The 72089-nt window shown below is 42.6% G+C and overlaps 2 protein-coding genes across 2 annotated transcripts in view; both read right to left on the bottom strand.

Moving 5' to 3' along the window:
• Window positions 1-46982: 46982 nt before the first annotated feature.
• SST (somatostatin) lies at window positions 46983-48367 on the bottom strand. Its single transcript, XM_055570311.1, has 2 exons — window positions 48154-48367; window positions 46983-47312 (listed from the first exon to the last, which is right to left on the bottom strand). The coding sequence occupies exons 1-2, from the start codon at window positions 48289-48291 to the stop codon at window positions 47100-47102; spliced, it is 351 nt and encodes a 116-aa protein (XP_055426286.1). The 5' UTR covers window positions 48292-48367; the 3' UTR covers window positions 46983-47099.
• A 23685-nt stretch (window positions 48368-72052) lies between these two features.
• RTP2 (receptor transporter protein 2) overlaps window positions 72053-72089 on the bottom strand; it is a 3744-nt gene continuing 3707 nt past the window's right edge. The window contains exon 2 of the mRNA XM_055570310.1: window positions 72053-72089. This exon is cut by the window's right edge and continues 471 nt beyond it. Coding sequence (XP_055426285.1) covers window positions 72053-72089 — 37 coding nt within the window.

Here is a 72089-nt window from a genome sequence, read left to right as displayed (position 1 = left end):
AAATATTTTCTCCTGAGGACTCTCATAAAGGGCATACTGCTGGGGACAATGTCCACAAATTTCCTATATATAAAATGCCTTGACTATACCACACCAACGTCAGGAGAAGTGATTCCGCTAGTGGAAGAAAGCGTATTTTAAACCAGAATCTGTAACCCTGAGATCTAACTCTCCAAAATTCTTGCCAACTGTGAGTCCTTGAACATATTACATAATCTTTTTTTTTTTTTTTTTAGTTTGAATTTTCACATCTGAGAAAGAAGAATATTATTTACCCTGATAGGGTTTCTGGGGGAAAACTTCAAAGTACTTAGCAAATAGTAGATTCAATAGTAGCAAATAGTAGTAAATATAGGCTCCCTTCTCCCTATGTGAAGCCTAGCAAATCCCATGTAGGTCTGATCCTAAATGAGAAGCTGCCGTAGACAATAACTTTCTCTGATCCAAATCCTGAGTGTAGAGTGGACAGATCTTAAATGAATCAAGCCCTTAATCCAAAATTAGATTTCCTGCACACATCCTTCAGAGCCAACATCTCTTTAATGAGCCCATTACATTAAGAGTTAATTTATAACAAGTAGCTTAGTACCCCAGCTCTCTGCTCTACCCTCTTTTCATCTGCTCAGCAAGACCACAGGCATTAACTACAAGAATATATTTTGTATTTTGAAAGGGGGGAAAAAAAAAAACCCAAACCTGCCACCCCTGGATACTTATCCCTTCAAGGAAGCCCAAGACCTCAACAACAACAAAGCTTGGTGTGTAGGGACCCCGCAGGGTTCATGAATTTCAGAAGCTTGTAAGAAATTATCTGTTTTGCCGGACTCTTGCTGGGATCAATCAGCCCCTCAGTAGTTGGTGCCAATTAAGAGCTAGTGTGATGCAAAAAGGATATTTTAAACACTGTTTGACACCAAATATTCCTCCGTTCTCTTCCCACCTCCCTCCCTCCCTCTCTTCTAACTCTTATACCAACCACCTTTCAGTCATCTCCTTCCACCACGACCCTGCTCTGAAAGTCATGACAGGTAATGAAAGTAATGGCACTTGTCTTCTTTCTGAAGAGAGATGCTGTTTATCAAGTGATCTCCCTTGGTCAAACATGATCTCCCACAGCCCTGTGCAGGACGGCAAGCAGCATTTATCACCGCCTCTGCCTCCCATCTCCCTTTGTCTTTCCCTGAGTCCTAATCCGTTCCCGACAAAGCTGCCAAAGTTACCTTCTGAAGATCAAGTCGGATCTGTCATTCTGCTTATAATAAATCCCTGGCTCCTTCCCATCGCCCAGAGGATAAAGCCCTCCAAGGGCTGATCCCCATCCTCCTCATCAGTCTTACCTCTCACCACTCCCCCTCCTGTCCCATTCTCTCTGGCAATTCCCTGAGTTCATCCATCTACTTCTTCTTCCTGTTCTTCCCTGTCCCTAAATTACCCACAGCACCCTGCCCATGGAGCTAACTCATATACATCCTTTAAGATCCAGCTCAAGCATCTCCCCCTCCAAGGAACATCCCCCAGCTGCCTCAAGATGACTTATATGCCCCCGTGCCATATTCCCTGGCTCTAGTGCTTGCTTCTGGGATAGTATTTCTCAGACTATAGACTTCTCAGCCAGTTAACTTATCTGTCTGAACTCCCATCTGCAACTAAATTTGGAGTTCCCTGAGAATAAGGGTAGACTTTAAGTATCTCTGCTTTCTAGTGTCTTGTATGGTATTTCATACATAGGAAGCTATGAGTTCTCAGTATGGCCACTTGTCACAGTCACCTGGTCACAATGCAGACAACCTTACTTTGGACCTATTAAATCTATGTGTCTGCCAGGGGTAGTCTCAATTTCTGTGTTTTGTTACAGTGCCATTGATAGTGTACTGCTGCTGCTACTGCTGCTAAGTCGCTTCAGTCATGTCCGACTCTGTGCGACCCCAGAGATGGCAGCCCACCAGGCTCCCCCATCCCTGGGATTCTCCAGGCAAGAACACTGGAGTGGGTTGCCATTTCTTTCTCCAATGCATGAAAGTGAAAAGTGAAAGTGAAGGTGCTCTGTCATGCCCAACTCTTAGCAACCCCATGGACTGCAGCCTTCCAGGCTCCTCCGTCCATGGGATTTTCCAGACAAGAGTACTGGAGTGGGGTGCCATTGCCTTCTCCTGATAGTGTACAGACCTTGTTAAAGTACTGTGGTAGGAGTAGGTGTTAACATATTTAATGATGAGTGCATGAATGAATATATGAATGTGCCCATTTTAGAAATGAGTTTGAAGAGTTGAAAATTTGGCTCCAGTTGTACACAGAAGGCTTTTGAGGAGATGAAATACAAAGGGGAATGGGATGGAACTTTTCTTGGACTAGTATTATTATTATTATTTTAATGTTGATCATCTCAATTACTCTCTAAGCTTTGGGGGACAAGGACCAGCTTTGTTTACTATTGGAATTTAATAAAGTCTGACCCAGTATCTAATAGGTAATTTGACCTCAATATTTGTTGAGGTACAACAGTACAATGTGAATCGAAAACCACTGTATTTGAAGTTAGAAGCCTTGAATTCCAGGCCTGGCTATGACAATAACTACTACTTAGTCTAGGGCAGGAATTCCCTTGAGCCTTAGATTCCCCCACCTACACAATCAAAGAGGGTAGACCAGATGATCTAAGCTTACATCTAGCTCTGACATTTTTAACCAAAGAGTTTGTCTAAGCTGGAGTCTGAATCTTGGCCTATTGCTGAATGAAAGGTCTTCATAGTGATAGGCGAGATGGTGGCTGAGGTCCAGAGGGAAAAGTGACTTGACTATACTGTATTTTTAAATTCATCATGAGTATGGCCAGAATGGAGTACTGCCTTTTGTTCTGCGAAAGTCAAGTGTTCAGCCTTAAGCACCCCCAAGGCTTGCCTGAGATGCATATCTTGGTAGTCAGACACTAGCAAAAATCTCCCTCTCTTGATCACATGGTGCATCAGTGTAAAGACTGTGTCCCTGGAGGAGTAGGGCAGGTTAGGAAACGCAGTGGGAAGGCATGTGCTCAGGAACCTTGCATGTGGCCCAGAGTGATGGTACAAATCACAGATCAATTATTTCAATTGATTTTTCACAACTTTACAAAAAACCACAGGAAAAAGTGAACAAAAAAGCATAAATATCAACTAATTCTACCTTGCTAGTTGGGAAATTAAGGCTTAGAGAGATTGGAGGATTTCTGTGTAAATGTACAGTGATTAAAAGGCAGCAATCTGGCGTTTTCTGGTCCCAATGTAATGTTCCTTTGGCTACATCATGTCACTTCTCTTTTTTACCTTCTTTGCTGGACCCTAACAAAATTTCTGACAAGGAAAAAGGTCAAGTATTTCCATTTCTATTTCATAGAGCAGGAAATTGAAGCTCAAAGTGACTTTTCAGTCTCATAGTCAATACTACTAGGAATGATTTCCAGTGTACTTTTGAAAATTTGGCTTTTAGTACTGCTTTTTTTATTGTTTACTTGTATTTTTTTATGTTACCTTACTGATACCCCATTAGGGAGGCAGAGCAGTCTGGTAACCATCTCCAGTTTTCTCATAAGCAAAAACTGAGGTCCAAAGAACTATCAATAATATTGGAGGAATTTTTTAAGAGGAGTTTATGAGTTTGGATTGGTGTAAGAATGAACTTTCCAACACCCTGCCCCATCATAGGACCAGAGGACCTCTCAGAGGTATGATACAGGAGTCTGTGAAAGGAAGAATTGGCTTGGATATCCATTAATCTCCTTCCTGGCCCCATGTGTCCATGATTCTACATCTTATCCCAAGCCCCACAGCCAGGATTTGATCAGTCAGGATGTGAACCCATGTCTTCCAACTTCACCCATCCCACCAACTTTGATTGACGTGCTTCTCCAAAGATTTCAGAATCCAGTTTTCCTAGGTGTAGGTATAGCTGTCATTTGACTATTAGCCAGAGGGCAAATACGTCTCTATAAGTTTCCTGGGTGAAACATTGATGAATTGGCCATTCAGCAAATCACAAGTACTGAACGTGGGGTAGGCTTCTTAAGCACTATAAATGATAGAAAAATCCCCTAACATGAGCCATAGTCCTGACTTTTCCACCAAGTTCCTGAGAGTCCTGGGCAAAGTCATTTCTGTTCTCCTGCCAATGAGCATTCTCCCTTGTATAATGTAACTTTTGGGCCAGAGGTTTTTTCTAGCTCACTAGCACAAGGCTGGAGGACAGGCTTATCTTTGCTACTAACCACAGAAAGTCTGAAAGAAAACGAGCTGGGAATAATCAGCTCACCTTGGGGCTCAGCTGAGAATGCCAGACTTAACCATGTTGGCTGACACTCTTTACCAGCCCTAAATTCATTTAAGGTTGTAAAGTAAGAACTAACATAAAAATGATAAAATCAGAAAGTCCTTGCGGTCTCTTAAGTCCTAAATGATGATGTATCTCTCAGCTCTGTCCCCCAGTCTTGAGCAGGCACTATCCGATGTCAGTAGCTGGAGTTTTTTCCCAACTGCAGCCCATCTTTATTTCTCATGTCTAACCCATCCTCCCTCCTCTCCCTGCTGACATTCCTGCCATTTCCTGACTGGCAGCCAATTTTCCTACCTGTCATTATCAATTCTGCTCATTAACTCTCCAACCTGCCTCAGCTGAGGCCTCTTGACACCAAAAAGCATCTCTAAAAAATGATTTTTCCAAGCAGAATAATTGAAAGTTCTTGCACATCTAGGGAACCTTTTCTCCGAAGCTCTCAGAGCCATTTCTAAATGTCAGTAGAAAAGTACATTTTCTACCAAGGAGGCACACTTTGCCATTCCACCACAACCAGATAAAAAGTGAAAAGTAAAGAGTCAGTAACTAGGTTTTTTTTTTCTTCTTTTTTCTTTGAGAAATGCAAAAGTAATCTGACTTTTGAAAAATTTATTGACTTGTTAATGGCCTATAGCTCTTTTAGACATGGGCTCAGAAATGGTTAATGATAGAAACAATGATATACAGATCCAAACCACAGGGAGACCCCTTGTCTCTTTCTCCAAAGAGTTCTATGAACTGCTGAGGTGCTGAGACTTGTGATGAGCCTTCAGAGAGGTTTGTACAGCATTAAGGCAGGAACACACTTGGGGAAGAGTTCTGACTCTGCTATCAGACTAACTGGATTTAAGAGTTATAACAGCGCATGTGGAGACAATCCTTTACTATTTATAAAGTATTTGCAAACACTGTCTCACTTGGCACTTGTGGTTTCCTCTACTGGGAACACTCTTTCCTCAGCTGTTTGCTTGACTTGCTCCTTACCTGTGTCATGCCTTTTTAACCTCATCTTTCCTGGTGACATAGGTGCCTCCACTCCACCTGGCACTTCCATCATATGCTTTTCCTCCATGGCACTCTTCACCAACTGACTCCTCAAGGCTGTGTGCTGTGCTGTGCTTATCGCAAATACACCCATTTATTCCTTGAGTCCTTCAACACGTGTTAACTGAGCAACTACTTTGTGTCAGAGAGCATGCTGGGACTTGGGACGATAGCAGTGAAAAGGGTGAAGATGCTGGTCCCCAGGGAGCTCACAGAGCTCCTTCAACACATGTTGAAGGACTCAAGGAATAAATGGGTGTATTTGCAATAAGCACAGCACAGCACACAGCCTTGAGGAGTAGACATCGTCATCATCGCTATTCTGTGGATGAGGTGAAGGAGGCTCAGAGAGGTCAATGAGTCAGCCCAAGTGGCTTGGGTGGCAGACCTGGCTCTCTTCATGCCACCTTGTGGTGTGTTCTCCAGAGAAACATAGCAGGAGCAGACCCAGTCATGCATGAGCCTCTCCAGGAAGAAGCACTAAGATCCTTATCACTCAGCCCCATGCCCTTACCCCTGCATTAGGCCCCTCTTGCATGTCACCTCACCAGTGCTCCAGGGAGGCTGAGTTCCTAGGTACGTAGGGCATTTGATGAATGCCTGCAGCCCTAATCACCCCATTAAGGTGAGAGCAAACAAAGAGAGGGATAAAATAATTGCCAAGTCAACAACCTGAACAGCTGGCTAGAATAAGGTCAACACGGTGATTGCTCTGCTCCAACAAAGAAAAGCGTGGTGACTAAGGCTTCCCACTATCTCTTTTTGATGGATGTTTCCCTGCCTGTGAACTGCAGAGCAGCTCATGGAGGCCGGCCGTTCTCCCACCCCTACTGCCTGCCTCGTTGCCTCTTGATAGAAGTAGGCCATTACTCTTCACTAAAATTCATTGTCCATGCATTTGACACTTGACAACGCTCGGGAAATTGATCCACTCAAATATTTTTGGAGCTAAATTAATGTAATTTGTCCTTCCAGGGCTCCACACCAGCATCCCAAGAGACAGAATCAGTGGTAAGAGGATGATTATGCCTTCCTGGGAAGGGAGGGAAGTCTCATGGGAGGGAGATAATCCAAAATCTTGGTAGTGTGGGTTATAAAATGATTTAAAAACATCAAATATCATTTGCACTGCTCTACTGCTTACACAGAACACTCATGTACATTATCTGTGAGATATGAGCCTCACACTGCCTGTGAGGAAGCTGGGAAACATTTGACTCTCCGTTTTATAGAAGACAGAACTCAGAGGTACATGACTGGCCCAAGGTCACACTTCAGTTGGTTAAAGATCAAGTACTTGAATCCAGGCTTAACTGTCCTAAGTGATATGCTGTGTGTCACTGATATGGTGTGTGTGTGTATGTGTGTGTGTGTGTGTGTGTGTGTGTGTGTGTGTGTGCATAGGCAGGAAGTATGTGTGCAGAGAAAGAGAGATGGACACTTTTCCCTTCACTGACTCCACACCTTCCAAACAGTCTTTCCCTCACACTCTTCACCTAACTCTAGTCTCCATCTAGTATTCCCATACTCAGAGGGTAGGCACTCTGCCTGACGTCCTCAGACTGGTTGTCTCCAGCGAGGTGGTCAGAGGTAAGACTCTCTAATTCCACAAGTATTTGACTTGCCTCAAGAGCATGGGCTTTGGGGTCAGATTCCGATAGGGGCACAGTAAAAGGACAAAGTAGATGATTAAATAGGTTATCCCACTAGGGGATTATAAGTAGAAAAAGTATGGGAAACCCCTGGAAGTTAATGATTACTCAAGAAAGCAGGTTTGCTTAACCACATGACCAGGCAGGCTTCTTTAGCCCAAACCATGCAGTGGAAGCAGAAGACATACCCCCAAACAGTAAAACAGTGGTGGCGTGCGACCTACATACTGCTCAGTGAGCTCAATAAATTAGTTTTATGTTTGCTCTGTACACACATAAAAACCAATAATTTGTGAACCTAGCTTGACCAGATAGAGACAAAAAAAACAAAAAAACAAAAAAACCCTCCCCTGCACAACCTGGAGGAGGAACTGATGATGGGACCATGATGTCTACTCAAGAAAGACAAAGAAGTTAGTCTCCCTTTCCCCACTTTTCCTTTGATTCTAAAACTGTAGTCCACTAAAGCTCTTAGGCACAGCATTTCTCACCCACCAGCTTGCAAACCTCACACACATCCCACTGTAATAAGTCACTTCTTACCTATCGCTTACTCTCACTGAATTCTCCTCTGTGCTGAGACATAAAGGACTATGGTACCCGAGCCCTTCTGCTGCTGCTGCTGCTGCTGCTAAGTCACTTCAGTCATGTCCGGCTCTGTGCGACCCCATAGATGGCAGCCCACTAGGCTACCCCATCCCTGGGATTCTCCAGGCAAGAACACTGGAGTGGGTTGCCATTTCCTTCTCCAATGCATGAAAGTGAAAAGTGAAAGTGAAGTCGCTCAGTCATATCCGACCCTTAGCAACCCCATGGACTGCATCCTACCAGGCTCCTCCATCCATGGGATTTTCCAGGCAAGAGTACTGGAGTGGACCAGAACCCTTCGGAGCCCCCTAAATGACATCTAATGGTTTTAGCTCCACCAGGGACCGATTGCTCTGAACCTCAGTGTCCTCACCTGCCGCACAAGCTGTTGACAGAATGATATGAAAAGGCAAGTCTGGTATCCATCACAGCACATGGCACACAGTGAATGCTCAGTTCACAAAAGCAGCTATTACTGATTACTGTGCTCTCTCCTGTGTCATATCTGGGAAGTGGTGTCCAGGCTATTATCTGGTCTAATGCTGTTGTCCTGAAACCTTCACCAGAGTCACTCTCTGGGTGTGAAGATGGAGGCGATCAGTGCTGTTCTCTCTTCTGAAAGTTTCCAGCTGCTGAACGATAGCAGTGACAATAAGTAGTCATTTCCATTTCCTGAACATTTGTTTCCGCCCAGAATCAAAGTGTCTCAACTTATGGATGCCATTGATGCTGTCAACAGCCCTGTCACAAAGGGCTATCATTATCCTCATTTTAGATGTAGTAATGCCATTGATTGTGTCACCTGGGCAGCCCCAATAAGAACAGGGATCTTGTCTAATCCATTATCTTTACACTATTTTCCTTGGGCTTAGAACTGGGCCTTGCATACAACAGATCCACAAGAAATAACTGTCTAAAGTAAATAAAATCACTGAGTAACTCATATTCTAAGTCAAGAGTCTAATTGACAGAAAGTGGTCCAACCCCATCAATCCATCAATACCCAGTTGTCATTCACTGTATGCTGAGCTCATTGTGTGAGCTTGAGGTTGGGATGTGGCTACAGAGATTAATATGGCTAGTCCCTAAGCTCAGGAAGTTTATACCCTGGTTAGCGAGTTAAGACATATGCATCTGAAAACATAACTGAAACAATGCCACCAATGCTCAGGGACAAATAAGGGTTCCAAAGGCAGAGGTGTTGAAGGCTAGACATACAGAGGGGGAAGGAAGCTATGAAGGACATTTCACAGAAGGCAACATATCTCTCAAATAGCCATAGCACAAGAGTGGCAGAGAGAGGGGACCACAGCTCACAATGTCCCCAGCCAGGACCCTTCAGCTACACTGCAGGCTTTCCTAGAGGCTCTGTGACTCCAAGAGACTTGGAGTTGGAGAGATTGACTCAGAACCTGGCACTTGGAGAAGAGTCTGCATGAATCAAGTACTCTTTCTGTAATGGTGTACGCGGGTCACCTCAGTTATCCTCACCACAACCCTGCCACAGACGTACAATAATTCTCATTTTAGATCTATGAACACTGAGACCCTGGGATGGGAACTCTTTCATCCAAAGTGGTGCAGCCAACAGAACCTGATATCCTGACCTCTTCAGCCTCCTACAGTCATCCCAGTTCACACATCTGCCCCCTTTTGCAGGCTGGCAACTTGTTCAAGTTCACACAGCAACTAAGAATCCATCTCCTGATCTATACAAAGTAGACTCTCTTTAAGAAAAAAACAGAAAACAAAACAAAACCCTGGCGGAGGTGAAGGGGGGCAAAGCCCACTATTGTTCCCTTTGCTCCAGTGCAGAAACTGAGTTCTTCAGAAGGCTCACACGCTTATGTAAAAGCAAGAGTAACGGTTGTTAAAATGCAAAGCTGTACTTCCCTGTAATTCAGTTGGTGCTCCCACCCCTATTCCTGAGGAAATGATACCCTGGTGACAAGCTCTTTAAAGAATTTCCTCTCTACTTTTTTCTGCAGTTTGGAATAATTGTACGTCATCACAAACCTAGGAATAGTCAAGATTGCAAAATTCTTGCTGTGCTCTTGGCAAAATTATTACTCACCAGCCAAAGTTTAGAAATCAAAATGCTTCCCCTAAGTGCCATTAAACACAAATATTTATCAGCACTGTGCTAGAATGTTAGGCTGACGAAGGTTGGGTGTTGGTGGGTGTGCATGTGTGTACATAATTAGACTCAGATTTTCAATGAGTACAAGATGACTTACTTCTGTTGTTTTACTTCTCAGAAAAATGTTCAAAATCTTAGCAGTATTGACCAGAGATAGCCAGGAAATTTTTGTTTCTTAGCTCTTTGCAGGCATTGTGGAAGGTGCTGCCTATGGTAAAACAAATGAAAGACTGATGGAAGAGACAAAAATTGGCAGATCAGGATAGCCAATGCTGATGGGTAAGTCATTGTTATAAACTCCTACTAAAATTTAAAGAAAATGCAGTTTTTAATTTCTTTATTTGATTTGCCTAAACTCTGCTGTGAGAGTTAACACCTCCTAAGACACGTTAGCAGGCTTCCCTGGTGGCTCAGATGATAAAGAATCTGCTTGCAATGCGGGCTACCTGAGTTTGATCCCTAGGTCAGGAAGATCCCTGGAGAAGTGAATGGCAACCCACTCCAGTATTCTTGCCTGGAGAATCCCCATGGACAGAGGAACCTGAAGGACTACAGAACATGGGATTGCAAAGAGTCAGACACAACAGGCCACTTTCACTTTTTCAAGGCAGGTTAGCATATATCTTACTGAGGTCAACTTCCCTAGAAGCTGAGCCTGAGGCTGGGGTTCTTGTTCCAGTGATTTATTGGAGGAAGAGCTCTCTGGGTAAAGAGAGTAAGGGAAGCAGGGCAGGGCAGGGGAAAAACTCAGAATATCCAATCCCACAGTAGCACAAATCACCCACAGAGTTAATCCCCAATCCCAAAACAAGGGAGCTAACTAGCCTTCTGTACTCTGTGTCAACTAGTCATGTGCTGAGGTCTATCCCTGGAAAGACTCCCCTTCTTCTGTGATGTGACACAGCTGTGAATATTATAACACAGAAGCTGGGAGTCATGCGTGCGTTGCAAAGGCATCTGAGTGGGGCACCAAGTCAGCCACAATAGTACTTGTCATGGTCCTTATGAAACTTTTCATTCTTCAGGATAATGTGCAAACTTTTCAACATGGATTTGATTCCTTTTTTTCATTCTTTGTGGCCACATGGCATGTGGGATCTTAGTTCTCCAATCAGGAATTGAACCCATGGCCCTTGCATTGGAAGGATGAAGTCTTAACAATGGACTGCCAGGGAAGTCCCTCAACATGGATTTGAAACCTTCTGCATTCTGGCCTAAATCTCTTGATTCCAAAATAGATTTTCTAAAAATCTCAGGTTACTGCTGCTGCTGCTGCTGCTAAGTCGCTTCAGTCGTGTACGACTCTGTGCGACCCCATAGACCGCAGCCCACCAGGCTCCCCCATCCCTGGGATTCTCCAGGCAAGAACACTGGAGTGGGTTGCCATTTCCTTCTCCAATGCATGAAAGTGAAAAGTGAAAGTGAAGTCACTCAGTCGTGTCCGATTCTTAGCGACCCCATGGACTGCAGCCTACCAGGCTCCTCCATCCATGGGATTTTCCAGACAAGAGTACTGGAGTGGGGTGCCACTGCCTTCTCCGCAGGCTACTGATAGATCTGTCCAAATGTCTATATATGTGTTGAACATACCATTCCAGGGTGGTCATAGGACATTCCCTCTCACACTGCCAGTAGCCTCCCCTGTTTTCAGAAGGAAGTGGACTTCCTAGCCCAGCCGTCTATGGGTCCCAGCCTAGCCCTCCAGCCTTATCTCCTCTCACCTCTTTTCACACAGCCGGACCTTGATAGTGCAGTAGACTCTGAGTCATTTCCCAAAGATGCCATGTTCTTTCACCTCCCACTGCTTTTGTGACACTTGCGATCGATAAAGGTAAGACAGTGCAGAGAACAGAAACACACTTCACCCCATCCCTCGATGCTGCTGGCATTCTTGTCTGAAAGCAGTCTTAATCTCCTATGGCCCTTCTTACAAACCTCCCATGGTCTCTGTCTTAAAGATCCAAGTCCTAAATCCAAGGCATGGGATGTCCTTCGCCTGCTTCTCTCTTTGTTCTCAGTTCTGACATCCCGCTCCAGTGCACATACCACCTCTGCTGTGGACACTTCCCTGACCCCCCAAGCTTTCCTATCCCCTCACAGCACCACCCTGACTCCTTTTCTCAGCACTGCCTTTATTCTGCTGTGAGCCATGGTCTGCAGTGTAGGTGCCTACCTCCACCTTCAGATTGTGAGCTTCCTAAAATCAGTGCACTCCATAGCACCTGACAACTTGCTGGGTGCCAAGCACATGTCAGTGCAAGTGTGTTGAAAGGAAGCAAGGAATATTCCTCTAGGGAATAAGCCCCTGGGAGAGGCGTCACACACAAGAGGAGACTTCCACAAGGGACTCATTATTTGAAAGGATGTAGAGAGTGACGTAATAACAGCAGCAGCAAAAACCAACACGAAGACTCGTTGAACACATATCAGACTCTGTATTTAATATTCTACGTGAATTCACTGATCAAATCCTATCAGGCAGGTGCCATTTTTACTGCCATTTTACAGATGAGAAGACCTTGTCTTGGAGATTATGTGACCTATTTAAGATCACACAGCTAGTGTGATCTTAGTGCTAGAGCCAGGGTGTTGGAGCCAGAGTCTGGGCCTCAGATCTTTGCTCTTAAGACTAAATTATCAGTGCAGGGAAGATGGGTAAGTCTCATAAAGTGAAAATGAAAGCATTAGTCACTCAGTTGTGTCCAGCTCTTTGCGACCCCATGGACTGTAACCCTCCAGCCTCCTTTGTCCGTGAGATTTCCCAGGCAAGAATACTGGAGTGGCTTGCCATGCCCTCCTCCACGGGATCTTCCTGACCCAGGAATCAAACCAGCATCTCTTACATCTCCTGCATTGGCCAGCAGGTTCTTTACCATCTGAGCCACCAAGGAAGCCCAACAGTCTCATACTTTTGGTTATCCACCCAGAGGGCAGGGCTTCCCAAGTGGTGCAGTGGTAAAGAGTAATAGAATATGCAGTATAATAAAAAACACAGTCAAGGCACTTTCTGTGAGTAACAATGAAAAGCCCCCTGGCTGGTTCCTCTTCTTTCCTCAAAGGGAAATGGCCAGAATGAGAAGACCAAAAAGCAGATTCTTGATGTCTATTTTATGTTTACATAGTCACATGTTGTATTTATTTATGTCAGAAAGGTTCTGACATGGAGTGAGAACAGTGCTTCTCTGGGTCTCGTTTCCTCATGAGTAAGAAGGGCTTTTGCCCATCCTAAGTTATCTTAGGTGTGCTGCAGTCCATGGGGTTGCAAAGAGTTGGACACGACTGAGCGACTGAACTGAAGTTATCTTAGAACTCTGCACTGTTCTCCTGTCAGTTATAAGCTCCACAGAAGCCTCTAACACAGCACTAGGCACGTAATAGGCCTCAATACATATTCTTTGACTGCGTGAATGGTAGGCCAGGCTGCTGGAAGTAATGCAGCATTTCTTTGTTTTTCTTTTTTATTGTAATGAGTATTTCTTCTTTATTCTGTTCTGAATAAGTTAGCATGCATTTATTATACATATATATTTGACTAGGAAGCTAGACCCTTGTTGCAAATTTCTACCCTTTCTTGTTGACTATCAGTGTGTTTTGGCCATTAAAAGCCCAAACATGGAATAAGTTGTCCCTTCTCTGCCGTAGTCGTGCCCACGAGAGGAATTCAATAGTGCTTCGTGCTGCCACTGCTCTCAGGAGTCTCACAGTCCAACACAACGTTTCTTAAAGTGTAGTTCTGGGACTCCCTGCTCCAGGACTGGATTGTGTGGGGAACTTGTATAAATGCAAATTCCTGGGCTCAAAGGGGCTTTTCTACTCATTCATGTTTGAGAACCACTGAGGTTATCTCTCTGCAAGGGTCTGCAAATTCTGTTCAAAGTTAACAACTTAAGCTAACTTCAGGTGAAGTTCCAAAATGAAGAAGGGAGAGGAAGTTGTCTTGTTTCTCCCACACTTTACCTAATTTAATCATCTCACTCTATCTTGTCTCCCCTTTTTCTCCTCCTCCTATCAGTCCCCTCGTTATCTCCCCACTGTCATTTATAGGCATTGGCTCAGGGCAAGATCCGGGACAGCAGACAGAAATGAAATTCTATATATAGGATTTCATTTATATAAATGCATAAGTGTAGACTCGAGAAAAATGGTACAGATGAACCTACTTGCAAAGCAGAATAGAGACACGGACATAGAGAACAAACGTTTGGACACGCAGGGGAGAAAGGGGGGGTGGAATGAATTGGAAGATTGAGATTGACATATATACACTACTATGTATAAAACAGATAGCTAATGAGATCCTACTGTATAGCAGAGGGAACTCTACTTGGTATTCTTTGATGACCTAAATGGGAAAGAAATCTTAAAAAGAGAGAATATAAGTATACATATAGCTAATTCATTTTGCTATACATCTGAAATGGTATGGACCTAACAGAAGCAGAAGATATTAAGAAGAGGTGGCAAGAATACACAGAAGAACTATACAAAAAAGATCTTCACGACCCAGATAATCACGATGGTGTGATCACTGACCTAGAGCCAGACATCCTGGAATGTGAAGTCAAGTGGGCCTTAGAAAGCATCACTATGAACAAAGCTAGTGGAGGTGATGGAATTCCAGTTGAGCTATTTCAAATCCTGAAAGATGATGCTGTGAAAGTGCTGCACTCAATATGCCAGCAAATTTGGAAAACTCAGCAGTGGCCACAGAACTGGAAAAGTCCGTTTTCATTCCAATCCCAAAGAAAGGCAATGCCAAAGAATGCTCAAACTACCTCACAATTGCACTCATCTCACACGCTAGTAAAGTAATGCTCAAAATTCTCCAAGCCAGGCTTCAGCAATATGTGATCGTGAACTTCCAGATGCTCAAGCTGGATTTAGAAAAGGCAGAGAAACCAGAGATCAAACTGCCAACATCCACTGGATCATGGAAAAAGCAAGAGAGTTCCAGAAAAACATCTATTTCTGCTTCATTGGCTATGCCAAAGCCTTTGACTGTGTGGATCACAATAAACTGTGGAAAATTCTGAAAGAGATGGGAATACCAGGCCACCTGACCTGCCTCTTGAGAAACCTATATGCAGGTCAGGAAGCAACAGTTAGAACTGGACATGGAACAACAGACTGGTTCCAAATAGGAAAAGGAGTATGTCAAGGCTGTATATTGTCACTCTGCTTATTTAACTTATATGCAGAGTACATCATGAGAAATGCTGGGCTGGAAGAAGCACAAGCTGGAATCAAGATTGCTGGGAGAAATATCAATAACCTCAGATATGCAGATGACACCACCCTTGTGGCAGAAAGTGAAGAGGAACTAAAAAGCCTGTTGATGAAAGTGAAAGAGGAGAGTGAAAAAGTTGGCTTAAAGCTCAACATTCAGAAAACGAAGATCATGGCATCTGGCCCCATCACTTCATGGGAAATAGATGGGGAAACAGTGGAAACAGTGTCAGACTTCATTTTTTGGGCTCCAAAATCACTGCAGATGGTGACTGCAGCCATGAAATTAAAAGATGCTTACTCCTTGGAAGAAAAGGTATGACCAACCTAGACAGCATATTGAAAAGCAGAGACATTACTTTGCCAACGAAGGTCGGTCTAGTCAAGGCTATGGTTTTTCCAGTGGTCATGTATGGATGTGAGAGTTGGACTGTGAAGAAAGCTGAGTGCCGAAGAATTGATGCTTTTGAACTGTGGTGTTGGAGAAGACTCTTGAGTCTCCTTGGACTGCAAGGAGATCCAACCAGTCCATTCTGAAGGATATAAGCCCTGGGATTTCTTTGGAAGGAATGATGCTAAAGCTGAAACTCCAGTACTTTGGCCACCTGATGTGAAGGGTTGACTCATTGGAAAAGGCTCTGATGATGGGAGGGATTGTGGGCAGGAGGAGAAGGGGATGACAGAGGATGAGATGGCTGGATGGCATTACTGACTCGATGGACGTGAGTTTGAGTGAACTCCGGGAGTTGGTGATGGACAGGGAGGCCTGGCGTGCTGTGATTCATGGGGTTGCAAAGAGTCGGACACGACTGAGCAACTGAACTAAACTGATATATCAGAAACTAATACAACATTATAAAACAACTGCACTCCAATAAAATTTTTTTTAAAAAAGAAATAAAATCTTGTCCTTTGCTCCCAAGGATCTCACAGTCCCACAAGAGAGAGGAAACAGTAAATTACATTTGGAGGTAATAGACTCTAGAGCAGAAATACTAGGATGTCACTTCCCCCACTTATGGGGTGAAGGAAGTGGTGGCCACCTTGTGTTGGGCCTCTTCCCCTTAAGTACTATCCTCTAAATGTTGATGATCAAAGGAACTAAGGTGAAGAGTTTTGTTGTACTTTTTCAGCTTTATTGAGGTATAATTGACAAAATTGCAAGACATTTAAAGTGTATATCCTGGTGATTTTATATGCTTACACATTGTGGAAGAATTCCCACCATCTAGTTATTAGCGCATCCATTTTGGTGAGAGCATTTAAGCTCTATATTCTTAGCAATATTCAATTATACAGTACAATGCTATCAACTGTTTGACATTAGATCTTCAAATCTTATTCATTGTATAACTGAAAGTTTTGTATCTGCAACCAACCTGCAGCCCCAGCAACCACTTTCTTTCTACTTTATGATTCTCTGAGTTTGATTTTTTTTTTTAATTCCACATAAAAGTGATACCAAGCTGTATTTGTCTTTCTCTGTTTGGCTTAAGTTTTGTCATATTTTTCATCTTAAATGTTTGTTTACTCTTTTCTTTAATAATTTCCTACCAATCCATACTCACCTTGTTTTTTCATCTTAGAAATCCAATTCCCTTCTATCCCCAGAACCTGCTTTTCTAGGTCAATATTTCTTCCTTTCAGACTATTTTAACTTTATGTATTTTTTTTTATTTGTGCCCAGCTTAGTCACAGGATAGGCTAGTAAATACTGGTTGGTTAACACTTTTTCAGTTCAGTTCAGCTCAGTCGCTCAGTCATGTCCGACTCTTTGCGACCCCATGAATCACAGCACACCAGGCCTCCCTGTCCATCACCAACTCCTGGAGTGCATTCAGACTCACGTCCATCAAGTCAGTGATGCCATCTAGCCATCTCATCCTCTGTTGTCCCCTTCTCCTCCTGTCCCCAATCCCTCCCATCATCAGAGTCTTTTCCAATGAGTCAACTCTTCGCATCAGGTGGCCAAAGTACTGGAGTTTCAGCTTTAGATCATTCCTTCCAAAGAAATCCCAGGGCTGATGTCCTTCAGAATGGACTGGTTGGATCTCCTTGCAGTCCAAGGGACTCTCAAGAGTCTTCTCCAACACCACAGTTCAAAAGCATCAATTCTTCGGCGCTCAGCTTTCTTCACAGTCCAGCTCTCACATCCATACATGACCACTGGAAAAACCATAGCCTTGACTAGACGGACCTTTGTTGGCAAAGTAGTCTCTGCTTTTCAATATGCTGTCTAGGTTGGTCATACCTTTTCTTCCAAGAAGTAAGCACCTTTTAATTTCATGGCTGCAGTCACCATCTGCAGTGATTTTGGAGCCCAAAAAATGAAGTCTGACACTGTTTCCACTGTTTCCCCATCTATTTCCCATGAAGTGATGGGGCCAGATGCCATGATCTTCGTTTTCTGAATGTTGAGCTTTAAGCCAACTTTTTCACTCTCCTCTTTCACTTTCATCAACAGGCTTTTTAGTTCCTCTTCACTTTCTGCCATAAGGATGGTGTCATCTGCATGTCTGAGGTTATTGATATTTCTCCCAGCAATCTTGATTCCAGCTTGTGCTTCTTCCAGCCCAGCATTTCTCATGATGTACTCTGCATATAAGTTAAATAAGCAGAGTGACAATATACAGCCTTGACATACTCCTTTTCCTATTTGGAACCAGTCTGTTGTTCCATGTCCAGTTCTAACTGTTGCTTCCTGACCTGCATATAGGTTTCTCAAGAGGCAGGTCAGGTGGCCTGGTATTCCCATCTCTTTCAGAATTTTCCACAGTTTATTGTGATCCACACAGTCAAAGGCTTTGGCATAGCCAATGAAGCAGAAATAGATGTTTTTCTGGAACTCTTTTGCTTTTTCCATCATCCAGCGGATGTTGGCAATTTGATGTCTGGTTCCTCTGCCTTTTCTAAAACCAGCTTGAACATCTAGAAGTTCATGGTTCACATATTGCCGAAGCCTGGCATTACTTTACTAGCGTGTGAGATGAGTGAAAAGAAGAAAAGTGAAAAGCAAAGGAGAAAAGGAAAGATATAAGCATCTGAATGCAGAGTTCCAAAGAATAGCAAGAAGAGATAAGAAAGCCTTCCTCAGCAATCAATGCAAAGAGATAACATCTTTTAGACAGTAGTAAATAATAATGATCAAGACTATCCCCTGAAAAATTCATCTTCTCCATGATGCTTTTCTTGCCTGTATTCTCACTGTGAGTGGATTTTTATCATCTTAATTTCAGATTCACAGACAACGTCTGATATTTTTCTGTAGACTAAATTCTTATTACTCAAACGTTTGCCATTTAGCAGTTAGGCATGAAGGTTGGTTACCTGAGCTCATGCCGTGAGCTAAGCACATTGTACTTACTGTTCAATTCAATCCCACAACATGCTTCCCAGGAGATAGTATTACCCCCGTTTATAGAAGAAGAACCTGAAGTTCAATTCCAAAGCTAGTTAGTGTGAATAATATCCAGATTTTTTTGAACAGTGACCAAGCACTTTTTCTTTATACTACTCTAATACACCATCTGCTGAAAGAAGTATGACCCTTTGTGCAATTAGCTACTGTATCATCACACTCTTCTCTCTTGACATTTTGCCTGCCTCTCTTTAATATTTATTACCACAGGGGATCTTCCCGACCCAGGGATTGAGCCCAGGTCTCCCACGTTGTAGGCAGACACTTTACCGTCCAAGCTACCAGGGAAGCCACAAGGGCCAACACAGAGCTCTAAATATAGTAGCTTTGGGGAAAATAGAATGACTGATTAAATAAATGAATTTTTTTAAAAGCCAATAGCCTGAGTGCAAAGTACTGGCTCTGAGAGCATGGAGCATCATTTTAATTGGAGAGTGATCTGAGAAACTTCAAGGAGGATGCAGTTTTGGTGAGGGAGATTTTCATAGGTAGCCAACGTTGCCAAAGGGCTTACCAGGCAGAGGAGGTGAGAGAAAGGCAAAGAGGTAGACAAGGCTGATGGGCTGTGAAAATGAGACTGAGCATATATATATGAAGCTTAAGGCATGCTGGGGACAAGAATATGAGAGGCAGCAGGAGAAAGATCGAGGCCACAAAGTGAAGGGGCTTGAGGCCTTGGAAACAATGAAGAATCACCAGTTGCACTTGAGAGGATGAGAAGTGACCCCAAGGGTGCAGGAAGGACAGGCAGCAGCAACAAATAAATCTCGGAATTTACTTCAGACACTGACAGACAGCCCCAAATTTTAGCAGTCAGCTCTAAGTTTCAGATGAAAAAAAAAAAAAAAAAGACAAGAATTATACAATTCAAGGCACAATAAAATATTTTCTGAAAAGTCATCACATTCCTCTCCCCGCAGCTGAGCGAAGCCCTGTGAAGTTGTGCTCATAGTATGGAGAGATCCAGAGGGGCCTGTCAGGAGGTGCTGTGTAAACCTCTTCAATCTGGGGATCTATCTAGAGCACTTGTTTACAAGACAGAAACATCACCTGGTGGAATTTCGTTGTCCCAACAGGCTTCAAGGAACCAAAAGGCAGTCTAGCTCTCTGTTCTCACTGCCTGGATCCCCGGCCAGGGGCTTGACGGTGTTTGAGCCTGTGAGTGTCAGGACCTTCAGAGCACTCAGAGAGTCTGGGCTGGAAGTCAGGGCAGCAGAAGGAATCTGCCTCCAGGGATGTTCTGTGTCGCACTTGTGGAGGCCTCAGCCCTTCCCTTGGGCATCCAGCACAGGCTGTGACAGGCTTTTTAAACCCACTAGGGTGCGGTCTGCCAACGTCCTTCCTGAGGAGGACAGGAGGAACACTGAATCCAAGATCCTGAACAGAAAAATCTCACTGTCCTGATGACAACATGAAGGTGAGAATCCTGCAGAGCACAGGGGACCCCAAGCAAACTGCACACAGTTGACTTTCTCTCCACGCCTGCTTGCCCACCGGCCACTTCAAACCGTGTTGGGTGGCAGAGTCTTCAGGCTCTTTCCTCCATGTACTCTGATGTATGGCTAAAATGACCCTTCCTCCACACCCTGCATGTATTTGCATTTTGACGAAGATTAAATGCTTGGGAGTAGCTCCTTTTAGGCGCTAACAAAGGCCAAAAAATCCCTCTTTGATATGGGATCTTTCGCTGCTCCCCCAGCTTATCACATATCCCATTTGAACACAGAGCTCTGGACCAGAAATACTTGGATTACAATCCCATTTCTGTCATTAATAGACTATTCAAATTTAGGCAAATTATTTGGAGTCTCTAAGCTTCATTTGCTTATATGTGAAATGAAAATGATGCCTTTCTTCTCCGTCTCACAGTGGGAAAGTGCCATGTAACTGGAGGTGCTGCTCACCCACCAGTGAGCCCTTATGCCTGCCCATCTAGGCAGCTTTGGGGGACACCTTCCCTGCCTCTGAGCAGAGCTCATGTCAATGGCCTGCTCATGAAAGACCTGTGGCTCCCTATCACTTGCAGAGTAAAATCCATATTTCTCATTTGAATAGACCAACTCCTACACAGATTGGTCCCAATCTATCTTTATTTTTGTCTCCTGGTGATAAACACACACTTAATATGGGCCAGGCACTGTTCTCAATGTTTCACAGGCCTGCATGTATCGATCCTTATAAGTGTAAATTGGGTAGGACTCTGATTCCTACTTTCTTATGTGGAAAATGAGTTTGAGAAAGGCAAGTGGCTTGTCTATGAATCTCATGATCATTAAGGTAAAGCTGAGATTCAAACCAAAGCCAAATCTTTTGCACTAGATGACATTTTTTTCTAGATAGTTCCTGGTTTTGAACCACACTGTGCAACACACCATTTCTCAAATGTGCACGTCCTGTTTGTCACCCACTCTGTGCCTTTATTAATGCTATCATCTTCCCCTGGCACACTTACTCTCTACTTGTCAGGATCTCTCAGGTAGAGATCCTTGGAGGCCCCAGTATGACTTAGTGCAGGAAACCCTCCTGCTGACCTCAAATGACTCTGCCTGTCCTGCTTGCTTACCTCCTGGTGCCTATCTAGGAGGTATTCTATGTGCCTGGATCCTCCACTAGGTCACAAGTTCTTTGAGGACAGGGACAAGTCTTATTTGGCTGTCACCTCCTAGAACACACATGAGCACTTACTCCCTGCCACCAGGATACCATGCACCAGCAACTTTCAACTCTCTCTGTCATGCTGACATGGTTTGTAATCTTCCAAGCTGGAGCAATAGCCGGCCCACCTCCTTGTACAGATGAGGGCTCTAAAGTCCCCAGAGAGAACACATATGCTCACAGATGCCAGCCAGGAAATGGGCTTCCCTGGTGGTTCAGTGGTAAAGAACCTGCCTTTCAAGGCATAAAATGTGGGTTCAATCCCTGGGTCGGGAAGACCCCTTGGAGAAGCAAATGGCAACCCACTCCAGTATTCTTGCCTAGGAAATCCCAAAGACAAAGGAGACTGGTGGGCTACAGTCCATGGAATCCCATGGACAGAGTACCCTAGCAGACTACAGTCCATGGGGTCGCAAAGAGTCAGGCACATCTTAGCGACTAAGCAGACACACATGCACACCAGCCAGCAAGGTAAGTGCAGACACAAGACAGACGATAAAATCCCTGTTCCGGGCTCGCTGATCTTTCTTCTCCACCACTATTTAGCCTCAACTTCTTCCACATACACAGTGAGTGTTAACATTTTTCAGAGACCACATACTGCAGTACAAAGAGGTAAGTCATAACAATAGCTAACATTTCCAGAACCCTTACTGCGTGCCTGGCATAGTTCTGAATGTGCCTGGCACAGGCATATCATTTGGTCCAAGCAATAAGCCTGTGGGTGAGGTTCATGTTTGTCATCACCTTCATTTTATACATGATAAACGAGTCACAGAGAGGTTCAGTAACTTGCCCAAGGTCACACAGCCAGGATTTGAATCCAGAGAGTCCAACTCAGACCCACACATATAGACACTCTGCTTTGCTGGCTCAAAAGGCAATAGGTCCTACTGCTGATTCCTATGTGTCCTCAGGGGCTTCCCTGGTGACTCAGTGGTAAAGAATCCACCTGCAGTGTGGGAGACACAGAAGATGTGGCTTTGATCTTTGGATTGGGAAGATCCCTGGAGGAAAGTATGGCAACCCACTCCAGTGTTGCCTAGAGAATCCCATGGACAGAGGAGCCCGGCTGGCTGCAGTCCATGGGGTCGCAGAGTTGGACACAAGTGAAGCGACTGAGCACACGCACACACACATGCGTCCTCAGACACAGCTAGGACGCATCTGTGATGCATGGGATGACGGGGAGAATGGACAGGGTAAAAGATGCAGGACACGTCCTGCGAGGCCCTGTACATAGTAGGCCCTCAGTAAATCACAGCTCTGAATGTTGCTGAGAAGCATCTCTCAGTGACAGAGCCCAGACTGGCAAAAGCTTTTCATGGTAATGAAAGAATTAGGCAAATACAAACGTTTAATTAGCTGTTTATTTTCAGATTACCTGCACCGAGTTGAGATAAAACCTTAAGTGCATCACTCCAGTTGTGAGAAAGAGGTAGGCGAGAATCAAAGTTTGACGTTGGACTTAAAAGCTCTTAAATAATTACGGCGTTCAGAATAAACAAGGCCTTCATGCTTCATTAGGCGATGTATATTACGTCTCCATTAACATACTGTGGCGCTTTTCCATTTCCCGTTTTGTGAACCATGCTGAGAGGAGAGCTGAAGTCATCAATGTTAATTGATAGCTAACAGAAACAAACTTCCTAAAAGGGGAATGATTTTTTAGGTCCTAATTTGATTAATTATTAAAGCTCCCAGAACCTGTCTTGATGGGGTGACAGGAAAACAAGATAATGTTAATATTTATTCATCTGAAAACACAGCTTGGTTATAGCCTACATGTACCTGCACCTTTTAGTATTTGTTCTTGATTCTGCCAAGGTAAATAGAAAATCCAGGAGCAGCTAAAGGTAATTAAAAACCAAATACTATTCTCACTTTCACTCCCGAGATGTATATCCGAGACATATTAATATCTTAGTTAAGATGATTTGAAGAGAAAGACCCTGCTCTTGACCCTGTACTAGTCTTTCTCAGCCTGCTCTGATGCCTCAACAACCACAATACTCACTGCTTTGGTTCACAATAAAAATGCAAGCTTTAAATGACTAAATGGGTGGTCATCTGAGTGAATGCCATTTCTTAACACCTTTACAGTTACATATTTTTTAACGTTTCTATTGGAGTATAATTGATTTACAATGCTGTGTTAGTTTCAGGTGCATAGCAAAGTGAATCAGTTTTACACATACATATATCCACTTTGTTTTAGATTCTTCTCCTGTGTAGGTCATTACAGAGTATTGAATAGAGTTCCCTGTGCTATAGACATACGTACATACATATATATACAAACATATGTATATATACATGTACATATATATACATACATATGTATATATACATGTACATATATATACATACACACACATATATACAGCCGGTTCTTACTCGTTATCTCTTTTATATATAGTAGTATACATATACATATCAGTCCCAATCTCCAACACTTTTATAGTTATAGATGTATATGCAGGTATAGCTATAAGTAGATAGATAGACAGACACAGATGTAAGCATAGACGTAGATATAGGTGAATAGATATTTCAACAAAAACATGTAGGCTATTTTGTGTAGCAGTTAAGGATTGGCCTCTGGCACTAGATTCCCTGGTTCTGATTCTGGGATTAACTAGTAAGTAGATTACTTACTACTGGGAAACCTTAAACAATATACCTAAACCTCCTATACCTCAGTTTCCTCACACATAGAGATTAAAAAAAATGACCTCAGTGTAGTTGTTGTGAGAATAAATGATTGAATAAACGTAAAATGGCTTAAATAGCTTCTGGCATAAGTGCTTTGTTGGTATTTGCTTATTACTATGATCATTGTTTTCTCTGTGTGCCAAATCTCATTATGGGGAATATAAAGGTGACTCAGATTCAGGCCTTGTCCTCAGGGAATTCATGAACCATGTGCATTAAGACTTTTGCACAAATAGCAAACACAATTTCGTAAACAGTAAGAACCTTACAGAGAAACAAAATAAAAGCTATAAAGATTCAGAGGGAATGAGAACACTTTCCAACACGGAAAACAAGGGATGTTTTCCAGAGTGAGAGGACATGCTATGTGGAGGGAAGCACGTGCACAGAAGGAAAGAGTGAAGGGTTCCCACCAAGAGAAGTAACGCAAAGTGCTAGTCAATGGACTTTTAACATCAAGTAGGGAGAGAGAAGTCAATTTGAGGGGTGAAAGTGGGGAGTGGGCTTCTCAGATAGCTCAATGGTAGAGAATCCACCTGCCAATGCAAGAGACTCGGGTTTGATCCCTGAGTCGGGAAGATGCCCTAGAGTAGGAAATGGAAACCCATTCCAGTACTCTTGCTTAAAAAACCCATGAACAGAGGAGCCTGGTAGGTTACAGCCCATGGGGTCACAAAGTGCCAGACACGACTCAGCACACATGGACCTTCTATTCTGTTGGCTAAAAGTAACACAAATTTATTATCTTACGTTCTCAAAGTTAAAAGCCTGAAGTCAGTCGCATGGTATCAACAGGGCTGTGTTCCTTGTAGAAGCTCTCAGGGAAAATCCATTTCCTTGACTTTTTTCAGCATTTCGAGATGTCACATTTCTTGGTACATCACTGAGCGACTGAGCACACACATGCAGTGGGTGTAAGAATAGCTCTTCTTAAGTTTACAATGATGAATGGTGCCAGGAAGTACTCCCCAAGACCAAGAGGGGTGGGGAAGCCATGGGCTACCACCAGAAGATGGAGTATGTCATCAGTAGAAAGAACAAGCCAAACAGGGTGAAAGGGAATGAAGTCCCCCCCCCGCCCCCCAGTTCGTCTTTCACTAGTCCTGGTGATACTGTGGGTGATTCCCTGTCCTTCTCTGGGCCCATTTGCCTCAGCTACAACATAAGAGATTGGGGGTAGGTAATCTCCAAAAACCCTTCCAGTTTTGGCATTCTTGGAGTCTAAGACTTTGCCAAAAACCCGGGGTACTCCCCTCTCTGAACCAACCCTCCCTCCACCAACTGCCTGCTCACACACATTTCCAACCCCTGGTACTCCTTCATTTAGACACAAGCAGAAATTATTCAAACAACAAAATGACAAGAACTCACCCCAAAGTGAAAATATTAGTAAAGGGTTAAAAGTACAAAAAGCAAAGAAAGTGATTGAGGTCAGAGGCCAGGCATTTCTGCAGACAGGATGAGAACAATTTAATGGCAAGGCCACCTTTTTCAGGGCCTTCATGACTTGATGGTGAAGTTATTAAGTAGCTCAAACCACTCCTTTCTAATGAAGTGGTTTATCAGGACAAACACTTCAAGCTAAGAGGCAATGTTGCTGCAGCTAGAATTGAAGTGTTTTGCAAAGCAGTAACACAATCTCTCACTGTCCTTCATCCTCCCCACTCCATGTAGTTGAGTTATCTGAATTAGCATTCAGCCAATACCATTTGGAGCCCTTCTGTGGCCCAAGTTTCTTAAGATTCTTCTATGTCACTTCAACTGACATGATTAACTTTTCATTAACTTTAATGGAAGCTGTGGGCCTGAAGTCCATTTTGTCCTCTGGGACTTTTGCTTCTTGTTTGGTGAATTTGGGAGCTTTATTTGACTCAATATAAATATACATTAGGTAATGACTACTAAGGAACAGTGGTTCCTGAACAAAATGGAACTTCCTCATCCAATTAATTTAATAAACCAATAGATGTTCAAGATTAGAAGAATCACAAAGGTCATTGAGTCCTGCCATCATTTAAACCTCCTTTTAATATGTCCTTATCAAGTAATAGTTCAGCCTTGGCTTGAATGGATCCAAAGGCTGGAAGTCAACATCTTTCAAGTGCTCATCGTGTGACAAATATCCAAAACATGTCACCATTCTGCTTACCCTTCTTTGGATGCAGTCTTATTTATATTCATGGTTCCTATTTGGCCATAAACAATGAATTTCCAGTGACCCATCTTAAGATCATCCTCCATCTGCTTGGTCAATTTCCATCTCAGAGAGACAGACCATGGAATCTATACCTACAACTTGATTAAGAACATTATACAACTGAGGACTGGCCCTTAGTCTTTTGTGTAAAATGTGAAATAGTATTTGTGGTTGGCAGAATAACAGCTCTCCTCAAATAAATTTATGTTCTAATTACTGAACCTATGAATGTGTTATGTGATGTGGCAAAGGGGGCTTTCCTGATGCGATTGTGTTAAGGATCTTGTATGGAGGAGATTATCCAGATGGACCCAAAGACAAGGGTCCTTGTAAGAGAAAGGCATGAAGGACAAGGAGATGTGACAATGGAAGAGGAAGTTGAAGTGACATGGGGTCATGAACCAAGGAATGTGGCAAGTCTTTAAAAGCTGAAAAAAGTCAAGGAAATGGATTCTCCCCAAAAGCTTCTAGAGGGAACACAGCCCTATTGACACCATGAGACTGACTTCAGGCTTTTGACTTTCAAAACTATAAGATAATAAATTTGTGTTACTTTTAGCCAATAGAATAAAAAGCCCATGTGTGTTCAGTCTTGTCCAACTCTTTTGTGAACCAGTGGACTGTAGCTTGCCAGGCTCCTCTATCCAGGCAAGAATACTGGAGTGGGCTGCCACTTCCTACTCCAGGGGATCTTCCCAACCCAGGGATTAAACCTGCATCTCTTGCATCTCCTGCATTGGCAGGTGGATTCTTTATCACTAGCACTACCTTTTAGCCAATGCATTGTGCTAATTTGTTACCATAACAGTAGGAAGGTAAAACACTAGTAATAATAGAATAAATTTAAGCCTGAATTGAATTGGATGAGTTCACCTAGGGGTAGGGACTGACTCAAGCTACCCAAATTCACAGAAGTCTAAGAACCCAAATGGACACTAATTTTAATAATTATCAACATTGTTTTATCCAGGGTACCCCATTTCTAGGATCAGGATACCTAAGAATGAAAATGATATTTGCTTAGTAGTACAAAAATCAGAGTGGAGGAAATTATACTCTCTTTTCAGATATTTTTATCAAATATAAATTATCCCTGGCCTGTTACTAGATGCTCCTGCTGCTCAATCTGAAGCACAGATTCTCTCTCACAGGAAGGCCTATAATCATTAGGTAGTTTTCTCTCTCTGGTTTTCCCTTATTATTTGCTCTAACAAGTCCTAAAAACACCTTTCATCTTGTATGAATCAGGGCACACCTAAACATATTTTCCTGATAGGCTAAGCTAAGGCTAAGGCTAAGTTGCTTTAGTTGTGTCCGACTCTGTGTGACCCCATAGATAGCAGCCCACCAGGCTCCACCATCCCTGGGATCCTCCAGGCAAGAATACTGGAGTGGGTTGCCATTTTCTTCTCCAGTGCATGAAAGTGAAAAATGAAAGTGAAGTTGCTCAGTCATGTCCAACTCCTAGTGACCCCATGGACTGCAGCCTACCATTTTCCTGATAGACAAGATCGATTGGAAGCCTCAGAATTAACACACCTCTTGTATTAATTAATTACATCTGAAATTGGTATCTTTTAATATCTTGGGGGAAAAAAGCTATAGTTTCACTAACAACATTCAGAAGTCATCTCCAAGTGAGTTATTTCCTGGAAGCATTCCATACTTGATGGATGTCATACATTTCTGTTAAATTCCACTCCTGAGAACAGTATTTTCTGACATTCTCCTCAAATCCTTGAGCTATGCCCTACTTGGTTCTTGAAGACTCCTTGTCTTAGTACGGTTTTGGGATGTAAAATAAATCTGTGTGTATTCACTTTTTTCAATGAGAAATTGCAGAGTCACTCTTGACTCATTACTGTCTTTAAGGTCTTATGTCTAATTGGTCATCAAATTCTGTCATTTTTTTTTCTTCCAAAATGTCTCTGGGTTTATTCCCTCACTGGGTCAGCCCTCCAGCTCCCACACCATCTGATAATCATATTGGATCTCCCTGCGACCAAGTAATATTGAATTCAACCAGTGAATGCCAGGATGGACTTCAAAAGTGGTCTCTCTGTCTACTGACCTTTGCCTGGCCCCAAATCTAGGCACTTACACCTCTATCCATGACCCTTGAAGAGCTGACACAGATTTCTATGCCAAGTCCACTGTATCCAACTGGCTTGCAATCTGTTCTCCACCTAACATTTTACTTTTCACTATTTATTTAATTATTATGCCAATTGGGTTGATATCCTACAGATCCTATCCAACAAGACCTTCCAAAAAGTTGCCTGTATTGGATCTCACTCCTAGACCCGCCCAGGTCTAACAGGAGGAGATGCCCAGGGGTTATGACACTTATCTAATGTGAGAACCACAGCAAGGTTGCAGGCTGGCTCTGTCACCTCCTTCCTAAGCCTCCCTCCAGAGTAGGGACAACAGTAACACTTATTTCCCTGGATTGGAAGGGTTAAATGTGAGTGCTACCGTCATTGTGTGAAGTCCAGGGCTCTTTTAACTCAGTCATGTGGGTTCTCAAATAGAAAAATAAGCAGCAATGAAACCTCTCAGGACTCTCAAATTTACCCAAGCAACTGAGGCAAAGGGCCTCTCAGACTCAGGAGACGTTAATTCCTTACTGATTACCCTAGCATGCATGCATGCTAAGTTGTTTCAGTCGTGTCCAACTCTGTGCGACCCTATGGACAGCAGCCCACCCTAGAGCCAATCAGATATCTTGTTCTGCCCCCATGCGGTGCTAGAGTAAACAGAACCAAAGCATGGGTGGTTATTCTGTGAGCTGAATGAGAGCAAACCAGACCAGCCAGTGATTTCCATACCAGCAAATTCTTGGAGCACAAAAGGGTCATTTTGATGACAAAATACAAGTCTCTTCAGTGGTAATATCTGCAGTGGGTCACCACATAGTACAAAAGAAAGATTATTTTATTCTAAAGTCTGAGCAGTTGATTCTGTAACTAACTGAGCTTTGACCTCACTTTCAAGATCTGTGCGTAAGCGATAGGACCTAAGACCCTCCACCCAACATGTTCTTCTATTTTATCTTCTCCAGGTTTCCAATGCTGCAAGAACTATGAGAAAGAAAAAGAAAAGGAACAAGGGAGGCAAGGAGAGAAGGAAAGGGAGAAAGAGAGTTTAGCTTAGAGTTGAAAACTTCAAAAAATTGAAGGATACATCTTATTAGTAAGGATAATAAAGATAATAACTAACTTATCTTAGAGCTGCTCTAAGTCTACCTGGTTATCTTAGAGGTGCTCTAAGTCAACACTACCAACCATGATGTCTATCTTCCATGAGCACCAGCCTCATAGAATTCAGAAACTCTGCACTCAGTGTTGCCTCATAAAAAGGATTAGCTCTGGAAAGTTCCAAGATCTAGGATGTCTTTCAAATGCCAAGGCATCAAGTTTCAGGCAGGCATCCTGGCTCTCTCCAACTTTGGGCCAGTCTGCCTACTTGAAATGAGTGGCTATAAGCCAAAGCCTCCCAGAATGCCTAGAGGCTAGAATTCCTACCAAATTACAGGAAGTGCTCAGGTTGAAGGTTTGTTTCCTGTCCAGACAGTGATCTTCCCTTTAGTGTCCACTTCCTTCCCTTGTTGACAAGATGTGCTTAATGACATAAGAATCCCTGGAACTCATTTTTTAAAGTTTAAAGTAGAATCTAGCCTTCCTGACCTCCAGAACTCTGGTCCTCCCAGGAGAAGATACAGACAACCAAAGGAACTGACAGCCCATGTGAGCTCAGAGAATGGGAGCCATGGGTAGGAAGAAGAGAAGGGTTCATGACAGGCCTTCCTCTTTAATGCTATCATTGAGGCTAATGAAAAGCACCAGGACATTATTACAATAAAATTCATCCCGAGTCAAGCTGGTATGGAAGTCAGGGAATATGTTAACCTGTATTTAAGCAAAGAGGAACTGTGTGTCTGCCATAAGTTATGATAGAACAAAAACTGAGACAATCAAAGCTGCATGCCTAACTCCCAGGACTAAAAAGAATGTTTTTCTGTCTATCCTGTTCCTAGATCTGCTGTTCCAAATTATCACAAACTCAGAATTTTAAAACAACATGCATTTATTCTCTTACAGTTCTGGAGGTGAGAAGTCCAAGATCAATTTCACTGGGTCAGAGCCCAGACCTCAGAAAGTGAGTACTCCTTTCAGAAGGTCTAGGGGAGAATCTGGGTCCTGGCCTTTTCCAGTGTCTAGAGCTGCATTCCTTGGCTAAACCTCCTTCCTCCAGCATCTTCGTGTCTTACTTAGCTCCTTACCTTATTCTGTCTCAAATCGTTCTCTGCCTCTCTCTTATATAAGGATGCTTGTGAATACAGTTAGGGTCCACGCAGACTATTCAGGATAACCTTTCAATCTCAAGGTCCTTAATCACATCTGCAAAGTCCCTTTTGCCATACGAGGTAACGTTCACAGATTCCAAGAGTTAGGATGTGGGTCTCTTTAGGAGGCCTCATTCAACCTATCACAAGTGCCCTTGACTTTGTCAGATGTGGAATTGGGTGGAGGATCCAAGGAAGCAAGAAAAAGTGGTGAATCTGACACCTCCCAAGGTAAAATTAACCTGAGGGCTCAGCAGTATGACTCAAGGTCAGGAAGTTTGCAGACACAATCTCTTGTAACATCTCCAAAGGTTATTCCAGTAGGAGCAAGACTCAGATGGAGATCCAGAATGGCATGTTGGCAGACAAATGCATTCCTTGAGCCATGACCTCGAGCAGGTGGTGGTAAAAGGTTGCTGCTGCGAGCCGTGTGTTACTCTGGAATTGGTGACCTCCGGAAGAGAGGATTTTGATCTGAGGTCAGAGACGAGGCTTGGCTACTTGGAGCCTTTTGTGTAGCAAAGTTCTGTTAAAGTATAACAGATAGAGGGAAAGCTTCTGACATAGACGTCATAAGGGAACAGAAAAAGTGTCCCTTGCTGGTTTTTAGCAAAGCATTTTATGTCTGTTGGTGAGCTTCTAATCAGATAAGAGAAACACCTCAAGGCTGAGGGAGTTTCACCAGGCCCCTCTCCCACAATGTGCATTTTTGAGATAGGATGGCACAAGATGTGTCATCCCTGGCCATAAAACAATTGACATGAATATTGGTTTGTTGAGCCATTATCAGCCCAAGGTTTGAGAAAAGAAAAAAAGGTTGCAGAACTGGTTTCATCAACAGAGAAGGGAGGAAAAAAATAAAGTCTGCCACTTGCAGATTACTTCCTCCTGACACTAGGGGACCTCTGCCTTCCTACCTGTTATCCTCTCTGTGGTACCCTGAAGGTCTGTGCACTAGGGCCACTCACCTTCATTTTATAAGGGTTTATGATCTTCCTGGAAGACTCTGGCTAGATTTTCAAGCCCATCCTAAGTCCATTGACAATTTCAGCCCCTGCCCTGGAAAGAGTGGGAAAAGGGAAAGAACAAGCATGGTGTAACACATGCCGGGGACCCTCCACTCCTGCACCCAGTTTTGAGCCAATGTCTCAGGATCAACCAAGGTCGGATACCAGAGTGACAGGTGGTTCCAGAGGCTTCATGAGATTCTGAAATAAGTGTGCACTATCTCAGTGCTATGGCCATGTAGATGACGTTCTGGAAAATGTGTCTGGGAATCCTGTGCTTCCCAGGGTAACTTCAGACCCTATCTGGGCTGGAAAAGCCTCAATCTGGGATCTTGGGGCCTGCAGAGCCATTTGTCTGAATTAGTGCACCTTCCAGTAGAAAGCCTTAGTCACAAGACCCCAGGGCTCATTCCCAGAGACAGACAGAAAAGAAACAAAGGAAGGCAAACCTCTAAGTCTTAGGTCCCGGACTAAGATGTCTTCCTCGTATGTAACAGATTCCATCCCAATGAATCTGCACATTAGAGATCTATACCCTCTGTATTCACCCTGCCCAATACCCAGTTCCCTTCCAAGCTTCAGGGAGTCTTAGAAATACCAGAGTTCATGGGTTGACTTGTCCATTCTTACTCTATACAAAGAAAGATGACCTGGACATCAATGAGCCATGGCCCCCTTTCTACTTCTAAAGGTGCTCTTTTAACTCCCTTTATCCTTCCCAGTTGAATCCTCTCACTCCTGAATGTCCAATATTCTGGGTCTTGGACTTGTATTTAAATCAAGTCTTCTGACTATCTTATTGGGTCCAGCATTTTAATTGCCTTCTTTTCCTATTATTTGATGTCTTCTTTTTATTTAATGACTTGCAAGAGCTCCCGTGGCACCCAGATTATATAAGTGCCAGGGCTGGGATAAATGATGCCAGCAGCTTTACAGCCTGGAAGGAAAACATTTAAAGAGAATTTAATTTCATTTTACTTTCCTTTCAGCATGCAAAGACTCAAGGAAAATGATGTGAGAGTTTTCTGGTTTTTTTTTTTTTTCCTTTCTGAAACGGGAGAATTTGCAAGAGGAAAAAAGCTTTTTTCTAATACCAGTTTATTACTATTTTTTTAAAGGCACTCCAAATACGAAGTGAATTGGCATAGCCATTTCTTTATCGTTCTTAATATGAACAATCCAGTATGATTGTCTTTAAATGCATCTCTGGGGCTTCAGCTATTTTTAATTAGTGTGGTTTTAAGTTTTTGTTTTTTCTTTTCTTTTTTTTTAGTTATCATTCTAGTTGACTTATTTTCAATCTTCACACTCCATCAGTCTCTGCCTCTTCATCACCTAACTCTTCTGTACTCCCCATCATATTCACCCAGGGTCTTATAGAAACTGGTAAAATTCTGAATTATCTCTGTGTATAGAGATAGATGTCTGTGGTTCTTTCTCACCACCTCCCATAGCCCTCTCACCCTCATACATAGAAACAGAATTAAAAGTTTATGAGGATATGTTCCCTCATAATGAGGAAAAACCCAATAAGCTGTATCATAAAAAATGACTCATAGAATTAGAGGTGGGAGACTATATTTTAATGTTTCTCCAATTCTATAGGGAAGGAAACTGAAGTCCAGCCTGGTTGAAATCACTGCCTCAGTTAAAGACCACGCTGGCCTCCAGGCTGGTGCTTGCACCAGGCCACCCACCTGCTCTGAACTGGTCTCTGAAGGATGCAACAAGGCAGCAACTACAGGACCTGCTCTTCCCTTCCATCACTTCCCCAACTCCCATCCCTTCTCCCCAGGATGGCTGGGTGGTGCTCCCCCATTTCTTTTCCCAGGCACTGTGGTCATGTTCTGGAGTTGAAAGATCCTAGGGCTGAAAGTCAAAACACCCCAGTTCTAGTCACCTTTGACACTAATCAATCCTATATTATTGAATGAGTCATTTAAGTCTCCAAATTTCCATTTTCTCCCCATGAATGGAAATAATATCTACCTGACCTACAGCACAGGATGATGATTAACAACTTTCCCATTTTTTAAATTTCTTCATCCTTTGCTTCCAGCACACCTTTCTCTTCTGGTCCAGTCCATTCAACCTCCTCTCTGATGTTATTCTCTTCTACTGCCTCCCACTAGGGGCTCCCCTCAGAGTTCCATCTTCCCTCCATTTCTCCATTGACTCTGCATACTACTCCTGGAAAATTTCACCCCTCAGCTTCAATTACCATCCATGAATTATGATTCCCAAATCTCATCTTCAGCCCAGACCTCACTCCTGTAACGTCTCTCTTCACCATTCCCCTTGGTGGTCCTCGGTACCTAAAGTCAACATACTAGCCATACACCTAAGCCTTCTCTTCCTCTATTGTCTTGGAGAATGGCCCTCCATGCTACTCTGTCGCTTACATTTAGGAAGTGGAACTAAATGACAGGGACGTACTGTATAGCACCGAAAACTATATTCAACATCTTGTAATAACCTATAATGGAAAAGAATCTGGAAACAGAATATACATATATATATATATATATGATGAATAGTTTTTATGTACACCTGAAACATTGTAAATCAACTATACTTCAATTAAAAAAACATTAGAAACCAAGAGTTTCCACCTAAATGCCCAGCCACATTGTATATGCTATAATATTCGATTATGTCTTTCTCCTGAAGCCTTTTTTTCCATTTCATCCCATTTTACCCACCCTCATTGTCTAGTTAAGGCTCTATTTGTCTCTTATCTAGACTATGTCAACTACCCCTAACCTATCTTCTCATTTTCTGGTTTATTCCTTTCCAATTTATTTTCCACATCACCATCTTAGTTAACTACCCAAAACACAGTTCTGATCATTTTACTCTCAGTGTATTTAAAAGTCCCGAATTATCTGAAAAACAAAAGTAAAACTCTTTCACAATGTCCTTCATGCTAACCCTCCAATTTCATCTATTACCTTACCTCCATTAACATGCGTGTGGAAACACACACACACACACACACACACCATCACTACCACCACTACCACTGCACCCTTTGGCACTACTACCATTCTCAATTCTTATGAAAAACATCTACTTATAGCAGATAACTACTGCTATCTACTTATAGCAGATAACTTTTGGATTATCCTTTCAGCTTTCAGGCTCCCTTCTTTTAAGCTTTCACCCATAGTGGAGAGCTTTGAACACCATGCTTGTACTACCTGATCTTCCCAATCTCATTTTATTGGTAGGGCTGGAGTAGATTCTGGACCCAAACTGAGCCAAGTACCAAAAATGTACACTGAGAGCTATAAACTAGACACCTATGGTTCTGGGAATTCCTTTTCTGTTCTTGTTCAGCCCCATTATGTGGCCTGACATTACCTTGCCCTTGGGGTCTATGGCATGCCCATGGTTCCCAATCATGCATTCCTATTCATATTCAAGCAAGTATGAAATGGGTTTCTTATACTTGCCTACAAATGAGTCTGAGTCACAAGTCAATGTGCTTAGTATCTGCTTTTCCTCTGACTGAATTATCTTCAACCCTTTTCATCTTCTAGTCATCCTCAGGACCTATCTCAAGCATGGCCTCCCCTGCAGACACATTCACTTACTCCTACCTATGAACTGCAATTGCATTTGCTATCATACTTAATCATGACTTTGTTTACAAGACAGATTTTCCCAGGAGACTATAAGCTCCTTCAGGGCAGAGATGAGGCCATAATTACTGTTCCAGCACTAGAGGAGAGCTTCACACACAGGAGACACTCAGTACATTTATCTTGAGTGAATGAGTTGATACTTCTAGAAGTGCTCAGAAAACTATTAAGGGCAACACATCATTAGATGCAATTTTTTAAAGAAAGCAATAATCTTCATGTATAAAACAAAGGTTTTATTCTCTAATCACTAGATGATTCCCTCTGTCCTAAAATTCTGATTAATCCTTTGTCCTGAATATAAATGTATTATTGATATTATCAAGTTACAAACTTTTCATAAAAAGACAAACACAAGAGGAAAACCAGATATTGAAGTTGCTACCAATTTAGAGAAACAGAAAGCTATATGAAAATGGATCAACCTTCAAAATGCCTCTCCATCTTTTATTTAAAGTCACTTTAAGGTTGAATTGTCAAAAAATATTTTGACCACCTATTTTAACATTTTGTTTTTGTTCTGGGGCTGCAGAGTATAGCAAAACCTCTTTGTTTTGACTCCTGCAAATACATTTTAGTTTCTGAAATACAATGAAAAATATTCACACCCCATCTCAAAAGAGATTCATTCTTCCCCCATCCATCTCAGGGAAAGACTTGACTCTGCATCAACTATGAACAAGCAACAGCTCAAACTGTTGTTTGAGGGCCAAGGAAAATCTAGGTCAGAGTAATACACCTCAAAGCTGATCCATCATTCTTGGGACTTATCTGGTGATCCAGTAGTTAAGAATCTGCCTTACAATGTAAGGGATGCATGTTCAATTCCTGGTTGGGGAATTAAGGTCCCACATGCCTCAGAGCAGAGCAACTAAGCCCTCACACTGCAACCAGAGAGTGCAGTCTCTGTGCCACAGTGAAAGATCCCATGTGCCACAACTAAGACCCCACTCAGCCAAATAAACAAATAATTTTCTAATGTCTAAAAAAAACCTAATTCTTTGTTCTTGAAATGCTCCCTGCATTTTCCCACTCTGTATGTTTGCCTTTGTCCCCTCAGTATGGAGTAACAGTCACATGCATCAGCTGTCCACCAACTATAAAAGCTCAGCTCTTCCAGTTTCCCTGCATGGGAACATTTTTTCCTCTTGGCTGCTCTCAGGCAACAACTGCTTCACACTTTACCTGTAGAACTTCCTATACTCACCCTTGAGCTTGTCAACCTTCCACCCTGTACTGGGCTCCTCAAGGTCAAGGTCTGAGTCTCTGAATACTCATAGCATCTGGTTGGTGCCTCAGCACTCAACAGTACTTCGTGTAACTAAATAGAAAGAAAATGTTATTCACCAGTCCTTCTTGAAGACTGCATGACACTGCACTTGTTTCAAAATTAAGCCCAGCTAGAATTGGGAAATCCAGTTACCCAGTTCTACTCATTGTGTCTTAGGTTAGTAGAAATTGACCACACAACCTTCCTAAGCACCACTTCCTAACTCTACCTCCCCAAGCACCATATTGTCTTAAATTCTACCATTAACTTATGTGATGGTTAGATAGCACCACCAACTCAATGGACATGAATTTGAACAAACTCCAGGAGACAGTGGAGGACAGGAGCCTGGCGTGCTCCATGGAGTCACAACAACAGCAACTTATGTCCAGTTGATACCTACAAGTGTCTTGGGGAAGATGATATAAAGAGCATTGGTAAAAAAAATAATGAAAGCTAAGTTTTACCCTGAATGTAACATTGAGTACAATACTTTTCCTACCTAATCCTCACCTTTGTCATCTATATCAAAAAAGGAGTTCTCCGTATTTGAGAAAATATTTTCCCGTGGTTTGGTGACAGTAACAAAATTAAAAAGCCAGCACAAATTAGCTTTCAACTAATATGTAATCAATATAGCCAAGGTACCATGAGGCAGAGTCCACCAAAAAAGAAAAGTTGGTAGATATAACCCTTTTCTTAGAAATCTTTCTTTCTTGAACCTTTAGAATATATCTCTTTTTTTTTTTTTTAATTCTCAGGAGACAAAAACAAAAGATAGAACACATACTCAACGGCATGCAGAAATGGGTGAAAGAATTGAAATATGTGTCATTTGCAAAATAATAGAATTGGGGATGGCTAGGAGGAAGAAGAGAACATGTAGGGGCAGTCAGGGGCCAAAGCATGGGTGCTCTCTGCATATATTTGGAGGACTTCCCCTGAAGGAGTGATTAAACTTTGTCTAGCTGCAAAGTACCTCAGGAGGGAATGAGTCCTCCACCACTAGAGAAATTTAAGTCTGGGTGACAGATACCTGGATAAGGATACGGTACAGCAAGTATAGGAATCGAATAGGGGATTAGAACACAGTATCAGGGACAGGTTCAAGTTCTGAGCCATGGGTTAGCGGATAGCCAGGAAATACTATGATTCTTTCTCTTAGGTCCAACCATATGTTGCTCAGGCCTGGATCAGAAGGGTATTGGCAAACCTCTGAGTGGGGGAGCTGGACAGAACTGTTACAGTAATGAAATCCGCCAAATACAAATTTACCAGATTCCTAAAGAGTCTTATAGCAGGTTAAACAGCTTTAGGCTGTAATGGCCCCTGGCCTGGCCCCAGTGAACAATTGATTTTCTTTGTGATTTGATCCACCCAGGCAGATAAAGCCCTTGCCAGTTAACCCCCAGGTTAGTCTTTTTTTTTTTTTTTCCCTGATTGTCTTTCTTTTATTTTTTTGAATTTTTAAAAAATTAATTTTATTAGAGTATAGTTGCTATACAATGTTGTGTTAGTTTCTACTGTACAGCAAAATGAATCATCCATACCCCCTTTTTGAAATTCCTTCTCATTCAGGTCACCACAGTGCCTTAGGTAGAGTTCCCTGTGCTATGCTGCTGCTGCTGCTAAGTTGCTTCAGTTGTGTCCAACTCTGTGCGACCCCATAGACGGCAGCCCAACAGGATCTCCTGTCCCTCGGATTCTCCAGGCAAGAACACTGGAGTGGGTTGCCATTTCCTTCTCCAATGCATGAAAGTGAAAAGTGAAAGTGAAGTCACTTGGTCGTGTCCGACTCTTCGCAACCCATGGACTACAGCCTACCAGGCTCCTCCGTCCTGGGGATTTTCGAGGCAAGAGTACTGGAGTGGGGTGCCATTTCCTTCTCCACTGTGCTATGCAATATGGGATAAAGAAAAGGTGGTACATATATACAATGAAATATTACTTAGCCCCCAGGTTAGTCTTGATTCAGCTCCTTCCGGATAGAGATTGAAATAGCAGGTTTCAGTTTTTCAATCTAGTGTCTGATTGGTTCAGCTCCCAGTCTCCCTTAGAACCACATGATGGGAATTTATGCTAACTGGGATAAAGGGAATTTAGAAATACCTGCTGAGATTCAGAGTATTCTCTTTATAGACCATTTCCAAAGAAGCAATTTTAGTGAGGCCAAATCTTGATGAGATGAATAAGGACAGAGAGGCAATAAGTAGATGAACTTAATTATATGGATTTTCAAGTGTAGCAAGCTACAGTGCAAAAGTTACCTTGAAACATGAAAGAAACTCTTTTGGCTGACAGAAAGGGACTATGAGACCAGCAGAATTATTTTGATTTTAGATTTCTTCTTTGGTAAAGACAGATCATTCAGTCTCATAGTACTGAGGAAGTTCTAAAGACATCAACAGCTTCTCTCCCAAACAAATTTGAAAAAAATCAAATGTTTGTCAATAGAGAAACACATAAATAATTTGGATATATTTGTATAATGAAATATTATGCAGAAATTAAAATGACTGAAACATATGAAAGATTATAACTAAGATTGTAACTAAAGATTATAACAAAGCTACAATGTATAAAGACTGTTAAAGTACAAAGCAATACTATATATTATTTATGATCATGGAAATTGCAGCCCACTCTAGTAGTCTTGCCTGGATAACCCCATGAACAGAGGAGGCTGGCGGGCTATAGTCCATGGGGCCCCAAAGAGTTGGACATGACTGAGCAACTGAGTATACACATGCATATATAGTAAAAGTATAAAATCATGGACAGGAAGAAAACACAATAAATTCATAAGAGTGCTTGGCTCTAACAGAAGAGAGAGGAATAAGAACATACCTGATGATGAGATCAAAGAAGACTTCTACTTTATTTGTGAGTTTATTTGAGAAATATTTTGGTATGAAATATAAAAATTTGAAAATTAAACATCTTATTCACCATGGTCACTTTCCTGTTACCACCCAAGCTTTTTCCTTTATTGTCACATAATAATGATTCTCAAAACATAGTATGCATAAGAATGTCTTATCCCAGATGATCCCTCAAACAGTCTTAAGTTTCACTGTGATTGGTCATGTGCCCAAGTCATCAACCCATCGCTACGATCAGGGGATGATATATTGTGAATGGCTTAATCCATTCTAGTCTCCATCCTGGACTAGAAGTGGAGTCATTCCCATTTCCACATGGCTGAGCATGCACAGAAGGTGGATTACAAAAGTAACTCGGGGTGCTGCTCTCCAAGAGAAGAATGAGTGTTAGAGAAGAACTGAGAAGAGGAGGAATAAGAAGGCAGAAGCAACACCAGAAATCTGTCCATTGAAACCATCTACAATAGGAGAGCCATGAATAAGTGTTTTCGTAAATCATATAAGAAAAAGAGCATGAGAGCCAGGAGATTCCAGAAGATTTCTTGAAGGCTACAGAACTTGAGTTCTCTTACTTATGAGTCCATCATGCTAACACATGTATAATAACAAATAAAAATGAGAATGATGAAGATGTTGGTGATTAGTTTGGTAAAATCATCACCTTTCATCCTTGTGTTTGGGGAGATTGTAGACTGAAAAATGAAGAAGAAAGATCTAGGAAGAAAGTCCTAGTTAAATTCATAAATCTTGAGTCTCATAATATGCCTTTTGTAGTCAAATAAATCCTTACCAGGGGATAGCAATTCTAGGGTAGCTTAATGTTTTTTTCATAGAGTGTGCCATTTGACCTCAATGTAGCATTGGAAATGAAAATGTACTTTTACACATTTTTTTATACAGGAAAGATAGAATTAAACACCCATTAACTGGGAACACATTATCTTTCTTAACTATTTGAACCTTATTTTAAAAGCTTGAATTTCTTGAAATATTATTAATTTTAATGAACTATTTAATCTCTAGATAACAATTTCACCATCTTAATGGGCCATATTCCAGAGACGTGTGAAGCTAATAGAAATGAGGTGGCCACCCACATGACCTAGAATATTTATCTGAGACCTTGAGGGATGTATCAGCTTCAGTGGTATAAAAGGCTACTTAGTAACAGCTTGTCTCATTTATAAGTCTCAATGAAAATTTTCAGGTCTCTACATCCCAGCTTTCAGGCCAGCTTTTCGCAGGATATACCTGCAAGGCCAGAGGAAAGAATATACAGTCACTACCCAGGGTTAAGTGAGGCAGATGTCATGACCTGTAAACTAAAGAAGGACTGATGGATTTGTAATTACTTCAAGCAAAAAATGCCCACAGCCTGGGTAGTACTAAAACTTGTGTGTGTGAGACTGAGTGGGAAAAAGATGTGCTTAAAGCCTAGAGCTATTAATTTTATTTGTTTGTTTATTCATTCCTTTAGCAAGACTACGACTATGATATGGAACGTGTGGAAAAACAGATTACAGGGAGTTCCTTGGAAATAGTGCTCCTAATGAAGTAACAGAATGAAACCCCAATCCCAGAGACTAAATCCATTTTTCCTCTGACAATAATAGAGTAGTAATGCCCATTTGTGTATGTATAGAAGGGCAAATTAAGATGATCTGAAGCTGATCTGCTCTTAATTTGCCCAGCAAGTTACAGGTTCCCTTTAATTCACCTCTTTCCCCTAAAATACTCTGGAAAGTGCCCTGGATTGGAAATCAGACACCTATTTCCAGTTCCATCACTCACCAGTTACTGACATCTTGGACAAGCTATATAATCTCTCTTTTCCTCAGGCTCTTCATATATAAAAGGAATATAAACACTTTTCAAGCTTACCTAGATTATATTGCAAAAGTGTGTATTATATCATTATATACCTATAATTTATTCATTCCACCAAGGGTAGAATCACTTTGACTTTCAAACCATAATTTAAAACTAATGAGGAGAATAATTTATAGAGAAAAAAGTGAGGAAGCTACTGGCGCCTCTTTTTACCCCTAACACTCTAGATGTTTTGTGCATGCTCAGTCGTGTCCAGCTCTTTGCAGCACTATGGACTGCATGCTCCTCGGGACATGCTTCTCGGTCCTTGGGATTCTCCAGGCAAGAATACCGCAGTGGGTTGCCATTTCCTTCTCCAGGGGGATCTTTCTGACCTAGGGATTGAATTTGGGTCTCCTACATTGCAGGCAGATTCTTTACTGTCTGAGCCACCAGGGAACCCCAACAGTCTAGACAAACCTCCATTATAGCATTTGCTCATTTATAAGGAATATGTCTTATCTCTTAGACTCGGTTCCCTGAAAGCATACCATACAAACTTTTTTCCCAGTGTCCAGCAAGTCCTTGACCCTGAGGCACATTCTAGGTAACAAGAAACTGAACACCTGGAATTAAGGCACTCATTCTTACTTACTGCAGAAGCAGAGGAGGTCACTGAGGTGTCTCCTCCTGGTCCCATGGATGTGTATCATAATGTCTTTGAAGACCACCTTCCCAGGCACAGCCTTGTCTCCTGGCTATGATTCCATCTACCACTTGCTGGGGAAGGACTTTGTCTAAGTCCTTTGCTTCTTGGGTCTGTCTGTCTTTGTTTCTTGGGTCTAATTTAGTCAAAGATTGTCTCCCATGAATTTCCTTTTTCTTCATCCATATCTTTTCCATTTCTTCCTAACATTTTTTCTATAACTACGGGAAGCTATTTTGTATCAACTGTCTCACTTTTTCTCAGATGCAGACCAGTTATTTGGGGGAAGGTGAAGAAGTTCCAGGGACAAAATCAACATTCACTAATGGAACACAACGATTAATGGAACATAACAATTATCTAGAAGGTCAGATTCCTTGAGCGACAGTGTAGGAAAATCATCAAAATAACCCTGAGGTATAAGAGGGGGAACTTTGACTTTGTTCAGACTCTACATCAACTTACTGCATATCCTGGGCAGTATCTCCATATGTCAGCCTCCAGTAAAATGAATGCTGGGAAAGAGATGATCTCGGGGCTCTTCTTATGTCTACTATTCAGAATTAAAGGTATATTTTTATATCATCATAAAACAGAATTATCTCTATATTGGAGAACAGTTTGAGCCAAGGCCGAAAAACTGGTCCTGTATTAGGACCAAGTGTGAATTTGCATAATCCTAAAATAAGCGAATGTTATAAAAGTGCTAATGAATCTGATTCTCTATAACTGTAAGTCCATAGCTGGTGGACAGTTAAGCAGACCCTATTTGAGGAACTCTGTAAAATGGTTAAAGAAAACTGGACTAATTTCAGCATGCAAAATGAGTGAGTCTGCAAGTCACATACTTCAGTGGTTATCACAATTATAACCATGTGCTGTGTCTTTCTGGAGTCACACCAGCATCATAAAGAGTAACCACAAATGCCATTTTCCTGTGCCATTCTTGAGAAAAACTTTCATTGCCTAGTAATAGAGATTTGTTTTACAGGAGACAAGCTCCTGGATCACTCATTTATTCTTCAGTGAATGCTAAGAACCTGCTGTGTGCAATGCCTGAGGTACTGCTTTCACCTTACATACGTATCTGACATATATTTAGTCATTGGATGGTCATACACAAATGCTTTCTAACATATACTCATGTAACTATTAATATAACCAATGCGTTAAAGTGATAAGTAAGCACCTTGGAAGATATGCAGATTAATAGAGAAGGGAAATATCCCAATTGAGGGCTCAAAGCAAGACTTTTATGGAACAAGAAGCATATAAAACAAGTCTTAAAGGCTGGCTTAGATTCAGGCCTGCAGAAATGACAGGAAATAGCAAAAGCAAAGGAAGAGAGGCTAGAAAATACAGCACATGTGATAATAAAAATAACACCCAATGTGACATCTAACTTACCAAGCATTTACTACATGCTAAGACCTATAAACACACGGTCTTGCTGAATCCTCATGACTCTAAGGGATTGGTTTTATTAGTATTCCTGTTTTCAAATGGGGAAACTTGAGGCCCAGAAAACAAGAGCACCTTGCCCAAGCTCTCCCATTAAAAGAAATAGTAGATACCTTAGGACTGCTGAAGCCTGTGGCTGTGTTAAGAAGAAGAAAAATATAATCTGAATGATTCATTGTGGTTAGATGATAAACAGGCTAGAATATTAGACCTTTCCAGTGAATAAAACTTAAGAGGAACACAAATGAACTAAGTGGGAAGTAAAATGTAAAGCCTTCTATATATCAAACAAACAAACAAACTATGCTCCATATTAAAATGACCAAAAATCAGTACTCCCTTAACTCTTTTGTCAATATCAAAGCACAAAAAGTCAGGCACATCTGGAAAGGATATGAGTACCTTTGCCAGTATGACCTCCTACTTAAAAAAAAAAAAAGAAGAATTTGTTTATTTGTTTGGCTGTGGCATGTGGGGTCTTCACTGTGTCATGTGAGATCTTTCATTGCAATGCATGGACTCGCTGGCTGCAGCACACTGGCCCAGTTGTTTCAGGGAATATGGGATCCTAGTTCCCAACCCAGGGATCAAATCCATGCCTCCCACACTGCAAGATGGATTCTCAACCACTAGAACACCAGGGAAGTACCTACTACTTTCTGCTTTTGCAGGTGACAAAACTGAGACTGAAAGACACCTAACTCTGATTAAATGTTCATTCAATTTAATCTTTAAATAAAGAATAAATAGAGATATGTGGGCACATAGCTATATAATTACTGCCAATTATTTTCATACTATTGTTGGGAATGGACAACTAAAGATGATACTAAAAACTTAAAATCTCCTGGCACTCATAGAATCTATGCACTGCTCAAAAAACACTTAAATTGTATTCTCTTCTGGGCTTTAATCATAGTAATGTGATTATATCACTCTACTGAGTTGTGAACCGTGAACTTCCAGATGTTCAAGCTGGATTTAGAAAAGGCAGAGTAACCGGAGATCAAATTGCCAACATCTATTGGATCATTGGAAAAGGAAGAGAGTTTGAGAAAAGCATCTACTTCTGCTTTATTGACTATGCCAAAGCCTTTGTGTGGATCACAACAAACTGTGGAAAATTCTGAAAGAGATGGAAATACCAGACCACCTGACCTGCCTCCTGAGAAATCTGTATGTAGGTCAAGAAGCAACAGTTAGAACTGGACATGGAACAACAGACTGGTTCCAAGTCGGGAAAGGAGTACGTCAAGGCTGTATGTTGTCACCCTGCTTATTTGACTTATATGCAGAGTACATATGAAATGCCAGGCTGGGTGAAGCACAAGCTGGAATCAAGATTGCTGGGAGAAATATCAATAACTTCAGATATGCAGATGACACCACACTTATGGCAGAAAGTGAAGAAGAACTAAAGAGCCTCTTGATGAAGGTGAAAGAGGAGAGTGAAAAAGCTGGCTTAAAACTCAACCTTCAGAAAATTAATATCATGGCATCTGGTCTCATCACTTCGTAGCAAATAGATGGGGTAACAGTGGAAAGAGTGAGAGACTTTATCTTCTTGGACTTTAAAATCACTGGAGATGGTGACTGCAGCCATGAAATTAAAAGACACTTGCTCCTTGGAAGAAAAGTTATGACCAACCTAGACAGCATATTCAAAAGCAGAGACATTACTTTGCCAACAAAGGTTCATTTAGTCAAAGCTATGGTTTTTTCAGTAGTCATGTATGAATATGAGAGTTGGACTATAAAGAAAGCTGAGTGCCAAAGAATTAATGCTTTTAAACTGTGGTGTTGGAGAAGATTCTTGAGAATCTCTTGGACTGCAAGGAGACCCAATCAATCCTAAAGGAAATCAGTCCTGAATATTCATTGGAAAGACTGATGCTGAAGCTGAAATTCCAATACTTTGGCCACCTGATGTGAAGAACTGACTCATTGAAAAAGACCCTGATGCTGGGAAAGGTTGAAGGCAGGAGGAGAAGGGGACAACAGAGGATGAGATGATTGGATGGCATCACTGACATGATGGACATGAGTTTGAGTAAGCTCTGGGAGTTGGTGATAGACAGGGAAGCCTGGCATACTGCGGTCCATAGAGTCACAAAGAGTCAAACATGACTGAGCAACTGAACTGAGTTGGTTGGTAACCAAATGTACATAATGTATTTAACACAGACAGATTCCCCCCTCCCCCCAAGTGGACACCTTAATTCCCTCCTCAAGGTCTTGTAAATAAAAGGTACACCAGTACCTGAAAGGATGTTCTGTTTTCACAGAGACTAGTTAGATTAGATTTCTCTTGTTTGGTCAGCTGTTTAGGAATTAACTTCCACTAAGTCATGTTCATTAATACATTAAAAATGTGTATTATCTAACATAAATATTTTCTATAAAATAAGAAATTCCTCTTAGATATTTATATGCTCCCACTAGTAAGTTTGTACTCCAGAGACTTATATTGATTTTATGTGTTTATTGAGCTTCGGTAAATAATCTGCCTGCAATGCAAGAGACCCAAGTTCAGTCCCTAGGTAGGGAAGATCCCCTGGAGATGGGAATGGCTATCCACTCCAGTATTCTTGCCAAGATAATTCCATGAATAGAGCCAGGCAAACTACAGTCCATGGGTTACAAAGAGTAGGACATGACTGAGCAACTATCACACTTTATGTGTTTATATTTAGTTTCTTATTTTAGCAGTTATTTTGAAATACAGTTGGTAGTTAAAACACACATCCTCAAAGGGACACCTTTTTAAGGTCTCTGTGAGTTAAATTAGCAATGTTTTTATCTGTCTTGAGCAATACCACTTAGTATGTTGTGTGCTCAGTTGCTCAGTCGTGTCCGAATACTTGTGACCCCATGAACTGTAGGCCACCAGGCTCCGCTGTCCATAGGATTTCCCAAGCAAGAATACTGGAGTGGGTTGTCATTTCCTCCCCCAGGGGATCTTCCCAGCCCAGAGATCAAACCTGCACCTCCTGCACTGGCAGGCAGATTCCTTGCTATTATGCCACCTGGGAAGCCCCGCTTAGTTTGTTATTATACTGCTGATAATAATAGCTAGTGTATATGGAATATTTTTTATTATTTGCATTTTTATTTGACTTTCACTTTCATAAAATCAAAAGAAGATCTGAGATCTCTCCTCTTATTCTGTGATTATGATATTATACTTCAATACCTTTAAGAGTGTAACAGTCACTGAGGTGACCCAGCACATGTGTTTCTTGTAACCCATAGCTTTCATGTTGGAATCTTATAATTAAACTAATATTTCCCTTGAGGAAAAAATTAGGAGCTTACTTTTAAAACAGAAGCAGCCATTTAACCTTGTTCAGTTACAAAGAGGATTGTCAAAGAAGATTTTAAAGCAATGTTTTTCTCTGGAGAAATGTTCATAAATTATAAATACATTTTAAAAGCTCAGAACTTTATTTTAGCCATCTAAACCAGCTTCTTTCCTCCAACTTCTAAGTGATTTTTCCCTTTCAATTTTAATATATTATTTATTTTACATATCAGCATGGTGGTTAGTTGGATATTTCAGCCTGCCTACCCATTAATACTAATACTCATTTCTACATATAATTTTAAGTGTATTTAAAATGTAATACATGTTTGTGGCAGCTGCTCCAAATAATTATCATTGGATTAAAATTAGAATTCATAAAATTATTTGAAATCATTTATGTTTTAAATAACCCAAATTATCAGAGTTACCAACTAAAACATAATCTTTATTACCACAGGGAATTTTAAACACTATATCTGTGAGATTTGGAGCATGTATATTAAATAACTTGACTGAAATCACAAATTAAGTCATATATCATTGAACAGAAATATTTAAGTCAATAAGAAACCAAAATCTTATTTTTCATAATTTCACCATAATTTTATTTTGTATTTACAGTCTTCAATTTCTAACACGAGGGTCTTATTGAGGATTGGAGGGATTAGGGAGGTGAGAAGGGGTTTGGAGAAGAGGAATCAGAGGTCTTATATGGGCAACAATCATTAATAAAGTTAACAGGATGTGAAAGTCTTCCAGAAGAAATTCTTGCAGCCAGCTTTGCGTTCTCGGGGTGCCATGGCCGGGTTTGAGTTAGCAGATCTCTGCAGCTCCAGCCTCATTTCATCCTGCTCAGCAGCCTGGGACAAATCTTCAGGCTCCAGGGCATCGTTCTCTGTCTGGTTGGGTTCAGACAGCAGCTCTGCCAAGAAGTACTTGGCCAGTTCCTGCATGGGGTGGAAGGAAGACAGAAGGAAAGAGGACGAAAATGAGGATGGTGAAGAAGAAAAACCAGAAGAGCTTGGCTTGAAATACAGGTTTAACCACAACCAAAACCCAATTTTCCCAGCTGTGGACTTTTTGTAACACTTAAAATCAGTTAGGGATGTAAAAAAACAAGGGCTGTTGCTACAGCCACCAAGTTACACAAAGAAGCTTTAAAAACTCAAATGTTTCTGCAAGTTTTCTGCTTCTGTAGGTTTAAAACACACACAAAGAAGGAAATAGATCGTTAGTTTTGCAAAGGTGAAACATAAGCCAACAGTTTAACTCAATGTCCACATCATGAGCTACAAACTAGAATTGTTCTTACCGTTTTTACTAAGCCACCTTTTAGGGAATGAGACCTTTCACAACCGTAAACATGTTGTGTTCTGGCTGTACAGTGCCCTTTAGCCCCTAGTCCCGCTGCATGGGAGGGAGGTACTGCCTAGCCGCTTCAGAGGTCCGCGCTTTCAGCACCTGGGTCAGCACCTCCCGCGGTCAGTACCCGGGAGAGATGCCATTATCCCTTCGAACTCAGTTAACAAAGGTCTTGGAATTGTCTTGAATGCCACAGAACTCACCTGAACTGTGACCTACTGCGCTGATCGGGAAAGAAAAAAAAAAAAAGGTAAAAAGGTATTCTGGACTTTGAAAGTTTTTCCGAGAGCTTTGGTGGCTAAGGGACCCAAAAAGGCACCGGCACTCTGGGAGCACCTCAAATTCACCCAAGGGAGCAAGGGCAAGGCGAGGGAAGGTTAGGGGATTCGGGTGAGGGGAAAGAAGACGTCAAGGGAGTCTCCTTACCTGCTTGCCAGCGGCAGCAGCCAGGGATTTCTGCAGAAACTGACGGAGCCGGGGATCCGAGGGCGCGCCGGTGACACCGCCAAGAGCCAGGACGATGGAGAGCGCGGCCAGCGCGCACTGGAGGCGGCAGGACAGCATCTCGGCGGCGGCGGCGAAGCCGAGCTAGAGTGCGGTTGGTCAAACTCGAGGAGCTGATCGCAGGCAGCAGCGACGGCTCGAACCTTGCCTCTCCTAAAGCTGCTTGTGTGCTCTCCTCCGTCTCCCCCTTTTTAAACTCTCTCTCTGACGTCAGACGAGGAGGCGCCCCCAGATCTCACCAGCGCTTTTACGCACCATTACCCTCGTGAAATCAATCACAGAAGTGAGAGGAGGCTGCACAATCAAAAGTAGCTTATTAAAAACAAATAAATCCTGTACATGCACAGGCCCACGCGATTCCACACATGTCACTCCATCTACACAATTTTTTATATTCATTCAGTGCTATGCACATACACATTCCATAGTCTCACTCATACATGTGCACATTCAATGACACACACTCAAACACTCAGCCTCTGCAGAAGCAAATGCACCAGCACACCTAGCTGCATGCCCATAAATATACCAGACCACTCTATCCAGCATCACACTCAAACATTTTAGAAGAAGCCAATGCAAAAGTATGAGAGTGTAACAAGTGGAGACTGTCACGAGCATTCCTCGTGACAATGCATGTCAGAGCGTTCCTCTAAGAACAGATTTGAAAATGGAATGTGGATTTTAGAAAGACTGAATCATCTTTCTCCATTATCTCTGTGAAAAGTCTTGTAGATAAGAAGTCATGGGGCTCTGAAAGAACTTCACTTCTTATAATGGAGAAGAAAGTACCTTAAGTTCACCCACCATCCCTCTTTTTCAGCAGTTGAAACACTTTTAGTCTACCTGCCTTTCCACCGTTACCCTCCCCTGCAAAAAAATGCTAAAGGAAAAAAAGAAAAATTGATTTAATTTTTGTCCTTGAAACTTGGAACTAGAAAGAAATCTCAGAAACCATCTACTAAACCCCAGAGTTTGAGTCATTGAGCCTAGAAATGGGCAATGAAATACTCTGACTCACATAGTGCACAGCTGGGGCCAGGACCAGTCCTCCACACTTCAAGGCCAGGGTTCTTTTCACTCAACTTTGAGTTTCCTAATAGGTTCCTGACTAGAAGTAGCAGTTCTGGATCAGGGACTCCCAGTCTGGACATACAGAAGTCCAGGAACCCCCTGAACATGTGTGACCATTATTGTATGTTTCTGTGCAAAATAGCATTGACAGTACTCTCCCGCTCCTCTCACAAATAAAAAGGAAGTTTGAGAAATGCTGGTCTAATTCTAGCTGTGGTCTGGTTAGATGTCTGCTATCCTGATCAGAGTTCTGGCAGCTTTTTTCCTTTTTTTTCCCTCCATGAAATAATTCCTTATCAGGGAAGGGCCAGATGAACCCTGCAGGCTCTTCTGGGACTTACAGTTTATAAGCTCCAAGCTCATAAAAGCTGAAAAAAATTACTGTATCTCTAGAAACCAAGTGAAGCAGAGAACATGACTAACCCTTTCTCCAGCCAGGCATCACATATGTATTCTCTATACTAGACCAAGACAGCGTTAAGAGGCAGAAGGGACTGGGAGGTGTACTGAATAGCTTGATTAGTTGTCAGCTTTTCCTTTTGTGTCTGCAAGCTAAGAGAAGGAGTGCCAAAGCTTCCAGGGCTTGGTGAGTCCAGACAAGTCCGCGCATAAGTGAGGCATTAAAAAGTCACTCACAAAAGGAGATAAGCTTTTGAATGCAGTGTTTGGCCTTCTTACAACCCTGAATATTTATTGGAAGGACTGATACTGAAGCTGAAGCTCCAATATTTTGGCTACCTGATTCAAAGAGCTGACTCATTGGAAAAGACCCTGATGCTGGGAAAGATTGAAGGTAAAAGTAAAAGAGGGCCACAGAGGATGAAATCATTGGTTAGCATCACTGACTCAATGGACATGAGTTTGAGCAAACTCCAGGAGAGAGTGAAAGACAGGGAAGCCTGGCATGCTGCAGTCCATGGAGTCTCAAAGAGTCAGACATTACTCTAATCTCTTCCTCTTTTAAGGTCCTCTTACCATTTTCCCTCTTTCCTTAGCACTTTCTCATAAAAAATGTTCATGATCTTTCAGATCAGTAAGTCTGGGTTACTTTTCTCATATCCTTGCTGAAGTGTTGAGTCTGTAGATAAGATGACTTCTGGGCTTTTTGTTTTGATTAGTTTTATAATCCTTAAATTATCAAGAGTCTAGAAGCCACTTAAGAAAGAAGAACCAAGACAAAAGGAGATGCAAATTCTTCCTTAAGCCCCCCACTCATGACCAAATTTTGCATAAAGCTTAATTTAGCACAAAGACACTTGAAACTTCCCCAACCTGAGCTCTTTGCAGCCAAATTCCCAAAGGCCTCACTCTCGGGTTCCAAACGCTGGGAGAGGGAGTCTGTTTGTGTTTGTACTGAGGACCCCACTTCCTTGATCACCAGAAATGATTCCTCTCATCCTTATTCAGCCTTCTGTTGTTCACAAAGTACTTTCTCACTCATTATGTCAGGGCATGCTAGCCCCATCTCACAGAGGAGGAAACTGAGTCCCTGGGAGCACAAGTGCCTCGCAAACAGGCACAGAGGCAAGAAGTGGCAAAGTCGAGGGAGGCTGTTGAGTGGCTCTAACAGATTCCCTTCTCCCCTGACTCAGAAATGCCAGAGTCACTTGGCTGAGCAGTTTGCAGCCAGGATGCAACTACCTTGAGGGAAGCATCCAGGCCTCTTTCATGTGCTACTCTCCAGCCAGGATCTGATTTCTCACTTCCCTGTGAAATGAAATCAGGGGGAGACTACCTGTCAATATGAGAAGCAAAACTCATTTTAATAAGAGACAATACAATCTGTGAGCATTCAGATGTTCATTATTAAGCAGTGCAGAGAGGCAGAGTTACTGTACTTGGAGTCCAGAGACCTGGGTTCCGGTTCTGCTGCTGTCCAGCTGTGGGCTTCTTCTCTGGGCCTTAGTTTCCTCATTTGCAAAACAGAAGGGTTGCTAGGTAATTTTTGTGAGTCTTTCCAGCCCTGACTATCAACAAGCTTGAGTCTGAGAAAAGTAAGAGGCAAACGAGAGCATACTGTAACATGCTGTTTCTTTCTCAAGTTGAGAACTTCATATTGGAAAAGCAGCTGTCTTTTATGTAATATGAGGGGGGAAGCCAGATGCAGTGGGCATTTCACTGCCTATAAGAAGGAAAATTAGCTCTTGCATCTTGCTTCTGCTACTGACCTGCCCCTTCCCACCTGCACCTCAGTTTCTCCATCTGGAAAATTGATTCACTCCAATTATTTCTACAAATAAGTGCCAAGAATCTGCTCTGCTTGAGAGGTTGTATAGTACTATAGTAGTGAACTATATAGACAAAGTCCTAGTGAGAAAAACAAACAGCAAACTTATCAATTAATTAATATATGTTCAAATTGATTAGAATTAAAACAAGACAGACAGGGGTCAGATCACGTAGAGCCTTGAAGATCATGGTAAGAAAACCATTGGAGGATTTTGAGTAAGGGATTGACCTAATTTGAATTTTTTTAAAGTAATTCCTTCTGCTGAAGTAAAGAATTAACTATAGAACAGCAGAGTCGGGGAGATGACTTAGGAGTCTAAGAACCATTTAAGAGAAAAGAGGAGCCAAGATGGAAGGGACACATTCTCTCTTAAATACCCAAGCCAGTTATCCTGGCATAAAGTCATTTCATACCTCCAACATGAACCTTCTGTAGCCGACTCCCAGGGCTTCTTTCCACAGAAGGGAAGATGGTTTGTGCTTGTTTGGGGGACCTTACTCCCCAGACTAGTTCAGGCAAGAGTTAGGGGTGAGAGTGACAGCTATGAAGGAGCTGAGCACTGGTTAGGTTTGAAGTTTATTTTGAAGTAGAGTTGACAAGACATGCTGATGGTTTGTTTGCATCTCCAGTTAAGGAAATGAGAACAATTGGTAACAAGTGATCCAGACATTCCCTAAAATGTTTTCAAGTTCCACAAATTCCTGAGAGTACAGGAAATGGATTTCTGACAAAATCTCCTCTTGGGCATTTTATAAGTGAAAAACCATTTTATTTCTGTCAGAAGAGAGTGAGAATTACAGGTGGTGGGGAGAAGCAAGATGGACTAGTGGAAAAGTCCTGGCCTGGATGTCTGAGGTCTGAGACTTAAGTCTTCAATTTTCTCTTGCTTAAAATGGGCTGATAATCCTTGCTTTTGCTAAAACATGATTTGAGACCCAGGTCAGACAGTGTAAGTGACAGTGCTTAGTTATCCATAAAACACGATGAAAAAATAAAGTCCTGGTTTTTTTGTTGCTGCCCAGAGGGAGGCCGTCAGCCAGCGCCAAGGGGTGATATTCAATAAGTCAACCTCTGAAAGCTGGAGTGTTCTCACTGATGCTCTGACCTGGCTAGACAGTCAGGCCTTCCTCTGAGGACACCCATCTGACGGTCCAGAAAGATCTCTCAAGAAATGCAACAGACTGGTGCTGAAATCCATCTATTAGAATTAGTCTATGAGTATCAGACTCTGAGAAAATAGTCTCTTCTCTCATGTACTTTTCCTTGAAGATATAGCACCTTAAAACTTCACAGTTATTAACACTTTAATGTGAATTTATATGTTGAATTATTTTCTTGCTTAGAGCTGCCTAAAGGACAGTTTTGACTTAAAGCTGGGAGATCAACTTGGAGTGGATGATCCATCTTGTAGAGGGCAGACTTATTGGGAAGTGTTGTTGGGGATGCAGGCAGGCTATAGGGACCACAGAGACTCCTTTTGCCCAAGGGCAAGTGTGTTTGGGTGAGAATACCCTAAGGACCTTTCCTTCTAGACCAATCTCACCACCATGGGGCATGAAAATGAGAACTTGTGATTCTCTTTCTGTGAAGCTGGATTTCAGCTGGAAGAGTCCCAGCTCATGCCCCTGAAATTGCTCGTGGTAGAAGTGCCAGATTTTTCTGCCAAGTTGGCTTTCACGAACTTCCACAAGGAGCATCCCTGGTAGCTCATAAGGTAAAGAAAGTGTAATGCAGGAAACCTGGGTTTGATCCCTGGGTCAGGAAGATTCCCTGGAGGAGGGAATGACTACCTACTCCAGTATCTTGCCTGGAGAGGAATCTGGCAGGTTACAGTCCAGGGGGTTGCAAAGACTCTGACATGACTGAGCAACTAACACTTCCACCGTCTTGCCTAAAGTGATTGCATTAGACAAGAAGAGTGAAGGGGTCACTAATTGAAGCCCAAGGGTAAATTTTTTCACACAGGGGTGAAAATAATTTCACCCAGGGGTGGGTGAGTGGTGACAGCTCAGGTCTGGTCTCCTGTAGTACTCTCCTATCTGGTCTCTATCCCATCACTTTCCAGCTCAGAAGCCCTCAGTGATTCCCCAGTGCCAATTAGTTCAAATGCAAACACATCAGCCTTACGGTCATGTTTCCTCAGACCCTAACTGTTCCGGTCAGTCTCCCTCCTCGTCACTCCTCAACTCCCACCCTTCCCATTGCCCCCAGCTACCTGCTCTTCCCTGTACACCCGCTATTGTCGCCTCCACCCACTACTGTGTGCATGCTCTTCCACCACTTGGAATACCTTGGATCCATCTCTGACTGTTAACATCGTGTGGCTTAAGACAAGAATGTCTCACTTAGAATCAACATGGCCCCCTCCTGCACCCAAGGGTGTATCTTTTGTGCCTCTCCTCTAGTAGAGACCATGCTAGATCACTGTATTTCTGACCCCTGAGATGTATGTCTCATCCATGAGCCTAGAGATTCACCAGGGGCAGAAATCTGGTTTGGTCATATTTGCATTTTCCTCAGAGACCATAAAAATGTGAAGCACAGAGTAGTTGCTGAAAAATGTTGATTAAGTGGGAGACAGATTTCTTCTTCTTATATGTGAGGTCTCTGTGAATTTTGTAGCTGGAACGAACCTCAGGTGAACCTCAGGTAACTGAAGACTATCTCACTTGACCCCCAACCCTAGGTAGCTAATACTTTCAGGAACACATATCCATTGATTTCTTAGTCATCTCTGAGCTTCAGCAAAGAAAAAACCCTAATTGCTGTTCAATGTAACTTTTCCTATCTACTTAGAACTAACTGAAGTTGTCATATGAATGTGCTAATATACTCATTGGAAAGACATAGGACTTCACTGGAAGGCTTAGAGAGGACTCATCCACTAATCACAGAGGAAATAAGTGCCCAGCACACAATAGAAGAGAGTAGCACAGCTGACTCACCTCTGCTTATTGTTAACGTTTGATTGTGTGTTAATATCAACCAAACAAGGGCATGGAGGCCTCAGGTTACATAGTCAATGCATGGCTGGGCTGATGCAGAGCCCTTTCTGCCACCCCAACATTTCCTTTCACTTTGAGAGAGAGAAAGAAGGACACATTGCCCCTAATTATGCTCCCAGATTCCTTTCTTTTTGTGAGTCCCTAGGGTCCCCAGTCAGAGAAGGCAATGGCACCCCACTCCAGTACTCTTGCCTGGAGAATCCCAGGGACCGGGGAGCCTGGTGGGCTGCCATCTATGGGGTCGCACAGAGTCAGACACGACTGAGCGACTCAGCAGCAGTAGCAGCAGCAGTGTCTCCAGAGGCATCCCTCTTGCTCATCTATGACTTCTGCGCAAGGCTCCCCAATGAAATGAAACTGGGCTGTGCTCTGCCCCCAGCCATGCCACCCAGAGGACGTCTCCCAGTTCTTTTTACCTATCTTCCTCCTAAAAACAAGGTGCTAAATTTCAGATCATCCATGAGCATTCCCAGTGTCGTCATCAGGGGAGGATATGTCTTGACAAGCTGGGTCTGAGAAATGAGAGACCAGAAACCAGTTGCCCTGTCCCTGGAACAGTATACAATAGATGGTGAAGTTCCTCTTCAGTGTGATGCTGAGATAACCCCCATCCCCACCTTGAAACGGCATGACAGGGGCATATGAACACAGAAATGCTCCCATGGAGTGAGAGCATTCCTACAGACTGGTCCAATTTCCCCCACTCAAGCTATGAGTATTCATCTAGACTAGTGGCTAGTATTCATCTTAGCCCTGGCTTCATACCACGATTGTCTGGAAAACATTTTAAAAGCACAGATAGATGCCTAGGATTCAACTGCAAAATTCTGACTCCTAGGCCTATATCTTTTAAGAGCTGAATTGTGGTCTGCAACAAGAATGATGGAGAAAATGATGGAGTCACCAACTGCTGCCCACCACTGCTCCCCGCTCATCTCATTCTGTCCTGTTCCTTCTTTCTCCTCTTCCCCACCTTTGACCTGGGGACACACAAGCACAATGGGCTTGGCTTGACCACATCAGGAACAACACACCTATTTCATTGACTTTCCTGACACAGCCCCAAGAATTGAGGGCAACGGCAGGACTGGAGCCAGAAGTGGACCCGTTCACAGAGCAGGACTTCAGAAGCATCTGGTGCCTCCCCAGTGTTCACACATTGGAAAACTGAAGCCCAGAGAAAGGAAAGGTCTCTCGCAAAACCACATAACTACTATTAGAGTCAGATCCTCTGATTCTCTTAGTTCTGTGTTTTTTTCTGTGAAGTTTTTTGAATCCCTTCCACCCAAGCAGTCAAAATCGTGCTGCACCAGCAGTTCCTGTCTTGTTATCTATGTAGCTTCCTGACAGCCTGAAGCAAAGCGTTATTTCCAGTCAGGAGTATTATCCTAGAGAGGAAGCTTTGTGGATTAATGCGTTGGGCCTTCATGCTTTGTGTCTCCATCCTTTTCTGATTGTGCATTTCCTAATCTCATGATATGATCCAACCTGCTCCTCAAGGCCATGGAAGAGTGTGGCTTCAGCTCTGGCACAGGAAGCTGTTGTTAAACTGAGCTCGCCTGCCCTCTGCTGGCTCAACTGGTAGAAGGCAACTTTATCTAAAATTTTATATTCATTCCTTCATTTATTTCCTTCACTAACTTTTTAAAGCACCCACGATTCAGAGAACACTCTGCTTGGTGCTAGGATTGTAAAGAAGCACTCAGAGAAGAATCTCTTTGTTTAAACATTTGATTATTGAACACTCTGCGATAGGCACTGTGCTACTGATTCAGATGACCAAAACTCATTGTTTGGCTTTGAAAAGAGGTTGCAATCTTGTAAATTATTCAGATTATTGTCTAAGACCTAGAATCAAACAATTAGCACTAGAGGGAACTCCAGACCCTTTACAAACCATGTTAATCCTGTAGGCTTCCCAAATTCAGTCCAGTTCAGTTCAGTTGCTCAGTTATGTCCGACTCTTTGTGACCCCACGGACTGCAGCAGCCAGGCCTCCCTGTCCATCACCAACTCCTGGAGGTTACTCAAACTCATGTCCATCGAGTCAGTAATGCCATCCAGCCGTCTCATCCTCTGTCATCCCCTTCTCCTGCCCCCAATCCATCCCAGCATGAGGGTCTTTTCCAATGAGTCTTCACATGAGGTGGCCAAAGTACTGGAGTTTCAGCTTCAGCATCAGTCCTTCCAATGAACACCCAGGACTGATCTCCTTTAGGATGGACTGGTTGGATCTCCTTGCAGTCCAAGGGACTCTCAAGCATCTTCTCCAACACCACGGTTCAAAAGCATCGATTCTTCGGCACTCAGCTGTCTTTATAGTCCAACTCTCACATCCATACGTGACCACTGGAAAAACTATAGCCTTGACTAGACGGACCTTTGTTGGCAAAGTAATGTCTCTGCTTTTGAATATGCTGTCTAGGTTGGTCATAACTTTCCTTCCAAGGAGTAAGCGTCAGGGGCAACCGAGAGTGCCAGGCTGTGAAGGCGCAGGAATGGCCGAGAGGAGCTATCTCATATCCTAGGTCAGGGGCCGCGGCCGACAGGAGCTACCCCACGTCTAAGGAGTGGCAGCTGCGCGGGCGCAGGAGGGCCGAGAGAAGCTACTCCACGTTCGAGGTCAGAAGGGGCGACTCATACAAGTTAAGGAGCAGCCGTGAAGAGATACCCCACGTCCAAGGTAAGAGAAACCCATGTAAGACGGTAGGTGTTGCCAGAGGGCATCAGAGGGCAGACACACTGAAACCATAATCACAGAAAATGCCAATCTGATCACAGGGACCACAGCCTTGTCTAACTCACTGAAACTAAGCCATGCCATGTGGGGCCACTCACGACAGGCTGGTCATGGTGGAGAGGTCTGACAGAATGTGGTCCACTGGAGAAGGGAATGGCAAGCCACTTCCCAAATTAGATACACCTAATTAGGCTACCCATACACAGGCACAGGGACTCCGGAAGTAGTGGGAGAGGGCATGGGGCAGGAATTTTATTTCATTGAACAGCATTCTGCAACAAAGTTTCATAGAAACAGAAAGTTTAAGGCAGAAGCAAAGTTTGATGTGAAGAAAGCTGAGCGCCGAAGAATTGATGCTTTTGAATGTGGTGTTGGAGAAGACTCTTGAGAGTCCCTTGGACTGCAAGGAGATCCAACCAGTCCATTCTAAAGGAGATCAGCCCTGGGTGTTCTTTGGAAGGAATGATGCTAAAGCTGAAACTCCGATACTTTGGCCACCTCATGCGAAGAGTTGACTCATTGGAAAAGACTCTGATGCTGGGAGGGATTGCAGGCAGGAGGAAAAGGGGACGACATAGGATGAGATGGCTGGATGGAATCACTGACTCAATGGACATGAGTTTGAGTAAACTCTGGGAGTTGGTGATGGACAGGGAGGGCTGGCGTGCTGCAATTCATGGGGTCACAAAGAGTCGGACACGACTGAGTGACTGAACTGAACTGAACTGAGCTGAAAGTTTGAAAACTGTAGTTTCTAATACAAACTGTCCTCTTAACATATAACCTGAATGTCCTCCAATCTCATGAACCTGTACTCATAATTGATGTCAGTTTACAGATGGTCGGAGAAGGCAATGGCACCCCACTCCAGTACTCTTGCCTGGAAAATCCCATGGACGGAGGAGCCTGGTAGGCTGCAGTCCATGGGGTCGCTAAGAGTCGAACACAACTGAGAGACTTCACTTTCACTTTTCACTTTCCTGCATTGGAGAAGGAAATGGCAGCCCACTCCAGTGTTCTTGCCTGGAGAATCCCAGGGACGGGGAAGCCTGGTGGGCTGCCGTCTATGGGGTCTCACAGAGTCGGACATGACTGAAGCGACTTAGCAGCAGCAGCAGCAGGCCTTATCACTTTTTGAATCTTCATAGCAGTGAAATCTCACTCCCTTTGCAAGGGGCCTTCAAGGAGGTCTCACCAGCATTGAAAATTCCCTCCTGTTCACGCTGTTGCTGCTGTGTTTGGACAGAGTTCCCTTGTCCCCAGGTCGTTGGCAACGTTGTGCCCAGAACCAAGGACACATGATTCTTGTGTCCACTGCTCTCCCCATGATGCTGTTAAGTGCCAACCGGGCATCTCTTACACCATGTCTTTCCAACTTGTGACTGCATCTTACGTAAGAAATGCATTTCACATTCCAGTGCAGTAGTGCATGTGCATGCCTGAACACAGGTTTCTCAAAACAGTACTTTTCACTCTGCTATTTTCTATTCTTTCCTAATTCTTTTTTTCTTTAATGCCAGTTATCACCCATTAAATTAACTATGTGACCCACTACTGAGACATAAACCAGTTTGACAGGCTCTGCCTTGGGCCATGGCCCACCTGCCTGCCCTCTGCCTGGACTTGGAATTCCCAGGCTGCATCTGTCCCTCTACTGTGAGACCCTAGTGGGGCACAAGCCACAGGCCCTGCCACTGGGGTGTTGGTGTTCACTTCTCTCTTCTGTTTTCTATAGTTTTAGAAGGTCTCATTGCTATTTTAAAGCCAGGGGCCTATACTTGTTAAGCAACTTATATCCCTGCTTTTAAAGAAGCAGCAGTATTTACTAACTGATGGGTTGAATGGTGGCTCCCCAAAAGTATGTCCACGTCTTAACCCCATATCCTGTGACTGTGACTTTATTTGGGGGAGGAGGGGAGGTCTTTGCTGTTATAAATAAATTTGCTGATGTCAAGATGAGATCATTCTGGATTATATGTGTGGGGCCCAAATCCAAAGAGTATACTTATTATTAAAACATAATGATTTAAAGATCATTTAATATTCGTCCAAATCTATATCAGTTATTTATTTCTAACTAACTTGTTATAAGAGGCTTCGCTAATGGCTAAGTGTAAAGAATCCGCCTTCTAATGCAGACACAGGTTCAATCCCTGGATCGGGTAGACCTCCTAGAGAAGGAAATGTCAACCCAGTCCAGTATCCCACAGACAGAGGAGCCTGGCAGGCTACAGCCCATGAGGTCACAAAAGACTCCGACACAACTTCTGTACTAAACAACAATCTTGTTCTGATGAATATTCAAAGTAGTTTACAAGAGTAGACTTTTAAAATGCAACATAGAAAGTAGTAACTTGAGGTTCAAGATGGTGAACTCAGCCCATGCCCCTATTTTGCAAACCTTCCAAACATTCCAAATTCCTCATTGACATAAATAAATGTGAAATAGGGAGAGAATGGGGTTTGGCTTCAGGCTGATACATGGGGAGGTACACGAAAATAGTCCAAAGAATCAGAGTAAATGCCTCTCTCTCTCCTATGGACAAAGTTAGTACAGGAAACAATAAAATAAACACAGCAAAATCTCTTTAACTTACAGTCTTTACAAGATTTGTAAGGCTATTGAATCAATTTTTTATATTACATTATAATATAATGTAAAAAGAAGGAAAATTAGGTTGATAATGGGTTTTTTTTCCTATCTCAGTAAATTCGAGAAGACACTGAAAAAATACATACCAAGTTTCGAGAGAAAAAAAGATAAAAGATTGTGATAATAAAAACTAAAACTTGACCTATATATTTAGGGGGGATAAGAGCAATACAAGGTCAATCACATACTCTTTCTCTCCCTGAAAATATTACTCACAAACATAAGAAAGGGAGAGAATAAATCAGAATAAAGAATTCAAAAGTACAGTGGGCTAGAATAAAGATGGTGAGAAGGAGTAAATCTATAATATTTAAGAGCTCAGTTCAGTGGCTCCGTCGTGTCCAGCTCTTTGCCACCCCATGGACTACAGCTCGCCAGGCCTCCCTGTCCATCACCAACTCCTGGAGTTTACTCCAACTCATGTCCATTGAGTCAGTGATGCCATCCAACCACCTCATCCTCTGTTGTCCCCTTCTCCTCCTGCCCTTAATCTTTCCCAGCATCAAGGTCTTGTCATGTGAGTCAGCTCTTTACATCAGGTGGCCAAAGTATTGGAGTTTCAGCTTCAATATCAGTCTTTCCAATGAACAACCAGGACTGATTTCCTTTAAGATGGACTGGTTAGAGCTCCCTGCAGTCCAAGGGACTCTCAAGAGTCTTCTCCAACACCACGGTTCAAAAGCATCGATTCTTCAGCACTCAGCTGTCTTTATAGTCCGACTCTCACATCCATACATGACTACTGGAAAAACCATAGCCTTAACTAGATGGACCTTTGTTGGCAAAGTAATGTCTCTGCTTTTGAATATGCTGTCTAGGTTGGTCATAATTTTCCTTCCAAGGAGTAAGCATCTTTTTATTTCATGGCTGCAGTCACCATCTGCAGTGACTTTGGAGCCCAAAAAACTAAAGTCTGCCACTATTTCCACTGTTTCCCCATCTATTTGCCATGAAGAGATGGGACCAGATGCCATGACCTTTGTTTTCTGAATGTTGAGTTTTAAGCCAACTTTTGTACTCTCCTCTTTCACTTTCATCAAGAGGCTCTTTAGTTCTTCATCACTTTCTGCCATAAGGGTGGTGTCATCTGCATATCTGAGGTTATTGATATTTTTCCCAGCAATCTTGATTCCAGTTTGTGCTTCATCTAGCCCAGCATTTCTCATGATGTACTCTGCATTTATTCAATTAATATTATGAAACATAATGCATTTGTCTATCATAATTCTTGAAAGAAAATGTATGAGCTATAAACTATTTTATTAATTTAGCTATAGAATACTAGACTATTCTAACAAAACTGAAAATCCAAGTTAACAGGAAAGAAGGTATGTGAAATTCTTCCCCACCAACCAAAAGAAATAAGAGCTTATGAACCTTTCTTGAAATAGATATAAGAATGTGGATGAAAATGTAGTAATATTTCCTAAAAATATAAATATACTCAGAAGAATAGACATTTGTTGTATAACTTTCTAGGGGAAAATGATTTTTTAAAGTTGAACAGTACTGTGAAATAAGTTTTTAAAGAATTAAGAAGTGGGAGGGAGGCTCAAAAGGAGGGGATATATGTGACTTACAGCTGATTCATGTTGTACAGCAGAAACTAACACAACATTGTAAAGCAATTGCTGCTGTTCTTGTTTAGTCACTAAGTCATGTCTGACTCTTCTGCAATCCCATGGACTGTATCCCACCAAGTTCCTCTGTCCATGGGACTTCCTAGGCAACAATACTGGAGTGGGTTGCTATTTCCTCCTCCAGAGGATTTTCCTGACCCAAGAACTGAACCTTCATCTACTGCATTAGCAGGTGGATTCTGTATTGCTGAGCCACAAAGGAAGCCCCTGCAAAACAACTATCCCTTAAATAAGAAAATCTTTTAAATGCCAAAAAAAGAATTAAGAAGTGATAAAACAAATATTTTATATGTGATGCGTTTCTCCCTAAACTACAAATGCTTTTTGTAGTTTTGCTCTTCTAACTAAACTACAAGTATATTCTATTTCATTTTTATTCTAAGACTTAGAAACACCCATTTTCAATTTCCAAATTTTATGTGGTTCACTGGAGAAGGAAATGGCAAACCACTTCAGTATTCTTGCCTTGAGAACCCCATGAACAGTATGAAAAGGCAAAAAGATAGGACACTGAAAGATGAATTCCCTGGGTCGGTAGGTGCCCAATATGCTACTGGAGATCAGCAGAGAAATAACTCCAGAAAGAATGAGGAGACAAAGCCAAAGCAAAAACAATACCCAGTTGTGGATGTGACTGCTGATGGAAGTCAAGTCCAATGCTGTAAGAGCAATATTGCATAGGAACCTGGAATGCTAGGTCCATGAATCAAGGCAAATTGGAAGTGGTCAAACAGGAGATGGCAAGAGTGAACAATGACATTTTAGGAATCAGCGAACTAAAATGGACTGGAATGGGTGAATTTAACTCAGATGACCATTATGTCTACTACTGTGGGCAGGAATCCCTTAGAAGAAATGGAGTAGCCATCATAGTCAACAAAAGAGTCCAGAATGCAGTACTTGGATGCAATCTCAAAAATGACAGAATTAGCTCTGTTCATTTCCAAGGCAAACCATTCAATATCACAGTAATCCAAGTCTATGCCCCAACCAGTAATGCTGAAGCTGAAGTTGAATGGTTCTGTGAAGACCTACAAGACCTTTTAGAACTAACACCCCAAAAAGATGTCCTTTTCATTATAGGGGACTGGAATGCAAAAGTAGGAAGTCAACAAATACCTGGAGTAACAGGCAAATTTGGCCTTGGAGTATAGAATGAAGCAGGGCAAAAGCTAATAGAGTTTTGCCAAGAGAACGCACTGGTCATAGCAAACACCCTCTTCCAACAACACAAGAGAAGACTCTACACATGGACATCACCAGATGGCCAACACCAAAATCAGATTGACTATATTCTTTGCAGCCAAAGATGGAGAAGTTCTATACAGTCAGCAAAAACAAGACCAGGAGCTGACTGTGGCTCAAATCATGAACTCCTTATTGCAAAATTCAGACTTAAATTGAAGAAAGTAGGGAAAGCCACTAGGTCACTAAGGTAAGACCTAAATCAAATCCCTTATGATTATACAGTGGAAGTAACAAATAGATTCAAGGGATTAAATCTGATAGAGTGCCTGAAGAACTATGGACAGAGGTTCGTGACATTATACAGGAGGCAGAAATCAAGACCATCCCCAAGAAAAAGATGTGCAAAATGGTTGCTGAGGAGTCCTTACAAACAGCTGTGAAAAGAAGAGAGACAAAAGGCAAAGGAGAAAAGGAAAGATTATACCCATTTGAATGCAGAGTTCCAAAGAATAGCAAGGAGAGATAAGAAAGCCTTCCTCAGTGATCACTGCAAAGAAATAGAGGAAAACAATAGAATAAGAAAGACTAGAGATCTCTTCAAGAAAATTAGAGATACCTAGGGAACATTTCTTGCAAAGATGGGCTCAATAAAGGACAGAAATGGTATGGACCTAAAAGAAGCAGAAGATATTAACATGAGGTAGCAAAAATACACAGAAAAACTATACAAAAAAGATCTTCAAGACCCAGATTATCGCAATGGTCACTACCTAGAGCCAGACATCCTGGAATGTGAAGTCAAGTGGGCCTTAGAAAACATCACTACAAACAAAGCTAGTGGAGGTGATGGAATTCCAGTTGAGCTATTTCAAATCCTGAAAGATGATGCTGTGAAAGTGTTGTGCTCAATATGCCAGCAAATTTGGAAAACTCAGCAGTGGCCACAGGACTGGAAAAGGTCAGTTTTCATCCCAATCCCAAAGAAAGGCAATGCCAAAGAATGCTCAAATTACCGCACAGTTGCACTCATCTCACATGCTAGTAAAGTAATGCTCAAAATTCTCCAAGCCAGGCTTCAGCAATATGTGAACCGTGAACTTCCAAATGTTCAAGATGGATTTAGAAAATGCAGAGGAACCAGAGATCAAGTTTGCAATATCTGTTGGATCATCGAAAAAGCAGAGAGTTCCAGAAATACATCTCCTTCTGTTTTATTGTCTGTGCCAAAGTCTTTGACTGTGTGGATCACAACAAACTGTGGAAAATTCTTCAAGAGATGGGAATATCAGACCACCTGACCTGCCTCCTGAAAAATCTGTATACAGGTCAAGAGGCAACAGTTAAAACTGGACATGGAACAACAGACTGGTTTCAAATCAGGAAAGGAGTACGTCAAGGCTGTATGTTGTCACCCTGCTTGTTTAACTTATATGCAGGGTACATCATGAGAAATGTTGGACTCGATGAAGCACAAGCTGGAATTAAGATTGCTGGGAGAAATATCAATAACCTCAGATATGTAGATGACACCACCCTTATGGCACAAAGTGAAGAAAAACTAAAGAGCCTCTTGATGAAAATGAAAGAGGAGAGTGAAAAAATTGGGTTAAAATTCAACATTCAGAAAACTAAGATCATGACATCTGCTTCCATCACCTCATGGCAAGTAGATGGGGAAACAGTGGAAACAGTGGCAGACTTTAGTTTCTGGGGCTCCAAAATCACTGCAGATGGTGACTGCAGCCATGAAATTGAAAGATGCTTACTCCCTGGAAGAAAAGCTATGACCAACCTAGACAGCATATTCAAAAGCAGAGATATTACTTTGCTAACAAAGTCCATCTAGTCAAGGCTATGGTTTTTCCAGTAGTCATGTATGGATGTAAGAGTTGGACTATAAAGAAAGTTGAGTGTCAAAGAATTGATGCTTTTGAACTGTGGTGTTGGAGTGCTAGGAGATCCAACCAGCTCATTCTAAAGGAGATCAGTCATGAATGTTCATTGGAAGGATTGATGCTGAAGCTGAAACTCCAATACTTTGGCCACCTGATGCGAAGAGCTAACTCATCTGAAAAGACCCTGATGCTGGCAAAGATTGAAGGCGGGAGGAGAATGGGATGACAGGGGATGAGGCAGTTCAATGGCATCACTGACTCAATGGACATGAGTTTGAGCAAGCTCTGGGAGTTGGTGATGGACAGGGAGGCCTGGCGTGCTGCAGTCCATGGGGTCGCAAAAAGTGGGACACCACTGAGCAACTGGACTGACAGAACTGAGCTGTTTAATTTTCTCAGTTAAGTTTCTCACAGGAAAAAATCTTTTTCTGCACAGTTTTGTCTTATTTTTTAAGTTCATTGAGATATCTGTTTACCCCATGGATAAAGAAGAGATATATCATCTCTTTGCTGATGTTCCTCAGCCAAAAGACCATCAGAAACACATGTGTCACTGAACAAAGTTGAATTGCAAAGAGTGAGAATGCCCTTGGCAACCATGAAGCATCTCAGCAAGACAGTTTACAAAGGACACACTCTAGCACTGGGGCTAGTGTCAGGTTGAGGGGGATCACGTAAAAGACTTTTCTCTGGTTTAGATGTTGGCAGAAAGTGGAGGAAATTTTATGATTAGAAATCTCAGTGGTTCCTATCTAGACAGTGAGAAGACAGACAGGAACAAGGCTGAAGTTGTGACTGGTAAGATAGCAGCCAATATCACATTCGCCAGAATAGGAGGTTGTTAGTCATTTTTGTGTTTTAGACCATGTTTGTGCTCTTATTCATATTCAAATGAGACTACAGAGGGGTCTTCTTTTTTTGTTGTTTTAATTTATTTGACCATGCTGAGTCTTAGTTGTAGCATCTTTATTGTAGAATCTTTGTTGCCATGTTCAGGCTCTTAGTTGTGACATGCAAGATCTAGTTTTCTGACCAGGGATCGAACCCAGGCCCCCTGCACTGAAAGCGTGAAGTCTTGGCCACTGGACCATCAGGGAAGTCCCCTTATGCTTGCCTTGATCTAGCATCATACCAGAGTAGTCTAGTCTGAAACTGCTGCTCTGTGGAGTTATGCTCAACAGGAGAGCACTAGGGCCATCTGTGAATGCCAGGCTGGCTCCCAGGGGTGTTTTTCTCTTACTCATCTTTTATGCAAACACTTTGATATATGAACACACACATATGCATACATAATCCAAAGTTTTAGATATTTTATTTTATCAGGGACATTTATTTTTATTTAATGAATCTACTAAATGCATATAAAGAATGTGGATATATGCATATTTAAATCATAAGAAGGTAATTCAACTTCAGTGTAGAAACAAACAGAAAGGAATAAAAAAGCAAAATGGAAAATCAGCTGTACTCCATTGTTCTCAACTGAATTAAAAAAACATGAACAATTAGGACCAGAAACAAACTGCTACTTTCACTGATAATTAAATTAGTTAATTGACTTTGTTTTCAACATTGAATAAACAAAGGTTTCTGTGTTGTTTGAGCAAAGTTGTTACTTTTGTGACTTGCAGCCCAGATTCTCATTACCTACAGTGCACCTGAAGAGATCATTTATTGCTGTATCTAAAGATAAGAAATGAGGCTATTCTAGCTCCTTGAGTGAGAAGAAAACATGGATGGAGAAAGATCAGAATGAGGAGGAAAACTGAATGCTACTTTAATACATAGAGGCACCTAAGATAAAATATGTAGGCATTCAAATGTTTCTAGAAGACACAAGGGTAGGATTACGGTTTAGCACTATTTTTTTTATATTTGCTTTTAAAGACAAGTTCTAAAAATGGTAATAAAATGTCTCTCATGCTCCTTGCTCTCAATCCTTACTTGAGCCAAAAGAGCTGTCTTTACCCAACTCCAACCCTCGCTTTTCTGCCTCTTTCTAGCCAGGGTGTCTAGCTTCCTCTTGGGCTCCATCCTGCCCTCTTCTGGTAGCTGGTTGCTTATTCTTCCTGAGGGTAAAATAAGCTCTGTCTTTGCTGCTGCTGCTGCTGCTAAGTCACTTCATTCGTGTCCAACTCTGTGCGACCTCAGAGACGTCAGCCCACCAGGCTCCCCCGTCCCTGGGATTCTCCAGGCAAGAACACTGGAGTGGGTTGCCATTTGCTTCTCCAATGCATGAAAGTGAAAAGTGAAAGGGAAGTCGCTCAGTCGTGTCTGACTCTTAGCGACCCCATGGACTGCAGCCTACCAGGCCCCTCTGTCCAGGGGATTTTCCAGGCAAGACTACTGGAGTGGGGTGCCATTGCCTTCTCCAAGCTCTGTCTCTAGGTCTCCCTTTTGCTTTTTATAATTTATTTACTTATTTTTGGCTGTGCTGGGTCTTTGTTGCTTCGCTCGGGCTTTTCTTTAGCTGCGGCAAGTGGCGGCTACTCTTCAGCTGCAGTGTGCAGGCTTCTCACTGAGGTGGCTTCTCTTGTTAGGGAGCATGAGCTCTACGGCATTTAGGCTTCAGTAGCTGTGGCTCACAGGCTCTAGAGTTCAGGCTTTGTAGTTGTGATGCATGGGCTTAGTTGCCCAAAGGCATGTGGAATCTTCCTGGAGCAGGGATTGAACTTGTGTCCCCTGCACTGGCAGGTGGATTGTCAACCACTGAATAACCAGGGAAGTCCATGGGTGTTCTTTTTTGTTCACTCAGCATGGGATACCCTTAGCTCCCTGAGATCCACCCTTGATTCCCTGACCACTTCTACAAAATATACCCCTGCATGACTGGTCTAAGAAACCATCCCTAACTCCTTATCCCCAGGTATGACTAAAATTGTCCCTTTCCTAGCACTGACTAGCACACGTTGTGAGCCCTCCAAGTTAGCAACTATGTCTAATTATCTTTGTGACCCAAGAACTTAGGACTACCAGGAGTGAAACAGACCAGAGCAGACAGATGTTGACTTATGGATGAAAAAGGAAGGATAACAGTTGTATAATCATAGGATATACTCCATGCAGTCTTTCCTGGGTTGGTAATGGGTCTGCATTGACTCACTCCACTGTGCTGTTAGACTAGTGCCTAGAGATCCTGAGTCTTTGCACAAATTTTTTTCCATGCCTCACTGTCCTCTTCATCAGATACTCTGCAAACAACTGCCAACCAGCAATTAATGAAAGCCAGATATACTGACTTCGTGGTGAGAAAATAGCAGAAAGAGACACACAGGGGTTATAGTGCATGGACTTCCTGCAACACCTATAACACAGATGCCGTTACAGGCATAAAAGAATTAATAAAGAAACAAGAAGAAGACAGCCTCTTTTGACAGGCCACATGGGCTTCATGAGAGATGAGGAACAAATATCCACTCCCCGTCACAGGGACAAACGTCCGTGCCCACAGGGTTAATTTCACACCAAGTATCTGAGAAAGTTCTCTCCTAAACCTCTTGTCAGCCAAACTAGCAGTCAATTTTTGCACATTTTTCAGACATTTCTGCTTCCAGGTTTTAGAACTCGGACTCTGACTCCCCACCCACCCTACCCCCGCTCCGCCACCTTCAGGTCCGGCTGTCATCCGAATGTTCGTGGGTGCCTCTGCCCTCTGGCAAAGTGCTGTGGTCTTTGTCCAGGATCTGAGCTGAGTCTCAATGTATATAATAAATATAATATATTGAGGCCAAATGGGCTTATTTAGATCTTTATTTCTTGGAATCCTGGGTTCTGTAACAAACAAACCAGCTCACAAACTAGACATCTCACTAAGCCTGTTTTCCCCCTGGAAGTGTGGATAATCATAGTGCCTAGTTCACGGGCTGTTACTAAGGGGAGATTAGAAATACTAGCTGACATGAAGTCTGCATTCCCTTCACTTCCAGCTGGGGTATCACAATACATGAAACGCACAGGATTGCTCTCGGTGGGAACAAAGGTGTGGTAGAGAATATTGCAGCAACAAGACAAGAATTTAGTCAGTCAACCATCCTGATTAAGCAGTGACTTTGTGTCAGGTCCTGGGGATGAAAAGCAAGAGACAGTGGGGGACAGGCACACATGCAAATGGTGACAATATGCAAAATGCAGTAGCAGAGGTGGCTTCAAGGGGTGAGGTCCTGGCCTCTCCCGGGGCTTAGCACAGCGCCTCACACACAGCAAATGATTATAACAGCAAGTGTTTCTTGAGTCCTCCTCAGTAAATGATATGTGTTATGAGTATCTGGAAATGAGGTGTGGCTGGCTAATGAGAGTTTCATCCATTAGCAGCAAAGAGGGTAAGCAAGGGAATGACTCAACCATGTAGATTATTAGAAAGTTACCCCAGATAGTGGTAGTGTGGAGGGTGGGCTATGGGCTGTGGGGGAGGCTCCAGTCATGATGATAATGAAGGAGACTACAGAGGCAAGGCATACAAATGATGAGTTCAGGTAGCAGTAAACAGGAAGAAAAGCAAGAAGATCAACCCTGGAGGTACTTGGGAAGAGCAATCAACAGGGCATGGTGACCAATTTGTCCAGGGTGGGGAAGGGTGGTACAAGAGGTCAGGAGATAAATACCAGATTTCTAAAATAGGAGGAGCAAATTTGGATGGCAGAATGATGAGATCAGCTTTGGTCATGCTGAGGCAACTCCTGGTGGAAAGGTCAATTCATCTGGAGATCTGGAGTTCAGTAGAAATTGTTAGAGAATCGATAAGAGCCAGAAGTTCATATGTAGTGAAAACCTAAATCATGGGGGGTGTATATAATAGAAAATCAGCAGAGCGAGAGAATCCCGGGGAATGTAAGGGACGCTGAGAGAAAGAATGCCATGGAAACAGAGATAGGAGACTAAGGAGCAAATGCTGACCTGGAACCTTCAAGGAGGGAGAGCAAAAGGCAGCAGTGAGACAGAGATGGTTTGGCAATGGGGTGCAGGGTGACAGTTTTAAGGACATGGAAATGAGACTCCCAAGAATTAAGGAGGACAAATATAATCTACTCTTTGAGAAACATGTCTTTGAGGGAATTTTTTAAAATACCTGGTAGTAGTTAGAGGGGATGTGAAGTTGGGGAAGTTTCATTTGAGTTAAATATGAAGAAGATACAGGTGTACTTACAATACTGAAAAGAAGGGATTGCTAAAGGAGAAGACGTTCACCTCCTCGAATTTTCCCCAGATCTCGTCTCATTCCACCTGCTCTATTCCCCTCATCCCCACTCCATTTTTAGTGGCTCTTCAGTCCCCAGGCCCACCTCAGAGGCTCTACCTTTGTTGATCCACCTGAGGCCTGACATTCCCCCTGACGCAATCTCAGCAGTCTAGCCCTAACCTCACACACCACAGTTTCAGTAATAGATGCTGCTGGTGCTGCTTTATCGAGCTGGGAACAGTTGGAGACCTCAGGAAACCTCATGATTCCTGGACTGCCATGTTCATCTTCCCAGAAGCCACCTCGTGTCTGCGATTGAGCAACACCCCTGAGGCACATGCTCTGCAGAGGCCCAGGCCCAGCTGAGCCTCCTCTGTGACTGGAAGAGGTGAATACAACCCCACATGCCCGCTAGTTTACAAATGCACCAGCCTGAACTTTTCCTGTGCCTCTACTGCACCCAGTCGAAGACATGTCGATTTCCCCAGACAGCCTGGCTCTCTGCTCCTGCAGGTCCATGCAGGAATCTGGACAAGTCACCGGAAGCCCTCTGCCAGAGCCAGAGAAGGGTAAAGCCAGCCTGCACATAAGTGTACAGGTGACAACTGTGTCCACAGCAGCCCATCTCTGGAATCACGTCCAGACAAACACCCTACCTTGAACTCCCATCTTCAGTTTGCAGGCCCCACTTGGGGCAGAAGCTCTAAAGGTGAGCTATAGAAAGGTGTGACTGTCACGAAACTACTCAGAGTGTTTCTTTTCCTATTCCAGATAATAATAAGCAGAGGGTTATCTGATACCAGATCATGAATCAAATCATCCAAGTCACAGCTATGCCTGAGAGGACAGATAAAGCAAATGCGTTCACCCTCAGGGGGCAATCTTGTGGACTGGGCAAGGAGGAGAGGCCGGCAGACAGGTGCTGTCTCCACTGTTCGTGTGTCCCCTGGTCATTGCCTGCCCTAAATGGAGGTACACAGCCCCACTGTCACCTGGAGGAGTCACATCCCCAGATCTGCCTCACCTGCCCTTTCCCTCAGCGTCCCCAGCATTTAGAACAGCTATAGACTCTTCTACAAGGTAGAAGACAGGATGACAATATCACACATCATACTGCATCACATGTAAACAGCGGTGCCACAGCTCACATACTACAGAGCACAGGAATACATTCGCCCAAGTCCAAACCAACACACACACACACACACACACACACACAGAGCCATCACTTGCGGTGAACGTTTACAAGGCCTCCTTCCCAGGAAATAAATTTAGGGAACACTGGGATTCAAGAATTCCAGTCAACTGACAAAGCGCAGAAGATACATATTTATTTGTGTATCTGTACCCCACCACCTGTCCCTGTCCCCAGAAGGCTTCAGACTGCAGATACTTTAAACCTGTACCCACCTCTTATTTTATGAGACCACATACACTGACATGCGAATTCCAAATTCTAGACAAATACTATTCAGTAGAAGTTTCTGTGAACATGTTCTATATCTGCACAGTACCACTAGCCACTAAGTCCTTGATATATGGCTGGTACAACTGAGGAACTGAATTTTTCATTTTATTTTAATTAATTTAACCTTAGCTACGTATGGCTAATGACTAACAGTATTGAACAGTGCAGTTCTAAATAATTCCAGCCAAGCAGGCTCTAGCATCAGAGTTTAAAAAAAAAAAAAAAATGGTGTCTTTCAGAATGGTGGGAACTGGCTCTCCAGGAGAGGGACAGGGTGAAGACACATTGAATATTGATTGAAGATGCGTCGGGTGGAGCCACAGCCCGCCCCAAAGGGAACCATGGTAGGATGCTCAGAAGCAACTGAAGATGACCTTGAGAATCAGGCAGGGACAAGACTGGACCTAAGGGGATATGGAATATGGAAATGAAGCAGAATTAGGGGTAGAGATGGAGGTGGAGGGAGGGGCTGCCCCCTGTGAGATAAGTACTAACACCAGACCTGGAGAGAGTTCTAAATCCACCTTAGACCCTTCTCCCCATGCCCCCATCACTGTGAGTTTTAATGGAAGGATTATTAAATACCTCCTGGAGCAACTTTCATTCTGCAGGGTAATAAACTGAGGTCCAGAGAGGTAACTGGGCTGTCCAGCGTCATAAACTGAATCTGTAGCAGAAGCAGGAACAGAACTGCACCCCCTGCATCCCCACTCTCACCCCCACGAGCCCTCCCCCACCCTCAACCAGCTGCACTAAAGAAAGGTCGATCTTCGGAAGGAGAACTGCAGA

Source organism: Bubalus kerabau, chromosome 2 (genome assembly GCF_029407905.1).
Source record: "Bubalus kerabau isolate K-KA32 ecotype Philippines breed swamp buffalo chromosome 2, PCC_UOA_SB_1v2, whole genome shotgun sequence".
In the NCBI taxonomy this organism is placed as follows: Eukaryota; Metazoa; Chordata; class Mammalia; order Artiodactyla; family Bovidae; genus Bubalus; species Bubalus kerabau.
The sequence above is the reverse complement of the archived record's forward strand: the minus strand, read 5'-3'. Positions and strand labels throughout refer to the sequence as shown.

Excerpts from the sequence above, each read along its gene's own strand:
- SST (XM_055570311.1), bottom strand. The coding sequence starts at position 48,291 with ATGCTGTCCTGCCGCCTCCAGTGCGCGCTGGCCGCGCTCTCCATCGTC. Across the intron at positions 47,313-48,153 it reads CTGCTGCCGCTGGCAAGCAG|GAACTGGCCAAGTACTTCTT; the intron begins GTAAGGAGACTC and ends CACCCCATGCAG.